The sequence below is a fragment of the Urocitellus parryii genome, chromosome 1 (assembly GCF_045843805.1).
Source record: "Urocitellus parryii isolate mUroPar1 chromosome 1, mUroPar1.hap1, whole genome shotgun sequence".
In the NCBI taxonomy this organism is placed as follows: Eukaryota; Metazoa; Chordata; class Mammalia; order Rodentia; family Sciuridae; genus Urocitellus; species Urocitellus parryii.
The window spans coordinates 91,734,511-91,806,599 of record NC_135531.1 but is presented as its reverse complement, the minus strand read 5'-3'; positions in this window follow the sequence as shown (position 1 = coordinate 91,806,599).

The following is a 72,089-nucleotide window of genomic DNA, read 5'->3' as shown; positions in this document are numbered from 1 at the left end:
AATATAATCAATAGATTTGTAAAAGGGTTTTCAGTTTCTTATGGTGAACAAAGAACTGGGGGTGAGGTATAGGATGACATGCTGAGGAGGTAGGAGGTGAGGATATAGTGGTATTATATCTTAGGAAGTGTAGAAGAGAAATCTAAAGAAGAAGATTAGTAGCAGGAGAATAGAGAAGAAGTAATTTTGGGTAGATAAATAAGTGGGAAGACAGTAGAGTACATAAAACAAACACACACATATATTAAGAAAAATTTAAAAAATGTTAAAATAGTAAAAATTGGAGGGAAAAAAAGAATGTACAGCACAACTCTAATATGCTATTCAGACATTCCAGTCCTCAAAATCCTAATGCACACAAAGTACTTGGTTTCACATATGTTGGAGATGAGAGGGTGGGAGAATAGAGAAAGAGAAGAAACAATCTCAAAGGAAAAAAGTCAAGATTCTTTTGGTTGGAGATCAGTATCTTTCCTGCTTCTCATCTCATCCAATAGGTGGTGTCATCTGTTGTTAGATGGTATCTCTGCCCTTAAGATGATGAAGGTAACCAGGGTGTCACTGTGCCCAGTTAGCAGCTGCTGGGGAGCAGAGTTAGAAACTGGGTATCTGGCCAGCAGGAGTTCCAAACTGGGAGTTGCCCCCACTAAAGATGGTGATGATGGTACCCCAAGATGGCTGCTTTCAGCACTGGGGTATCCGGTTGGGTCTGGGGAGCTGGGGTTGACGGTGTTGGATGCGGACGTAGAGTTCAGGGAGAGCTCTGTGGCATGCAGTGTGTGGTTTTGGCTGTCTTCAGAGCCTGTGTGAAGTCAGGCAACTGCACATAGGGGACTATTTCTATTGCTGCAGAGTCCAAAGATGGAGGTGACCGGGGGATACCCACATTGGTAGATGGAGGTCTATATGGGAGTGGTGGCCAGAGTTCCTGCACATGGGTATCTGCTGGGTGTCCTGTATGGGAGCAGCATCCAGGATTTCTGCCCAGGTGGATGGCCGAAAGTTCTATGTAGGTGCTGATGCTAACGATCCTAATCGGTCACCTGTGGGTAAGTAGTTGGAAGACCTACTCTGACATGAAGCCTGAATCCCTGCACAGGCATGGTGGCCTTGATTCCTGTGTGGGAGCAGGAATATCGCTCACCGAGAAACAATATTCTCCCTTCCAGGTCACAGAGCAACACAGAATGCTGCCTCCCTCTGGCCAGCCATCTTGAATCCACTGCATTATCTTTTAAATGTGTTTTTGTATTCAATTTGCTTAGCACTTCACTTTTTTTTAATTTCAAAAGTGAGATGCTTTATTATTAATATCCCATGATCATAATCAGCTTTATTATCGTTATTATTATTACTCCTAGGTGTTACCAAGAGCAGAGTGTTTGGGTGAGCTGAAGCAGAGGGCATGTTGCTCTGTTTTTTTTTTTTTTTTTTTTCAGCTTTTAAAAAAAGATATTTATTTATTTATTTTTGCATTACAATTCTTAATACACCATTATATCATAATGTATCATATCTCTGATTATATAAGGTATGTTGACACCAAATTCACATCTTCATACATGTATTTTGAATAGTGATGAGGGTCTCCTTTCACAATCCATATTATTCCCCTTCTCCCTCCTTTTCCCTCCCACCCATATTCCCTATCTAGAGGTAATCTTCCTTCCTTGATCTCCCTCCCAACCCCATTCTGAATCACCCCCCTTATATCGGAGAAGACATTCGGCATTTGTTTTTTTGGGATTGGCTAACTTCACTTAGCATAATCTTCTCTAATGCCATACATTTCCCTGCAAATGCCATGATCTTATTCCTTTTAATTTAGCACTTCACTTTAAAAAAATAATTTTAGTTGTAGGTAGACACAGTACCTTTATTTTATTTATTTGTACGTAGTGCTGAGGATCAAACCCAGGGCCTCACACATGCTAGGTGAGCGCTCTACTGCTGAACCACAACCCCAGCTAAATCACTTTTGTTGAAGCTGGCTTTGAACTTGCAATCCTCCTGCCTCAGTCTCCTGAGCTGCTAGGATTACAGGTGTGCACCACTGTGCCTGGCTCCAATAAATCTTTAATTTGTTCTTTTCATGTTATTCTTTATTTCTTGGAAGTGAGAAAGAATCAGGGAGACAGCTAAGTGAGAGAGAAAATATATACAAATTTAAAAAATAAAAATAAAAAGTAAAAATATAAGACTATACAACCAAACTGTAATATACCATTCAGACATTCTGCTTGTCAATAAATTGATGCATGAAAAATGTTTGGATTCAAAGATGGTACAGATATGAGAGAGGGGGGGGGAAAATGGAAAATTGAATGACTGCTTCCATTGGCTTTCAAAAATTTTCTCAGTTTCCCTTCTCTGCCAATAGGTGGGGTTGTCTGAAGTTTAATTGTAGCTCCAGTAGGATTGGTGTCAAACAGGTTGGCTGGGCAAGCTGATAGCAAGATGCCCCCGCGCTCCCTTCCAGTCTTCCCACCTTCCTTTCTGTGAACTTCAGGAATCACTGAGCTGTTTTTCTCCAACCTGTGTTCCCCTCCAACCCTCTGGAGAAATGCCCCCAGTCCTCAGCTTTCCATAGGCTTGCCAGGCCCAGACTGGCCCATGCAGTTCCAGCTACAATCTGATGGACCTGGGCTTCATATTCCCTAGTCTCTGCCTTGCTTCATTCCCAAGATCTCAATCCCATTTCAACTTGCAGAGAGACCACAAGGGATGTGCTCACACAAAGGAGTGACTCTACAAAGAGGCAGCGAGATGGCAGCCACTAGCACACCTAGCAGAAAGACCTCGGGTGCAGCCAGACCTGCAGGTACCCCAACAATATATCTCCAGGCCCTGGATGTGTCCCCAGACTGAGGCAACCATGCCCTGAGATGGGTATGGCAGCAGCAGCAAACGTACAGGCCCCTTGACCCTGGACTCCCGGCCCCTGGCTTGTGTACCAAGATGGCGGTGGCTGCCTGTAACCAAACCTGTGGGTACCCTGACAATAGACCCCTATGCAGCAATCATCAGCGGGTGGTCTGTACGTGGTCTGCAGGCAAATGAAGGTGCTCCTTTGATGGACATTGGGCAGCGAGTGATAGGCAGGCTAAAGGCTGGTAAACAGGCAACCTGCCAAGGGTCTAGGGGTCAGCCAGCAATCTGCATGCAAAAGGTGGTCAATATACTGGCAAAGGAGTGGGGATCTCAGTGGACAAACGGGGGGTGGGGCAAAGAGCAGGGGATTGGTGGGCAGCGAGTGCTGTCTCTGAGAGAAACAGTATTTCCTCTGCTTGATTCCTGAGTCACAGAACTACAGGGAATGCAACCTCCCTCTAGTTCACCATCTTCAATCCTTAATATTTCTTTTAATGAATATGATCTGTTGCAGAATTCTATAAAATGTTAAAATTTATTTTACTTTTCCAATGCATATTCCCTTCTATCACTTATGATTCACTGTAGCCACCCTCAGAACCTTAACACAATAGTATAAAAATAAAAACATATGATCATGCCACCTACCATTTAAAATACATGTACAGTAATTATATTTAGTTATGTTAGCTTTCTATACACACACACTGTTAGATATAACTTGCTATCAGAGCAATAGAGGCAAATTGGGATTTTTAATCCATTCCCTGATTTCTTAAAAAGTATCAGATATCTCTTTTTCAAGTGATGTGATATACATAGCACAAATCTGTATTTCTGCTTTTGTGTGGATTTTTAAATCCTATAATTCCAGAGTCATGAAAATATATGAGTTTTTAAAACAGTGACATGATTGGGCTGGGGATGTAACTCAGTTGTAGAGTGCTTGCCTAGCATGTGCGAGGCCTTGGGTTTGATCCAAACAGCAATGTGATGATAAGGGTTGGCTATTGTCCTAAGTGGGTGGTAGAAAGGAATAGTTTCTTGTTTTTAGAGAATTTATTCTTCCAAAATTATCTTTTATCTCTTTAGGTTAATTGAAAGATGACAAGAAAGATAAGGCTATTCAGATATGAATAGTTCTTGGTGTTTACTAGGTCTCTCTTGGAAGTACCTGACATTGCTGTTTCTCCAGGCCATATCTGGCAGGAGGCAGCTGCTTTCAGCTTTCTCTTGCCAATTTCACCAGTTCTGGCCCTTCTAACTGCTGATTATTTCTGATACACACATTGTGAATAGCTGCAGTTTCCAGCCCTGCAGTTTTTCTGGATTATTTCAGAGATAGCTCCAGCTGCAGGGAAGATGGTCCTGTCAGCAGAACATCTTGTTCAGAGTGGTCTGATCTATGTGGACCACTTTCTTCCTCTCAGGGGCAGTAAGCTAACACAGACCACTCCTGCCCTAGCTTTCTGCCATATGTTAAAGTTGGTCTGGCATGTATTCTGTATGAGAAACTATGTATATACATGTACCTATATATGCATGATATATGTATGAATATATACACATATATATGTAAGTTTAAAATATTCATGTGATTTCCTATTATATAGGAAAAACATCACAAACAAGTGGAAAAAACCCCCAATCAGTAGACTATGTATATTATCTGCAAAATATAGACATGTATATATGCAGGTAAAAGATATATAATCTATCTATCTATCTATCTATATATCTATCTCTCTCTCTCTCTCTATATATATATATATATATATAGTGAGAACATTATAGAGTATACCTACATAAAGTAGAATAACATAAGTCAGTTACTTGGCATGGCCTCTTGATGCAGTAAACATGAATTGTGTGATGATACTGCTGGTGTGACATGGTATATTGTTTTACGGTAAACTTTTTTTAATAAATAGAGTACACTATAAAATATATAGTATAGTAAATACATAAACCAAAACCATAGTCTTTTGTTATCATTGTCAAGTATTATATACTGCACACAATGTATTATCCTTTTATACAGCTGGCAGCATGGTAGGTTTATTTACACTAGCATTACCACAGACCCGAGTCCTGCATTGTACTCTGATGCTACAACAGCTACATCACTTGGCCACGGGAATTTTTCAGCTCTATAAAAATCTGATGGAGCCATTGTTAAAATATGCCCTTTGTTGTTGATGGAACACATATATACATACACACAGAGTCAACAATACCCTGAACCTTACTATAGATTTGAACCAATAAATATTAAGTCCTCAGCTCATCTTTGGTGGTCATAATGATAACATCCAAAAAAGTTCCACTTACTACTATGGTAATTGATTAAGCATATGTGTCAGTCAAGACAGGTTGAGTGTACAGCTGTAAGAGGTAATCCTCAAATTGTGGTGGCTTAAAACAGGAACATGCCCAGTGAGAGTCAGCAGTAGATATCTGCTCTTCTCAGTCACTCAGGGACACAGGATGAAGAATTCACCACAGTCTCATGACACTGCCACCTCATAATACATTTATTTGATTAACCCAGCAGGCAGAGAGCTCTGGGGAGTGTCACACCAGTAATTAAATGTTTCTGAGTAGAAGAAACACTCAGCACTTCCACTCATAACATTGACTCGAATTAGATTCTTGGCCTTTTCCAGTGATAGTGTGCCAGGAAGTGCAGTCTAGGAGGCAGATCTGCATGTTAGTAGCCTGGATAATGTCGACCACAGTACAAGGTTCTTTCTTGTCTTAAGTCAAATGAGATCATGACACCTTATGAATTAACATCCTTCCGTGTGTGTGTGTGTGTGTGTGTGTGTGTGTGTTTGATAGATTTGTCTGCTTCTAACTTTAACCCCTGGAGATCTGGTGCAAGGATTCCCTTCTTGCCAAGGTCAGCACCTATGAAGTTTTGATTACAGAACTTCATTTTGAATTGTAGATTTTTAAGATGACCACATACTCCACCTGAAAATGAATCTAGAAGCAGATGAGAGAAGGCGAAGAATATCTCCCTCTGAACTGAACAGTGAGACTTGTACTAAAGGGACTGTGAGGTACAGTTATCTAGCAGCTATGAGAGATGTCATCCAAAAGATGAGAAGGGGTGAAGAAGCAGGCTGTTACCTACTTCTTCATGAAGGATGCCCAGGAACACCTAAGGTGTGCACATGTCTATCTGTACACATAATCCAAACTACTACCAAGTTACTGGAGATGGGTGAATATTTACTTCTATTTCTGTGAGTCTTCCCTATGTTTTGCAGGGAAAAGAAAAAAATTTCTCCAGGTAACTCACTATCTCAGAAATAACTTATGTTTTGATTGGGAAAACTGATTAGTAAATTCCATTTTTTGTAAGCTTCTTTCACAGTTTGCATTATTGCTTATACCATGGAAATATGAGGATGTAGAAGTATATAGAATAAGTATATGTACATTCACATAGCTTGTTGTTGTTAAGTGGAAATCAATATTGAAGTTAATTTTTATGCTACTGAACCAATGCAAGGTAGGATTCAAAATTTTTAGTTCAAATGGTGCAAACTCCTCTTCACTGTGCTGAGAACAACAACTCCTAGGAGGCTTTTTGCTGATAAGAGATCTCCAGAGGATTAAGAAGGAGTAGGCTTGTCCAAGAATATTCTTTGATTCTTAGTTTTATTGTAAACATCACCAACTATCTTGATATAAATAACTTTCCGTTGCTTCCCCAACAGAATTCTTAGATTGCTGACTTGGCAAAGCACAATTATTTCCATTTCTTTCATATCGTTATTTATGCAACTCAGTACTAGCTTTCCAACATTTCTTGCCTAATGGCACTTAAAATCAACAATCCGAGCACTTTGGGGAGATAGATTGTGTCGGGGTTGGGTGTTAGTGTAAAGTTTTGATGGAAACCATTCCATTTTCTTCTATTTTTTTTTCAGTCAGTGAACGGAGGAGGTGGAGGTGGCCACACCTAGGATGGAAATAAGAGATTGTATAAATGGGGGCTCAAAATATATGGACTTGGCAGTAAAAAAGTAGCAAAGAAACCAAAGTAAAAGAAATGGTATCTTTCTAAGCTCTCTTACATTTTCATTTTGTTTTGAAATATTTATTTCAATAGTCTCACTCCCCAGAAATAATGGTCACTAACAGCTTGTGTATATTCTTCTGGAATTTATTTTTAAATTTATAACAGTGATTTTCCTTGGCTTCTTGTCTTCCTCCTCTTTCATTCTTCTCTTTCTCTTCCTCCTTTGGATTTCTCTCCTTTCTTTCCCTCTCTTTCTTCTTTACATCTTGTTCCCTTCTCTTATTTCTGTTTCTCATATCTCTCTGTCTTATTTCCATCCTCTTCTTCTATTTCTGTATTTTAAATTGGTATATACAGTATTGCTGGGTCAAAGGGTTTTTATTGGGGGGGGGTACCAGGGATTGAACTCAGGGGCACTTGACCACTGAGCCACATCCCCAGCCCTATTTTGTATTTCATTTAGAGACAGGTTCTCACTGCATTGCTTAACACCTCACTTTTGCTGAGGCTGGGTTCGAGAACTTGAGATCCTCCTGTCTCAGCCCCTGAGCTTGCCAGGTTCACAGGTGTGCAACACTGCTACAAGCAAAAGTTTTTAACTTCTAAAATCTCAGCAGATTGCTAAAAAATATTATGACCATCAATATATTAGTAATTTCTCTATTAAATCAAGTTGCTTTAAGCTGCATCTCTCCAGACACTCATCAGTACTGGCTAGTATCAATTTTTAATCTTTGGCCATCTTGTTTGAATTTATTCTTTTTTTCATAAGCTTGTCTTCATAAGTTTATTGGCTCACAATCTTTCTATGATTTTCCTATTCATGTATATCTTTTCCCCTTTGGTTTTATTTGCCTATAATACCAACTTCAATGTGTATTAATGTGTTATATATTGATGTTATATATTAACATATTGGGGATATTAGAGAGATTTTTTTTCTTCTCTGTGTATTGACTATACTTTTCCCTTATTGCCATTGTTTTCTTCATTTGGTTTATGGAATATTTTCAGATTTTCATGTGAACATGTATAACCACAATTTCTTCTGAGTTTCATGTCAATGTTTAGAAGTGTCCCTCCATTCTCAGTTTAGAATAGATACTTATCGTTGTTTCCTTTAGTTCTTTTTGTGAATTTACTGTTTTGCTTTGTATGTCATTTTATCATGCCTCTTGAATTTATTGTGTAGTAAGATATAAGGCATGGATTCAATTTAATTATTTTCCAAATTGCTATCCTTTTCCAAATGGCTGGCTTATTGTGCAAGCTGCTTTTGTGAATAGTTCATTTTTCCCTCTGCTGATTTGAAATATGGGTCCTTATCAAATACTACATTTCCATATAGTTGGGTCTATTTTGTTTTATTAATTCTGGCTATCTGTTTCTGTGCTGATATACTGTGAATTTCTTTTATGACCATAGCTTTGATATATTTGAATACTTAAGTGGTCTTTCACTTCCCTTTGCTACAATACAGTGTCAGCTTCAAAAAACAGTGGAGATATTGATTTTTATAACACTGAATTTACAGGAAAATTTGAGGAAATATAATGACTTTAAATTGAGTCTTCCTATCCAAAAATAAAGTGAAACTTGTTCTTCAAGTCTTCTCTTTTGTCCCACAGCACAGTTTTATAGCCTTTTTCTTGTGAGAACTATGCCTTTCTGATTAGGCTTTCTTAGAATGTTTTGTAGTTTTGTTTCAGTTATAAATATAAATTTATAAATAGAAAAGTATGTCTATCATGTTTTCTAAGAAAATAGAAAACTGCTATTTTTACATATTAGTTTTAGATCCAGTCTAATGCTGAACACTTTGCTTTCTTCCAGCACTTTCTCAGCAGCTTAACTTTGGTTTTCCAGACCCACAGTCATATGGTCTATAAACAATGACATTGCTTTATTTTTTTATATTTCTAGATCTATTATTAAAACGAACAGAAATCTTCTTTTTAAAATTATAACATCACTGGTGAGGTTATTGTGAATGTTTATATTATTTTTAGTCAGTATATACCACAAATTCTTTCATAGTGGGTTTTCTTCACTTGTGAATTCTGTTTTTTGAATCATCTTTCAATTGGCTATATTAAGGATTCACTATATATACATATACATACATATGTATATATGTGTACACACATACACACACACACACACACACACACACACACACACTTAGAAAGACCTTTTAAGTGATTTTATTCAGAGTTGTTGCAAAATTGGACATTTTCTCCTGTTCTATGCATGACATTGTGCCTGAATGTGTAGTTCTTGAGTTCCATCCCCTCCCCTTCAACATTTTGCACATGTTTCTTTGTTATTTTGATCTTCAGTGGTGCTAAAGTGAAGTCTGAGATTATCCTCTATAAAATATCATGTTTGCTTGATTCTTCTCTTTGGGTGCTTATTGGAGTCTATCTTGGTCTTCAAAATTCAATAATGTTATTAGGAATGAACAAGATTATTTCCTTATTTTTTCATGGAACATAATAAACCCTTTCAATGTGAGCCTGTAGGTCTTCTTTTAGAAAAGGAATGCTTTCTTGATGAATAATTTTATTTTATTTCTGTCTTTACATAATGACTGGCTTCCAAATATGTTCACTGCTGTGTCATTTTCTTGAGCTTCACCTCCACGTCACAGCTGTGTTTTTCCAGTGTTGGTTCACCATTTGCTGCTTTCAACTTGATTTTTATTTCTGCAATTGCATTTTTCCCTTAATTTTCTTTAAAATCGCCCTCAGTCCAAACAGCATCTCACCTTTGTTCCCTTGCATCTCATTTCTTTGATCTCATTACCTATTTGAGATATTTTGTCTAAAATCTTAAAATCATTTCCTCATTAGCCATTTGTTGGATATGTTCCATTCTTTTCTTCCCCCCCTACCATCAACCTTATTAATACATTTATGCATGTTGTGAATTTTTTTATTGCAATGGGGGTTTGAACCCAGAGCTTCAAGCATAGAAAAGTACCCTACCACTGAGCTACAGCTGTGGTCTTATTTTTTTAATTTTTATTTTGAGACATGGTCTCATTAAGTTGCTTGCATTGGTTTCAAACTTTCAATCTTCTTTCTTCAACCTCCAGAGTAGCTGGTATTATAGATGGGTGCTACCACACCAGTGCACATCATTAATTAAAACTTTTTATTTGTTTTAATTAGTTATACATGACAGTAGAATGCATTTATCCACTTTGATATATCTCATACATAGATGGGATATAATTTCTCACTTTTCTGAGTGTACATGTTGCAGAATCATATTGGTCATGCAGTCACATATATTCATATAGTAAAAATGTCTGTTTCATTTTACTGTCTTTCCTAACTCCACATTCCCTCCCCTTCCCTCCCATCACTTCCCTCTACCTAATCTATGGTTATGTCATACTAGACAAAGGTGCCAAAAACATTCACAGGAGAAAAGATATTTAACAAATGGTGCTGGCAAAACTGGAAATCCATATGTAGCAAAATGAAATTAAACCTCTTTCTCTCACCCTGCACAAAAATCAACTCAAAGTGGATCAAATACTTAGGCACTAGAACAGAGACTCTATGCCAAATAGAAGAAAAAATAGGCCCAAATCTTCACCACACTGGCCTAGGATCTGACTTCCTTAACAAGCCTCCTATAATGCAAGAAATAAAATCAAGAATTAATAAATTGGATGGATTCAAATTGAAAAGCTTTTTTTCAGCAAAGGAAATGTGAGGAGAAAGCCTACAGATTGGGAGAAAATCTTTACCACATGCACCTCTGATAAAGCATTAAATTAATCTCTAGGATATATAAAGAACTCAAAAAGCTTAACACCAAAAAAACAAATAACCCAGTTGATAGATAGGCTAAGGAACTGAACAGACACTTCACAGAAGAAGAAATACAATTTATCAACAAATATATGAAAAAGTGTTTAAAATCTCTAGCAGTTAGAGAAATGCAAATCAAAACTAAGATTTCATCTCACTCTGGTCATAATGGCAATCATCAAGAATACAGGCAACAATAAATGCTGGCGAGGATGTGGTGAAAAAGGTACACTCATACATTGCTGGTGGGACTAAAAATTGGTGCAACCACTATGGAAAGCAGCATTGAGATTCCTCAGAAAATTGGGAGTGGAACCACCATTTGACCCAGCTATCCCACTCTTTGGTTTATATCTGAAGGATTTAAAGTCAGCATACTATAGTGATGCAGACACATCAATGTTTATAGCAGTTCAAGTCACAATAGCAAGACTATGGAACCAACCTAGTTGTCCCTCAATAGATGAATGGATAAAGAAAATGTAGTATATATACTCAAAGGATTATTACTCAGCTTTAAAGAAGAGTAAAATTATGGCATTTGCCAGTAAATGGTTGGAGTTGTAGCGAAATGCTTAGCAAAATAAGCCAATCCCACAAAGCCAAAGGATGAATGTTTTCCCTAATATGCAGATACTAATTCACATAATTAATTTTTAACTGATATATTAGTTGGGGTTGAAGTATAGACACAGGAAGCTATTTTAGCTATTTAAAGCACAAGGAATTTGTAGCTGTATTTAACCTCACTGAAAGGGAAGGTGGAGCAGGTTGTAGGCTGGGCTACCAGGAATTATTCCAAGAATTTTTATCATGGTAATTATCCATGGTATTTGGTATCATAGTATACTAGAACTGGTATACTATGATAGCTGCTCCCTTTGTGACAGTTAGGAAGCTGCTTGGAAACAGGTGGCACTTGTAGGTACTATGATTGTGAGGATGTGGTAGTAGGAGTTTGCCAAAGTTGTCTTTTTATTGCTTCAATTTTCATAGTGAGGTTGGAAGTAAGATCATCAAAGAGTAAGCACGCTGGGAGAGATGATGATAGGAATTTGAAGGAAAAGGGGAAAAGTAATAGTTGATACTGATATTGATGCCTATAAAAGGGTAGCAAATAGACAAGCTATTGAAATGTGGCATGAACGATAAGGAGCAATAGGAGATTGTCTGAGGTTTGTGACTATAAATTCAAAGTGAAATCAGTCAGGGTAGTGTGTCCAGCTGCAGGATGCAGGTATAGGTGGTTCGAAGGTTGTATTTTACTAAGGTTATACATTTGCCAAAGCAAGGGAGTTCAGGGCATGTAGCAGGAAGAATTATAATGATTGATCACAGAAGTAAAGCTGGGTAAGAAAGAGAGAGGCTATCAAGAGGTGAGGCACAGTGGCATATGGTAAGGCTAATGACCTGGAGTCTTAGTAGGGACAAAGTGTGCTTATGCAAACATGTTTCCATGCAAGTTCTTGCTTTGTGTCACTGGTTCCTAACTAGATAACTGAGTGTTGTGCTTTTGAAGACTTTCATTTATAAGTTTCTAGAGTATGTGTAGACTAAATTAATTATGCTTATGTCAAAAGAAAGCATAGATAGTTGATATTGATGCTTATATATACCCATACTACTCACATTCTTTAATGGCTTGAGGGTGAAATTCAAAAGCATAGCATCATAAAAACTATGGTTAATGAATTTTTAAAAGCTATGTTAAAGTATTTAGGTTAAATGTTTTGAGATTGTATTAGTTTTCTATTTTTGAGTAACAAGTGACCCCAATTTTAGTGGCTTAAAACAATAACTGTGTTGTTTTGCTTATTGTTCAGTAGCTCAGCAATTTGGCATGGCATTACTGAGTTCTTTGCTCAAGTAACCAAAAGGCTGAAATCAAGGGACTGGTTTGGATGAGTTCTTATTTGAAGAGTTTGGAAAAATCTGCTTCTAGACTCATTTTTCTTGTTAACAGAATTCAGTTCCTTTTAGGGCCATCATCCCCATCCCCTTTTCCTTGCTGGTTGTCAGCTGTGTGCTGCTCTCAGATCCTTCAGGCTACTCACATTTCTTACCAGGTGTGTTAGACAGGATTCTCCAGAGGAAAATAAGCAATAGGATATTTCTATTTATTTTACCTGAATGTTATGTATTTATTATATATTATTTATTTATTATATCCTGCAATTGTGATAGCTGAGAAGTTCCACAATCTGCCATCTGCAAGCTGGAGACTGAAGACCCAGGAGAGATGGTGGTGTAAGTTCTTTGAGTACAGGAGAAGACTGATACCTCAGCTTGAAAAGAGAGAGAGAGAGAGAGAGAGAGAGAGAGAGAGAGAGAGAGAGAGAGAGAGGTAAATTCTCCCTTACCCTGCCTTCTTCAGGCCTCCCCACATTGAAGTAGGCAATCTGCTTTGTCTACTGACTCAAAACACTAACTCTATAGAAACACTCTTATCTACACACCCACAATAATGTTTAACCAAACAGCTGGGCACCCTGTGACCTAGTAAAGTTGACACATAAACTTAATCATCACCACTTAACTTCTTTTATTTTCAAAATCAATTTGATAGACTGAACAATGACCCTCCATCCCAAGATTTCCATGTCCTTCCAGAAATCTGTGAATATGTTAATTTACATGGCAAAGGGGATTTTGCAGATGAGATTAAAAATTTTGATAGGGAGATTATTCTGGATTATTTAGGTGAGTCTGATGTGATCACAAGGGTCCTTCTGGGGCAGAAGGCTATGAGATGACAGAAGCAGAGATTGGAGTGAGACAACCAGGATCCCAGGAGTACTACAGTCCGAAGAGCAAGGAACAGGTACTCTCCTGGTGACTTCAGAAGGAACTGGCCTGGATGACACTTTAGTTTTAATCCCCTAAAACTAATTTTGAATTTTTGACCTCCAGAATTATAAAAGAATAAATTTGCATTGTTTTAAGGCACTAAATTCACTATAATTTGTTACAGTAGGAATAGGAAATGAATACATCCTGCAATGGGAAACGGCTCCTTATGCAGCCACACTTGGAAACTCTCTAATTCCTCTTCTGAGACCAATGAGAGGAACCTTTCTGCTTTTAATGGGCCCACATAATTAAGTCCAGATCACTCACAGCTGAGCCCTAATTTAAGGTCAACTGATTTGAGGCCGTTATTACAGTTGCAAAAATCCCTTCATAGAAGCTTAGTTTAGCGTTTGATTGAATAGCAGGGAGAAAATATGTGCAAACCAGATGCCAGGAGTCTTAGGAGTTGTCTTAAAGGTTCTGCCTCCCACAGAGATTAACATTTTTTGAAGTGTTTTGGGAGTCATTTAAACATTTAAAATAATTTAAACTTGAAATTTACTTGGTCTTATGACTATTAGGGAATAATTTTTAAGAGTCCACTGCAATTCTGAAATTATACAGCAAAATATTTAATCTGTCAATTTCTTTAGCAGCAAAAGTGACAGTCCTCTCCAAATACTTTCTGTCCTTGCTTCCTCTGTTTTCTTCCTCATGACAAGGCTGCTGCTTTACAATGCATGAACATACAAGGAAAGGTTTCCATGGCTCTAATTTATTCAAAGGACATTTGCAATGGATTTTCTTTGGAGGCATGCCTCTGGAGTTTTTATTGACTTTATACTTCCTTTTATAGCTATTTAAAGGGTGTTTTTGTCTTTTTTTGCAGTCATTTTTAACTTACTCCTATCTCCTAGGATACTATGTCTATTTTCCTACCTCTGTTATTATCTGTGTTTAAGTATTTTTCCCAGTCTCATAAGATTACATTTCTTTTTTTTTTTTTTTTTGGTGTGTTTCTTAATGAAACTCATTTAATTTTCTCCTTTGCATTTTACTTTGCACTTTTCCTCTTATTTACGTGAACTCTTGTGTGTGCCAGAGAGTGTACAATGGAAGGTGAATTCACTCCTTTTAGATGTTTCATCATAGTTTGTAAACTATGTTTATTTGATAAACCAGCATTTTATTAGGAAAAGAACTTGGGGCATGGTAAAAAGTTAAAACTGAATTATATTTCTTTAACAGACTCTGCTTTTTATAAACTCTTTCTTAATATTGAGAGAACAAAGAATCGTGCTTTTAATTTTCTATCTAGACCAATGGAGGAACACAGGTTAAAAGAATAACATCATAAGGTTTCTGAATGTGCCAAATGCTTTCTCTGCAAACATCTTGAATATTTCATAAGCAAAGTCTCACAAAAAAGGTGACATTGCTTTATGATTCCTGCCTGGGGAATGAAAACATAAAACTTAGGAATAGAAATATCAGAAATGGAAGACTATAGTGAGAATATTGGCTAAAATTATATCCTTTTGGCATTTCTGAAGTCCACACATGTTTTTATTTAATGAGGAATCTTATTTTGTTAATTTGCCAAAAGAAAATGTCAAATTAATGATTAAATTGGTTTCATCAAGATGTTTATTAAAACCTGATTATATTAGCATATATGCAGCAAATATTACGGTTTCTATATTTCTTAGCCACTCAATAATATATTTTTGCAGATCTTACCAGATATATTACTAATAGGTAAAAAGTTCTATTACTTAGTTTAAATTTACATTTTTACATAGTTAACAACATTTTAGTACTAAATTTAAAAAAAATAGAAAGATATGAAGAGAAAAACTAATTTATTATTGGTGGTTAACTTTCTAAGTATTTAAGAGATTATACACTGTAGGAGAATTCTGGAATTTATTTCAATGTGTTAATCATATATTATAACAATAATGTAATATATATTTTACATTACTCCAAGATGTATAAATTAAATTATACATTACTCCAAAATGTAATGTGTAAGTTAAATTACTTCAAAACTATATGTCTTACAGTAATGTGAATTATTTCCATGCTCAAAGGTTTATGCTTGGCCACATTTTGATCTAGTGTGGAACAGTTGAGCGGCTCTTCTTTAGGCTGCTGGTTGGAATATATCTTCTTTACATTCATGTACTGTTCTATGACCAGTGTCTAATCAGCAGTTTTTCTGGCAAAGAGCAGGAAAACAAGAACCATGCTTATCTCTGCACACTCTCCATGTTCATCCTCCTGTAAGGTTTCATTGTCCAAGAATTAGTCACATGACTAAACCATGGAGGAAAGTGGAAGTGAATACTTACCAAACAGTTATCCAAAAATCCAAACTACTTTATTTTTTATGCTTAATAGTATGAAAGACTGAATAAATCCTTTTCTGTGAAATGATATGCATATAAACTAACTCGATCCACCCTCAAATCTCAGAAAACAGTTTAAATTTGTGGATAAATTTGCTAATTGTTATTTTAGGATCTGAGATGAGCTTTTATGTGTTTAAGCAGCCATTTGCTTTGTTTTAGCTATTTTAATTTATATACATTTAGTGGATTGATAAAATCCACTCATTTTTCCTTTTTTTTAAAAATCTAAGAACAAACATCTGACAGGAAAAGGAAATAGGAGAGTGCTTGTCCTGTTAAATTGTCTGCTGTACAGAGCAGAAGCCACGTCTGCGTCTATTCACTGCTGTGTCTCAGTACCCAGCCTAATACTTTGCTTCTCAGTAGTTACTCTATAAATACTCAACTGGGTGATTACCAGCTTGCAAGAAGAACTCCTCTTGTCTTCCTCCTCTATCTCTGTTTTCTTTCATATTAATACATACTGTGTCAAAGAACATATATAGTATTTTCTTAATTATGATAATCAGCACAAAATTTACTGTTCTAATAATTTTAAAATGTATAATTCAGGGTCACTTACAATGTTGTGTGATCATCTCCACTGTATAGCTCCAGGACTTAAAAAAAACCAAAAACACACCCAATGGAAATCCTGTTCACTCCTCATCCCTCTTCCTCAATCCTCTTGGCAACTACTAGTCTACTTTATGTCTCCATGGATTGGCCTATTTGGGCCATTTCATTAAAAATGGAATATTTAATATGTATAAACTCTTTTTGCATTTAATTTCTTTCAATTAGCCTCATGTTTTCAAGGTTTATTCATGTTGTAGCATGTACTACCAGAAGTTCATTCCTTTTTATGGTTGAATAATATTTCATTGTGTGGAAACACTCAGTTGACAAAAATATTTTATATATGTGCCAGTTGATTTCAGATATCATTCAGAGTATAAGACATTAACAACCCGAAGTTTCGTTTTCCTCTGTGGAACATAGCAGTGGAGAGGGACTTTCTTGCAGAATTTTCTTGGAAAGCGAAGAAGAAAGAACTGGAAAGTTTTTCAGAAAAATAATATCAACTCAGTGGATAGTGAATTCCCACTTGCCTGATTAAACTGTGATAATGTGATTTATTATTTTCTAAACTTCAGTCTAAATTACTATGACTGGATATCATGATTACTTGACAAAAACTTGGTAAAAAAACCAGGACTCAGCAGCTGGTTATTTTAATTACAACTTTCATCTTGTGTCTTTCACTTATTTTCTGTGACACATTCCTCAGTTTTCCCTAAACAGTAACACCCAAACGGTACTTTCCTATTTCTTCCCAGGCTTTATGTGCCAATTTTACATGCATTTTCCAGTCTCCTCCTGCTCTCCAAATATGTTTTAAGTCCCAGATCATGTGAAATTCTGATTTAAGATTTTAAATATTCCCCTGGAAGGTTTATTACCCAATTAGAATTTGCAAGGGGCTGCTTGGCTATTTCATAGCCTATAGACCAAAAGCAGTACAGTGGAATTAATTTAAAAAATTGAAAAATAAGATATATGATTAAAATGAAAGGGATTGGTATTATGTAACCTAGAGAAAGGAAAGCTGAAATCTTTAATACATGAAAGAGTATTAAATAGAAGAGGATGAATGGTTTTCTCTGTCTTTCACGAGAGTAGAATAAAAGGAAATGAATTTATACTATAGCAGGTAGGATTTCGACTAGAAATAAAAATGCTTTCAAACTTTAGGGAATGCAAGGTGGTTTATCAGTGTCCTTGTTAACCCCAGAAAAAATTTAAGGAAAAGAAATTGAAAACGAAGAATTCCTTTCATTGTTAACATTGTTTATTAAGAGGTGTTCCTAAACACCCATCTACCTGTTGTGGATGATCTCAGCCCCTTAAGAAAATAGGCAGCACCAGATTATCATATTTACACTCTGTAGAAGTATCCAGAGCGTGTTTTATAGGAAGGGACCACTCAATAAATTTCAGTTAAATAAATAAGTTCTCTTTGTTAAAGACAAGAAAACTGGAGTGGTATGATAACTGTCCACTGTAAGATCACATAGCTGTTAACAGGATCAAATTCACATAGTAATTTAAGACAGAGGGTAGATATGAAGCAGAAAACAGAATTCTACCTGTTTTGTACCTAAAACACTAAATGAATAAACCAGAACTGGAATTGGGCAGAGCTTTACCTTCTGTACCCTACATACCAGGACTGTTTCCTTATCAACAATTCAATAATGTATGGTTAATTGATCATGTCAGTGCCCTGATTCTACTTAGAAATGTACATCTGTGCGCATTTCCTTTAAAAATGATTTAAAACAATGCATTCAGTAACTATTTACTGATTTACTACATTACATTAGTCATTGATTGCATGAGTCCTGGTACTAGGTAGTCCATAAGATGGCAAAGATGTCTGTGAAATAATGTGGAGGAAATTATCCCTTCTTTTCAAGGAATCTGGTGATAGTAAGTTTAAAATTGGAGGAAGAAAAAAAAAACATTCCAAAGGAGTAGCCTTGGGTTTCCTCTAAAGGTGTCAGGGTACAGGCCCATTGTTCCCCAACACTCCCTTTGGGGTGCCTCCTGCTTCCCTTTTCCTGCAGCCCCTTTGGCTGACCCACACTCCTCCACCTTATACTGCTTCCAGCATTTGTTCACTGCCTTACTAACTTCTTTAGAATTGTAACCTACATTTTTCACTTTCAGGACTTGTGAGGCCCTGAAAGGAGAAAGATTACTTAAAATGGCATTTGACAGACTGCTGTGTTGGTGTAGGGTGGGGAGAGCACAGAGATCCCCAAAACAAACCTTGAGCCTAACTTTGAGGTGCCAAGTCTAGAACCTTGTTTCGATTTGTCTGAGGAAAGTAAAGTAATAAGAATTAAAATCTGTCATGGAAGGAAGAAACCTTCAAACCACCCAGACAATAGGTAATGAGAAATTGTTAAAAATACTAGTTACAAAAATATATCAATTACCAATTATGCACAATTGCCATGTAGCACAATAATGATCATTATTAAATATGTCAGATTAGTTTAACATATGGTTACATTCATTTAATCTTAACAATTTATTCAGATCAATTTTCAAAATTTCTTGCTTTTATAGCATGCTCAGAGTATATAAAACAACATAAGGAACAATACTGACACATGGAATAGAATATTCACCTATATAATTATTCACAATGTTTGAGTTGTTATTTCATCAATAATGCTGATATTGAAAAGGTTTACATGTTGAAATGGAATGAGACTATTTCAAGGATATTTCTAAATTGCAGCAATTGGCATATTGTTCTAATTGCCTTTGCTGCCTTCCCTAAAGGAAACATTTATTTTCAGGGCTTGATAGTCTTGGCATAGAAAGAAATTGTTCCTAATGTTAATTTGAAAAGAAACTTAATCATACTGTTTGAAATTTGGCAATTTCAGGATTTCTAGTTTCCATCTTCTGCTTTCCCAGCAAAAACTGAACAGAGAATTGGATTTTCCGCTCATCAGATATGTCACTCAAAGCATGACCTTTTTTTTTTTTTTTTTTTTTTTTTTGAAGATAAGATTTAACCAAAAGGTAATCAAAGGGAGTCTCTCCTTTGTTTAGGCACTACTTTTAACATTAGTAGAAAATAGTATTGTGTTTTTATTTTGCTTTTGAGATAGAAAAATTAAGGTGGACACTATCGATATCAAATAAAACAAAACTGAGGGGTAAACTTTTATAATTAAGAAAGGAAAAAAATGTGATTAATGGCTTAGATATCAAGTAGGCCCTGGGCTGACCCATTTAAATGCAATTTCTTTAACCCTCTAGAGTTTATTATCAGAGTTGAGTTGCAGTTCTTTGTCATCAATTTCATGTTTGTTTGCTTTTTCCCTTTCCCTTGAAGGAGTTATCCCTGATTCTTGGCAGTCTTGCAGAACTTCAGTGCAACCAAGGACTTTTGTGTATTTGAATTCTTAATTGTAAACATTGTGACAAGCTTTGGCAAGCCTGGGAGTTGGCAGAGTTGGTGTGATGTCATAGAAAATAATTTCCTTTGTTTTATTTAAAAAAGGTTTCAAAGTTTCCCCCCAGTAAGTTTGGCCTTTATCGCAGGCTCTAAGAGAGCCCTTTACCAGATTTCAGATCCCAGACGTTATCTCTGACTTCTAAGGACCTTACTCAGGCTGACCTGGATGACTCCCCTTCACGAATTGAATACAAACCTCTTAAATATCACTCCATTTTTCTAGGCCAATGTACTGTCTTTTTCTTCGTTATCTTGCCCTACCTTCAACCTTTGTCTTAGGCAATAATTTCCCTCCTCAATACCCATAGCATGAAAGTGATTCTGCAATCCTGTCATCTCCTTCAAACATTTTTAGAGAGGGGTATTGATTTCCAACTTGATTTTATCCTCTGTGAACATTCAGGTTACAGATTGATGAGTGTGATGTCGGTTAGTGGTAAAAGCCTAAAACAAAATATTAAACAAGTGGTTTGTTGGCACTTGGGGAAAAGGTCAGTGTTGAATTGCAAGGGCCTATCTGAATTTTCTGGGAAGAAATAACAAATGGCAAATAAATCTCCCTCTTAGCTAGGTTACCTGATCAGGAGGTCAGAGAAACTTGCTGAAAAGTGGCTTCAGGAATAAGGTGAAAATAATATATCTGAGTGAAATGGCCATGTATGGTAGAACAAACAGTTGTGGCTGTTAGTGAAATTATATTAATTTAGGAGGTGGTCTTTAGAGGTATGTCAAAAGCCTCTAGTCTTAGTCCAGCCCCAGTCAATATTTTGATTTATAATTTGGAACAGCTAGGGAAGACCCTTTTCTATTTTCCTTTAGCTAAACCCTATTTGATCTTCAGAACTCCAATTCCAGAATCCCCTTCCAGTGGAAGTCTTCAGTCACCCTCAGGTTTGATTTGGAGACTTCTCTTCTGTATGCCTGTATTCATTTCCCACAGCAAAGACCCACGTTGTAAACTTAATATCCGATAGCATCTGGTACTTAGTATCCAGCAGTAGTTTTTTTTTAATAGGGGAATGAATGAGTGAATAAATGCTGTATTTATCATTATTTTCACATGACCCCAAAATGACATGATAAATAACACATTCGAGATTCAGAAAGAAGGGAGTGGTTGAAGAAAATGGTCCAACTAAAACAAAGAGGTTCAGTATCTCTGCTCCATTGATCTCACCATGTTTCGTCACCTCTTAACTCCTTGCTGCTCTCTGTCACCTGCTCACAATGCTTCATTTCATGGTGGATGATTATAATCGCTTCTGTGTACTTCTTTTTCTTTGAGAAAACCATGACTCTAGGTAAATACGGTTCTTGCATCCATGGATTATCTTGGCTGAAAAAAAGCCCACATTGGTACTGACTTGTCTGACTTTAAATTCATGACTACCAGCCTGAAATGGTGGTCTTTTCGTGGCTACTCCTACCAATTATTTTATACATCCCTCATTTGTTTTCCCCAACTCTGTTAGGTGGCCATTTTAGATTTTCTCTCTCTTTCCTCAAATGCTTTTGCCTTCTCATTCTTGCTGTCACTGAGAAATATAAGCAATCCCATTAGAACCTCCACCTCACCTCCTCTGCACCCATGTATATATCACCTTCATTATGCTCCTAGGAGAAGAACCATTTGTGATCCTGAGAGAGCCTCCTTTGTGTGCTGGATCCCACCCATCTTTTTTACTCAAGAACATCATTCCAAGAATTCTGGGATTTCTTACAAAGTCATTTTTTATTCTCTGTTATGTCACATTTATAATCATATAAGCATGGCATTATTTCTTTCTTGAAAACAACAACAATAGAAAAACCTAAAAACTTTCTTAGCCAGGAGTGGTGGGTGGGCACACCTGTAATCCCAGCTACTTGGGTGGATAAGACAGGATGATCCCAAGTTTGAGGGCAGCCTGGGCAATTTAGTGAGACTCTGTCTCAAAACAATGACAACAACAACAATAAAGGATGGGGATGTAGCTCAGGGGTAGAGCATTTTACTAGTATGCCCTAGCATCTGGGTTTAGTTGCTAGTATTGAAAAAAAAAATGAACCAAAACAAAACTTAAACCCCCAAAACTTTAAGTTTTATTTCTGACCACTACCAGTTGTAGTGGTCCATGCTTCTAATCCCAGTGATTCAGGAGAACAACCTCAGCAACTTAGTAATACCCTCTCAAAATGAAAGAAAGGGCTGGGGATGTAGCTCAGTGGTATAATGCTTCTGGGTTCAATCTCAGTACAAAAAAAAAATTAGTTCTGCCCCACCCTCTTTATTTGGCAGCAAATTCTTCCAAGTTGTTTATTAATTACTTATTAATGTTACATACTGTTATTACTTTCTTGTTCTCTTATAAACCCACCACAATCATGATTTTGCCCAGATAATTCTATTAAAGCTGTTCTTGATCTTCATCTTAACTTGTCAGCATTCTCTGGCACTGTTCATTATTTTTTTCTTTCTTACTGATGATACACTGTCTTCCTTTGGCTTTCAGGATGCTATATTAGTTTGGGTTTTTACTACTTTATTAGATACTCATATTCAGTTCCCCAGCTTGTCTTTTCTCTAGGGCCTCTTTATGGACTAGAAGTAGGAATTACTCCTTGGTTTTCTTCTCTTTCTGCATTCTTTGCTCTGATGACCATATAGTTTCATGACTTTAAGCCACAGATCTATATATTGATGACTTCCTAATTTACATGTCCAGTTCAGATCTCTTTCCTAAATACCTGAGTCTTACAACATGTCTAGGAATGATCTCTCACCTGCGCCCAAATCTGCTTTGACTGTAGTGCTCCCTATGTCAGTTAAAGGAACTTTATTCTTATAGTTTGTTAGGCCTGAAACTTTGATGTTATCTTTCTTTTTCTTATACTCACATCCAGTCAACCAAGAAATTATGTTGACATGACACTAGCTTTAAAAATATATTCAGAATCTTATGTTACTCAGCCATAAAGAAGAATGAAATTGTGGTATTTGTTGGTAAATGGATGGAACTAGAGACTATCATGCTAAATGAAATAAAACAATCCCAAAAAATCAAAGGCTGAATGTTCTCTCTGATATGTGGATGCTAACACACAATAAGGGAGAGAGAGGAAAGAATAGAAATTCACTGCATTAGACAAAGGGCAGTGAAGGCAAGGGAGGAGGGATAGGAATGGAAAAGACAGTAGAATGAGCTGGACATTACTTTCCTATGTTCACATAGAAATGTGCAACCAATAAAGCTCCACATCATGTAAAACCTCAAGAATGGGATTTTAATTAGCATAAGTTATACTCCATGCATGTGTAATATGTCAAAATACACTCTCCTGTCATATATATCTAAAAAAGAATAAATTTTAAAAAACAAAAATATATCCAGAATCTCATCTTGTGTCATCACCTCCATGATTACCGCCCTGATCCGAATCACTCTCATCTCCAGCTGGATGACTGCAGTAAACGTCACAGTTTCTCTGCTTCTCTTTGGCCCTCTCAGTCCATGCTTAACATAGCAACTTCTGCTCAAAACCCTGTCCCATTTCATTTGGAGAACAGGCCAGAATCCTTACAATGGCTACAAGACCCTACTTGCCTCTCACCCTTCGTCCCACACTTCATCTCTTCCTCCTCTCCCCCTTGCTCCCTCTGCTCCGGTCACCATGCCTCCTTGCTGTTGCTCAAACACACCAGTTGCTTTCCTACCTCAGGGTCTCTGAGTTGGCTGTTGCTTTTACCTGCAACACTCTTTCCTGAGTTACCTGCCTGCCTAATTCTGTCACCTTTTGCTCAAATGTCACCTCCTCAGTGAGGTCTATTCATGCTTAACCAACCATGAAATACTAACAATGGCCTCCCTACTCGGAGCACTTAGATTCTGTTCTCCTTTTTCTTTTCTTTTTTACATCACACTTACCATTTTTCCAGCATACTTAATTACAAATTTATAAAATTTATTGCTAATTGCCTTTCTTCCCTTCTGGAATGCAAATTCCACAAGGAATTCACAGATAAATCTTAAATGCCTAGCTATGACAACATATTATAAGCACCTAATAAATATTTTGTTTGATGAATAAACAAATATCAATTTTAAAGCACTTCACAATTACATGGTAGATAAGTTGTGACTTAACGTTTGCTTGTGAAAAAGATAAGCATTTTAGTCAGATGTCAATACAATAAAAATCACTCTTATCCTCTCCTTGCTAAGTGAGTCAAACATTGGGCTATGTAAGTACTAAGTAAAGGAAGTAATAATCCATTTTCCACTTGTCCTACAAATATTTATTAAGTAGCACTTAAATATTATTGTCCCAATATCTTGTAGTGAAAAAAATATATAAATATACTTGATCTCATGCAGTTGTATTCTAGTGTCCTTTATTATACACTGGACATTATGTAGTATTTAGTATTACACTAAATACTACTCTGTGTTACAGGTGTTTTTTTCCATATCAGTCATATTGTGTTTATCTTGGCCATTATTCTTTAAATCATATCACCCTGCTTACGAGCGTGGGTTTTAACCAAGAGAAAGGATCTAAATCTTGGCTCAGCTATATATGTCCTGTTTTATCTTGGGCAAGTTATTTAAATTCTTTGAGCTCCCAGTTCCTCATCTATAAAATGTGAATACTAATATTTTTAGCAAATGATTATTTTCTTAGAGTGCTAGGCCTGACCTACTCCAGATTAATACCTCTCACTGTACATATCTTAATGCCCTAGAAAGACAATGATTTGTAAAAGACATTTTAGTCTGACAGTTTTGGTATATAATATGAAATGCAATTATGTTAAGAAATAAACAAATTTAAAATGTGTGAATGTCTTGCAAAATCTTTTATTTGATTAAATATCAGGTAGATCACTTAAAGAATTTATTGTTTATCTGTAGATATTTTACATTTAATGTAATATCTTGTGTGCTTGCAAAAGCAAAGAACATATTATATAATACCTAATTATTTGATGATGTAAATATTATATATAATTAATATATGTTGCCTACCAAGTTATCTCTGTAACACCAGAATTTGGAAATCATATCCATTTCATAAATATAGCTTAAAAAGCATCTAATAATAATTTTAGGCATAAAATTTATTTATTTTAAATACATTAAATTTGTTTCTAAGCTACACAAAGAGGTTTGGGAAGTTCACTAATCATCAGGATTTGCTTTGTTTCTGGAAGCCTCAGGAGAAGATGCTACAATAGGTCTTTGGAAAAGATCAGGCAGTGTCCTGTGCTTGCTGTGCAATCCATCCTTTTCAAGGCTCTCTCCTAACCTGTCCATCTGGAGTAACTTCTGCTTACCAGTGAATAAATTTCATTTCATGGTATTTATGAAAATTTCACAGCATCAATGAGCCTCATCAAAATCATTCTCTAGACATCTCTTATGATCAGCACCACCTTGTCCATTTTATTATCGCCTGCCTGTCATTTGCAGCCTTAGAGATCACACCATCTCTTATAACAGCATATTGTAGCAAACTGATTTTCTATTATTACATGGTATGATTAAAAATGGCTGATAATTGAGAATAAATTAATTACTGGAGTACTTGCAGTATTCAAAGTCTCCAACATATTATCTTCTATTGTACCATATACAATTGTTATAAGGATTTTAAAAATGGTAATGCATATAAAGATCATAGCATGCACAGAGTAGTCCCTTACTAAATGTTTTCATTTATCATCATAGTGAAAATTGGTGCATGCTTAGAGGAGAATTTCCAGGATTATTAACAGAGTTAGTATCGTGTGAGGCCTTTTTAAAAAAGAAATTTTGCTTAGCTTAAAGAACAGAAGAGAAGCAAATGAAATCTGTGTCCTCTGACATGAAAAGCTCTCAAGTGGGAATTGCGGGTATAGCTCAGTGTTAGAGCACTTGCCTTGCATGCACTGAGAAAGTTAAAAGCGCTCTTAAGGGAAGGAACTTATAATTTATGTGGAGAATCAACATTCCTGAATAGGACCATGATTTCAATTTTAATATATGGAAGAAGTTACTAGAAATATGACCTTGCCTGCCTTAAGTGGAGATGAGGTCTCTGTGTCTTCCAAGTGTACAGGGCAGATGGTGCCTATCACAAGTGTTTCTGAAAGATGCTTTCATGAGGTGGGAGGCTGGAGCAGATGACAATAATATTTCTTTCTTTGCTCCACGAGTCCAATGAATACATATATTCATATTTTCTTTAGAGCTTCCCCATGTATTATCCACACTGGCTGTTGAGTTACTAGGTGACCAGAACCATGCCAGTGCAACTTATATTTTCTAATCGCTAACCAAGTGCTAAGTATATTATAAGCACATTCTACTTGGATTAGATAAAGCTAATTGAATATGTCTTTTTCCACTGAAGGACACTGGGAGTTTCCAACCATTCCTGGAAATCATTAAATTAGGATTAGTGATTATCTTTACAGAGAATCTATACTGCATGGCTTAATGTTAGACAAGGTCAGGGATTCATTTGTTTATTTAGCCTTTCATTTTCAAATCATTCAATAAACATTTATTGAGTGCTCCTTCTCATTAAATATGCTTGATGTTGGGGAATAAAACAAAAAAGAATTTTTTGGCTCTATTATTAATGTGATATGTACTTGCACTGGAAGACTATTTTGATGTGAAACATCTGTGGGGTGTTTAGTATACTTGAACACAGGAGGGAAATTAGATTATAACTATAGTTTTGTTTTGACTGTATTTACATACAAATGCATGATTGTATTAGTCAGAATTTTTTGCAGTTAAAGTGATAGGATATGCAATCCAAATTGGCTTAAGCAAAAAAGGGAACTCATTGGATCATGCTTCTGAAAGTCCAGGGTATTTCTTGTTTACAGCACTGCTAAATCCAATGTATTGGCATGGGGAGCACCGAGCCACACTTTCTATCTTGGTGCTGTATCTACAGAATTTACCTTCCTTCTCAGGTGAGCTTTCTCTTTGGGCTGTCCTCTAGAAGCTGAGAATTACACCTTCTCAGCTTTGAGTGTAGTAGAAAGGAGTTACTCATTCAAAAGCCTGTAACTCTCTCTGATGCAATATGGGGTTTGGGGGCTGGGAGACAATGTTCTGAATGGCCTTCATGGATCATCTGTTCTATTGCTACACCTAAAGGTAGATGTGGTGCTATTGGAAGGACTTAATTTGAGAGATGGCAAGAAACAGAACCCAAGCCTTGTCACATGAAGAAAAGGAACATATTGTGAGCAGTCACACAGATACACATAGCAAAGAGTCTTGTGGCAGGTGTGGAACTGTTCAAAACTGCTGGGATTGGAAATGGAGGAGGAAGGGCTTCAGATTTACATCATCTCATGTCTTTCACCATTTACATCTGTGATCAAGCACCCAATGTAGAAATGCTGTCACCATGTTTTTTAAAATTACGAAATATTTTCTTTTCTTAGTGTTACAGGGCAAATGTGTTTTAAATTCATACCATAAGACATTATTCAATTTACAAATTATCTATATTGATCCAGGTTCTCTTTTGGGATGCACCAGTTCAGGAGCTTATAATGCAGACACCTATAATGAATAATGGATATCTAAAGATTTTTAGATTCTTTGTATTGCTAAATGTGTCACTATCCATAAATGTGCATTACAGACAACAGATTTTTTTATTTTTTTGTGTTATCTTGGCTTCAAGCTTCCCTCATGAAACTGCTAAGGACACAGTTCTTCCTCTTTATTAAAAAATAACTACAACAAGGGCATTAACAACACCACAAAATGCTGCATCTATCCCTAAGGGTGTATTTTAAAGATAAACATATGCTTATTTTCAGAGGGGAAGAAATGTACACTTGAATTCCCTATTATATAAGAACCCCACAGAGGCAATACAAGCACCTTCATGCTGCCGGTTGCTGTGAATTTATAAACTCATACATATCATCAAAAAACCCAGCAAGTCATATCTTATCTCCATTTTTTACATTTCTCAAATGTCTGATTACTCTTGACCATCTGTTTATATTTGAGAAGCAGCAAAGTACTGATTGGAATCAGTATGTTTGGATGGGATTTATAGACTGGTGGATATCATCAATTTGGTCAGCAGTCTTTTCTCTCCAGCTGTGAGTTTCTTATAGATTTTTATTCTTGAACAATGTTCAGAAAAATATGACTTCCTTCCTGTGGGATATATTAATGGTTTTTAGCATACTGAATAGCAGGAAGAGGGGCTGGGGAAGGTTCACTGTCTTCTATGTAGATAAAATTGAATCCTCTAGTTTTCAGTAAGGCACTACGGGCCAGCTTCCTCTATCCTTGGTGTCCTAGTCTAGAACCCGCTGGTTCATTTTTTTGGGTGGGGATTGGGAAAGGTATGGTTGCCCAGCTGTAAGGTTTGGACCTGAAGTTTTCCTTGCTCATTATGTAGGCTTTTGAATTGGCTTCAATAATGATTGCTTCCTCCATTTCTGAGACTTTCCATAATTCTGAGAATGGCTAACTTCTCTTTTTATTCTAGTTTAATCTCTTTTTTATGGTTGTTATGTATCTATGTTTAATATATATGTATACACATTTAGTACATGCATATGTACCAATACCCTTATCATTTAAGATATCTTAATTTATTATAGCAGATTTTGGTTCTTTTAAAAAAATCTGTTCTAATTAGTTATACATGACAGTTGAATGCATTTTGACATAATATATACAAATGGAGCACAACTTCTCATTCCTCTGGTTGTACATGGTGCAGAGTCACTCCAGTAGTGTAATCATACATGTATATAGAGTAATAATGTCTGTCTCATTCTACCATCAGCTTTTTTGGGGGGGTGGATTGGTTTATTTCACTTAACATGATATTCTCAAGTTCCATCCATTTACCTGCAAATGCTATAATTCTATTCTTCTTTAAGGCTAAGGAATATTCCATTGTGTATATATACCACATTTTTTTTTTATCCATTCATCTGTTGAAGGGCATCTAGGCTGGTTCCATTGTTTAGCTATTATGAATTGACCTGCTATAAACATTGATGTGGCTTCATCACTATGCTGATTTTAAGTCCTTTGGGTATAGACTGAGGAGTGGGATAGCTAGGTCAAATGGTTGTTCCATTCCAAGTTTTCCGAGGTATCTCCATACTGCTTTCCATAGTGGTGGCACCCATTTGTAGTCCCACCAGCAATATATGGGTGTATCTTTTCCCCCATATCCTCACGAACATTTATTATTGTTTGTATTTTTGATAATTGCCATTCTGGAGTGAAATGAAATCTTAGAGTAGTTTTGATTTACATTTCTCTAATTGCTAGAGATGATGGACACTTTTTTTTCATGTGTTTATTGATCAATTGTGAAGCAAATGTTTATTGATCTTCTGTGAAGCATCTGTTTAGTTCCTTAGCCCATTTACTTGTTTTTATGGTGTTAAGTTTTTTGAGTTTTTTATATATCCTGGAAATTTGTGCTCTGTTTGAGTGTGTGTGTGGTAAAGATTTTTTTTCCCATTCTGTAGTTACTCATCTTATTATTGATTGTTTCCTCTGCTGAGGAGAAGCTTTTTAATTTTATTATTGTTGATAGACCTTTATTTTATTTATTTATATGTGGTGCTGAGAATTGAACCCATGCCAGGCAAGTGCACTACTGCTGAGCCCTAACCTCAACCCATGAGAAGAAGCTTTTTAGTTTGAACCCATTCCAATTATTAATTCTTGATTTTACTTCTTGAGATTTAGGAGTCTTGTTAAGGAAGTCACAGGTCCTAAGCCAAGATGATAAATATCTGGGCCTACAGTTTCTTCTGTTAGGCATAGGGTCTCTGTACTATTGCCTGTTTTTGATCCACTTGGGGTTTATTTTTGTGTAGGGTGAGAGATAGAGAGAGGTTTAATTTCATTTTGCTACATATGAATTTCCAATTTTCCCAGCACCATTTGTTGAAAAGGATATCTTTTCTCCAATATAAGTTTTCAGTGCCTTTGTCTAGTATGGGATAAATGTATTTATGTGAATTTATCTCTGTGTCTTCTATTCTATACCATTGGTCTATACATCTATTTTAGTAGCAATACCATGCTGTTTTTGCTACTATTGCTCCGTACTGTAGTTTAAGGTCTGGTATTTTGATGCCTCCTTCTTCACTCTTCTTGCTGAGGATTGCTTTGGCTCTTCTGGGTCTCTTATTTTTCCAAATGAATTTTATGATTGCCTTTTCTTTTTCTATGAAGAATGTTGTTGAAATTTTAATAGGAATTGCATTAAATCTGTATAACAGTTTTAGTAGTATGGCCATTTTGACTATATTAATTCTGCCTATCCAAGAGCATGGAAGATATTTCTATCTTCTAAGGTCTTCTTCAATTCTTTTTTAAGTGTTCTGGAGTTTTCATTGTAGAGCCCTTTTAGCTCTTTTGTTAGATTGATTCTAAAGTATTTTATATTTTGAGAATATTGTGAAGGGGTGGTTTTTCTAATTTCTCTTGTAGTGGATTCATCGCTTTTGTATAGAAATGCATTTGATTTATGGATATTGATTTTATATCCTGTTACTTTGCTGATTTCTCTGGAACACTACGAAGGCTATGCTAAGAGAAATGTTCATTGAATTGTGCTCATTCATTAAAAGAATAAAAAGTTAACAAATAAATGACCTTACATTACATCTCATAGTCCTAGAAAAATAAGAACAAATCAACACCTAAAGCAGTAGAAGACAGGAGATAATTAAAATCAAGGCTGAAATCAATGAAATTGAAACAAAAGAAACAATTCAAAAAATTGACAAAACAAAAAGTTGGTTATTTGAAAAAATAAATAAAATTGATAAACCCTTAGCCACTCTAACGAAAAGAAGAGAAAACTCAAATTACTAAAATTTGTGATGAAAAAGCAAATATCACAACAGACACTAATGAAATATAGAAGATAATTAATAACTATTTAGAAAATTTATACTGCAGTAAAATAGAAAATCCCAAAGACACCTACAAACTTCTAGAGGCATATGATCTGCCTAAACTGAATTAGGAGAACATACACAATTTAAATAGATCAATTTCAAGCAAGAAAATAGAAGATGCCATCAAAAGTCTACCAACCAAGGAAAGCCCAGGGCCAGATAGATTCTCAGTCAAGTTCTACAAGAACTACAGAGAAGAATTAATACCAATACTTCTCAAATTATTCCATGAAATAGAAAAGGAGGTAACCCTTCCAAACTCATTCTATGAAGCTAGTATCACCCTAATGCCAAAACCAGACAAAGACATGTAAGGAAAAGAAAACTTCAGAGCAATATCCCCGATGAACATAGATGCAAAAATTCTCAATAAAATTTGGCAAACTGCATACAAAAACATATCAAAAAGATATTGCATCACCATCAAGGGGGGGTCATCTCAGGGATGCAAAGTTGGTTCAATATACATGTATTAGGGTTCCATAGAGGAACAGAATCAACACGAAGTATGATTATAAAAAGGGGATTTATTAGATTAGCTTACATGCATGATCAGAAGCTGGTTAGTCCACAATGGCCGTCTGCAGGCTGGAGAGCTGGAAGAACCAGTAGCTGTGCAGTACAAGAGGCTGAAGATCCAGAACAAAGGGATCAATGGTGCTAGCCTCCTCTGAGACCAAAGGCTTCTGGCGAATCCCTGGCAGAGTCAGTCCTCTTTGGAAGAGAGAAGAATGGAGAGTTAGATATCCTCAGATGATCACAACAGCAATCAAGAAGCTGTTCAAGAAAAATAGAGCTTACATCTGCTTCTGCTGCCTTGTTCTTCCAACTTGTATTCCATTTAAGCCATCATCTTATTAGATAGTGCTGCCCATGCTTAGGGAAGGTCTCCATTTCAGTTGGCTATCCCACATGCCAATCATGACCCCTCCCCCACCCATTGACACATGCTTAAGCCTCAGCATCTCTTAATCCAATCAAATTGACAGTTCAACTTAATCATTACAATATGGAAACCAATAAATGTAATACATCACATCAATAGACTTAAAGACAAGTATCATGTGATTATCTCAATAGATGCAGAGAAAGCATTTGACAAAATACAGCACCTCTTCATGTTCAAAATAACTAGAAAAACTAGGAATCGTAGGAACATACCCTAATATTATAAAAGTTATCTATGCTAAGCCCAAGGCCAACATCATTCTAAATGGAGAAAAATTGAAAGCATTTCCTCTGAAAACTGGAACAAGGCAGGGATGCTCTCTTTCACCCCTTGTATTCAACATAGGCCTGGAAACTCGAACTAGAGAAATCAGACAAAGAAATTAAAGGGATACACGTAGGAAAAGAAGAACTCAATCTATCACTATTTGCTATGACTTGATTCTACATTTAGAAGATCCAAAATATTCCACCAGAAAACTTCTAGGTTTAATCTTCCTTCTGCCTTCTAAATAATTTACCACTTCTCCTTATGCTTTCTGAATTTATGTATTTTCTTTAGAGCTATACAGCTCTAGTTGTACTAAAATTAAAGATTTTATTACCCACTTTCTTTTTAGTGTGAATTTTTAAAAGAAGTGGGAAAAAAACTTCTTTACTATCTTGACATCATGTTATCTAATTTAGAACCTTCTTGATCTTGGTTTTCTCATTTGTAAAATAAGCAAATTGGCTTCTAAAGATATAAATTCATCATTAGTTTTGTCTTAATACTTATATACAGTGGTGTGTGTGTGTGTGTGTGTGTGTGTGTGTGTGTGATAGTTTTATTGATGTAGCACACATTTTTCCTATCAGAGGCCTGAAAAAAATTCCTAAATGTTCCTAATTCTTTTATTTAGGTGTATAAGTTCTGATATATCCATGGTGATGTTTTATGGTGCCCACATAACAGTGATTAGCTAATTGAAACATGTATTTTAAATGGGACATCTTCCAAGCAGACCAAATAATAAAAAATAATCATGGTTATTTATTAACTGCCATGAGTATGAGATCCTTATAACTTTGAAAAAAGTGATTTTTCCAAAATGTGATCAAACAAAAAATATTCTTTAGTGATACAATTACTTGCTTTTAAAATAGTTAAAAATACTACATAGGCCAGTCATGGTGGCACAGGCCTGTAATCCCTGTGGCTGGGGAGAATGAGGCAAGAGGATCACAAGTACATAGCCAGCCTCAGCAACTTAGTGAGATCTTGTCTCAAAATATCAAATAAAAATTGGACTGGGGATGTGGCTTAGTGGTCAATCACTGCTGGGTTCAATCCCTGATACAAAAATAAAATAAAACAAAGCAACAACAATAACAACAACAACAACAACAATAAAAAAAACCTCCAAAACCAACCAAACAAAAAAAACTACATAGGAACTTTTACACCTTTTTCTTTATTTTAGATGAGTCTTTTATTTTATCAGGATTCAGATACTAACTCATACATTGGAGAAAGAGTGATTTTAAAAGTAATCTTTAAAACTTTTATATTCCTTTGTAAAATCTTGAGATCTAACAGGTTTCCTTGGGGTATTTGCTCTGAGAAAAGCAATTATAAAAATAATACAGCATAAAATAAATTTCAGCCCATATTTGGGATTCAGTTTTACTCTGATTCATAAGCCCAAAGGAACATATTTCTTATTTATGTGATTCTTTTTCTCCTTTCCTCCTCCCTTTCTCCATCTCTCCTGTCTCCTGAATGCTTTTAGTTCTATTTTTTCACTAAGAAAAAGTTTTTGCATGTCTGGCCAAAGGCCAAAGGCGAATGCCAAGTAAACTCAGTCACCTCTTTCAGGATTAATGATGGGATTTCTACCCAGCATTCACTAGGTTTGCTATGTTCAAGTTTTGCCAAGATAAATCTCTGGGAAGCTCTGTACTTGTTTGGAAGAGGACTTGAGAAAAAAGTTTAATCATTTGAGGGGTTGATTTTTTGAAAGGTCAGCAGAAAACTGCTTTATTGAATCCAGGTTAATGCATTCAAGTAAGACTCAGGAAATAAAGGGTATTGGCTTTGGCAGCAGGTTTGGGCAACAGTCAAATGCCAGGAGTTCTTGGGAAAGTCACCAATGAGCATATGTATCTCTGGGGAAAATTCCTTTAAACCTATAAAGAGGCCATTTTTCTAGTTAGGCAGACATCAAATATTAGTTGTTTCTAGTCACATTGGATAGAGAAGGAAAAATTGGGTGCTGGCCTAGGTTCATCATATGATCATGATCTCTATTAGCAACAATCATAATATCAGCAAAACCATGGATTTCCAGAAAACCCTCCTCAACCTTCAGTGAATACATAGGAATAGAGGAGTAACTGGGAATCAAAGGGCCATGCAAAAGAGAAGAAGAATGAAAATGAGAGTTTCAGGTACAGAATGAATATTACTGATGGCAGTGGGGAGAGGATGGAATGAGGAAGTTTTAAAAGATTCTGAATGAACACATGCTTCTAAATGCAGTATCATGTAAGAGAGAGGTCATCTTTTAAAATCCTGAAGACTTGTAGTTCCCAGAAGTGACCAGACCCAAATATGACTCATGCTCATCAAAATGCTTACAAGATTGAGGTAGACACAAGAATTCCAATTTATTTATTTACAAAGGAAAATATAACTTCTGTGGGTTGGGAGCACATGTGGGAGCATGACTTCACAATCTCCCTGTAGACAAACTTCCATGAGAAGCTTTATCTTGGTTAGAAAACATGGACAAAGTACAATGAGTTCAGGAACTATGATGATAGTTCAGGAACTATGTATCATCAGTCTGTTCTTTCCCCAAATTAAACAACTTGGAGTCAGAAAGTTCTTGGTAATCCTGGACTCAGAACAAGGGGACTTTAAATAAACTCTGCAGTGGTAGCAATCTAGAGATGTGTGATGCTTTCATCTCTTGAGAGGGATGATTGTGCCAGATGGGCCAGAGTATCCATAGTCTGATGGCAGTGACTTCCAAGAAACAGATCTGCAATTGGGCAGCTTTGCACCTGGTCCAGAACAAGGATAAGCAACCTCCTTTTTTCAATTTATCTGGATTTGGGGGATTACTTAAACCTTACCTCTGTTACCTTACTTCTTTTTAATGAGAGAATATTTCTGGGCAAAGTGTACTTCACAACTTATGTCAACCCACTGTTATTCTCCAGGATCCATCCATCTCTTTCTTTAGCCAACCAAATTGGAGAATTGAATGGTTATAGAATAGAACTCACCATGTATGTATTTCCAGTCTACACTGTAGCTATCATATTGATAAGTCATCAGAACTTCAGTATGGCTTTTGGTTAGATATTGTGGTAGTTTTAAATATGAGAGAGAGATCCCAGAGTACTTCATTTGTTACTTATATTCTTTACTCTTTGAATCAGGAAGACAACATTGGGGGTGGGGTGGTCTGTAAGTAAATAAAGGATATCTAATTCTTCATCTCCTGAGCTTGTAAGTACAAATAACCACATAAGATTTATAAGACTGTTATCATCCTATTTTAAACCCCAATCTCCTATACCTTGATTCACTCTGGATAGTAGAGCATAGTGATATTTGGAATTGGTGTTAGTTCAGAGCCCATGAGCAATAGTACAAAAAGTTTGAGTTTCACATTTCCCAGTGCAAAATTATCCCTGTTAATGATATAGGGTCCTGTATAGATGGATAATATCCATAGAAATTTTTATTAAGAAAGCAGAAAATATCCTAATATTTGTTTCTAAATGTTCTGAATTCTGGTATCTCCTTTGCAAAATCTCTAAAGCATCTGTTATAAAGTATTAATATCCAGAATATATAAAAAATTTAAAAACCTTAATACCAACCCCCCAATAACCCAATCAATAAATGGACAAAAGAACTAAATGGACATTTCTCAAAAGAAGAAATACACATGAACAATAAATATATGAAAACAATGTTCAACATCCCTAGTAATCAGGGAAGTGCAAATAACTATAGTTAGATTTTTATCTCACTTTGGTTAGAATGTTAAGCATTAAGAAAATAAATAACATTAAATGCTGGAAAGGATGTGGGGAAAAAAGGTACACTCACATTGTTGGTGGGACTGCAAATTAGTATAATCACTTTGGATAGCAGCATGTAGATTCCTCAAAAGTCTAGGAATGGAACCACCATATGGCCCAGCTCTCTTACTCCTTGGAATTTATCCAAAGAAACTGCAATCAGCACACTGTAGGCATTTCAATATTTATAGCAACACAATTCCCAATAGTCAAGTTATGGAACCAACCAAGATACACATCAATAGATGAATGAATAAAGAAAATATGGTATATGTACATAATGGAGTTTTACTCTGCCACAAAAAGCATGAAATTATAGAATTTGCTAGTGAATGTGTAGAACTGGAGAACACTATGCTAAGTGAAATAAGCCAGACTCAGAAAGTCAATGGCGAAATGTTTTCTCTCATATGTGGAAGCTAGGGAGAAACTAGGAAAAATGGATGGTGGTGGTAGATCCCATGAAAACAGAACAAGATCAGTGGAACAGAGAAATGGGATTGAGGGGGAATGAGGAGGAACAGGGAAAAACTGTTGAATGAAATTGACCAAATTAAGCTCTGTACATGTATGAATATATCACAGTGAATTCCACCTTTATGTATCTATAAAACACCAATAAAAATAAATAAATAAGGAGAAGGATGACAAATAGTGTGAAGGAAGGGGAAAGAAGGGAAGGAAAGGGAAATGGAAATGCTAGGGATTATAATGCAGCAGATGATATTCCATGCATGTATGAATATGTCAAAATGAACTCACTATTATGGATAACTTTAATACTCTAATGAAAAAATAAAAATTTTTCTGGACACTTCCGGGGATACATGTAAAATGTGGGCAAGTTACACATGTTTATATTCCTCTCATAGAAGGAGAATTCCCTTCAAGTTAAGATAGGTCTGCAGGTTGAATATCCAAAAAGAAAAACAGAGAGCCTGTAGATGTCCATTCCTTACTTTCAGATCCAACTCATTTTCTGAGTTGCTGAATAAATATTTCATCATTTACTCTCTCTCTTTCTTCAGCAAACATTATAGTTTCCCTGTTTCTTGATACTTCAAACGATATTTCAATAAATATTTTTACTCATCTCTGAGCATTTTTCTTAGGATTTGTGCTAAAATGAAGGCTTCATTATCAAATTTATTGTATTTTGCCTTTATTTTGGAAAGGCCATATTCTTACATCCCTTCCCACTTAAAGAGAAGATTCAAAGTAGGGATAGGAGCCGTGCACAGTGACACCCATCTATAATTCCAGTGACACATGGGGCTGAGGCAGGAAGATCACAAGTTTGAGGCCAACTTCATAAACTGAGTAAGATCCTATCTCAAAATAAAAAAATAAAAAGGGCTAGGGATGTAAAGTGTCCCTGGATTCAATTCCCAGTACAAAAATTAAATTAAAAAAAATTAAAAGTTAGCTATAGGAATGAACTATGGTAAACAGAAACAGAAGGTTGTTCAAGAAAAAAAAAAGACATCGGTGAATGGTAAATGAAACTCCTCTGAATAAATAAATGAACAAATACATCTGAAAAACAAACAGAAAACTCAAATACTTTGACCAGCAATCTTGTACTAATAATGAAAATCAGCCTCTAAAAGATACTTTGAAAAAAGCTAGGCTACACCAATTATGGACTTCAGAATCTGAGTAGGAACACTGAAAAATTTAGAAGAGCCCCCAACTTTCAAAGGACAGATTCAAAATATTTAGTTTTCTATGACAAATACATATAGCATATCATTTTGTATATTCAATGCCCTTGTCTCTTTTTTCCCTTCCAAGCTTACAGGAAAACACTGTATTTATTTCTGACATTCAGAAGAGCTGTTTCAGTCTCAATGTTGATTGATAGTAATAGATATAAGGATTAAAAAGAGATGTGTTTGGTGAGTCACTGGCACAAGAGCTAAAAACAGGCCATATCCCAAGGTAAATCAAGCAGATCCCAGCATCACCTCACAGTGTTTTGATGCTATGATTGAAAGCCAAAGGGAGAAATATGTGTTTGCCAAGAAACATCAATGCCTTTGACTTCTTTCAACTTAGACTGCTTGGTGGCATTCCCAGGGAGCTGGTGAGGTCTGGAGGGGAAGGCATAAAGCTACAGTCTAAGCTCTATTGAAAAAGGTTTGCTTTAAATTTTTATTTTAAATGCAGGGATATTTCATGGTGAAAAATTCTAAATGGCAGATATTAGCATGAAGTGATAAGCTAGTCCTCACTCATATCTTGGCAGATCTACCTGACTTTTTAGTGATGGTCAAAAAGGCAGGAGATTTTATTTTATTTTTAATTATGTTTGTTTATTCATTGGCTTTTGTAGTTATATATTCATTTTGATATAATTATCCAAGCATGGAATATATCTTACTCTAACTAGAACCCCATTCTTATGGATGTACACCATGGTGGGATTCACTATGGTTTATTCATATATGTACATAGGAAAATTATTTCAGAGTCATTCCACTATCTTTCCTTTTCCTATTCTCCTCTCCCTTACCTTATTTCCCTTTTATCTATTCTACTGATTATCTATTCTCCCCCTTTGTCTCTTTATTGTGGGTTAGTTTTCACATATCAATAAAACATTTGACCTTTTGCTTTTTGGAATTGGCACATTTCATTTAGCATCATAGTCTCCAGATCTATCTATTTACTTGAAAATGTTGTAAAGTCATTCTTTTTTATGGCTGAATAACACTTCATTATGTATATATGTCACATTTCCTTTATCCATTTATCTATTGAAGGGCATCTAGCTTGGTCCCATATCTTAGCTATTGTGAACTGAGCTGCTATAACACTGATGTGGCTACATCACTACAGTATGCTGATTTTAAGTCCTTTGTTTATATACCGATAATTGGGTCAAATGGTGGTTCCATTTCTAGTTTTGTGAGGCATCTCTATACTGCTTTCCATACTGGCTGTACCAAATTGCAGTCCTACCAGCAATGTGTGAGTGAAAATTTCCCCTTGCATCCTCAACCAACATTTATTTCTACTTGTATTCTTGATAATTGCCATTCTGACTGGAGTGAGATGAAATCTCAGTGTAGTGCTGAGAGCCACAGCCGAGTCTGTATGGCCCCTGGCATTTTGCCAACAGTATTGATTGACAGGCAAGGCGTTAATATCCGCCTCTGCCGCTACTTTTGAGTTCTAGCGCTAATTTTGAGTTCTCGCGCTATTTTTAGTTCTCACGGGGATTCCCCGGGAGTTCCCATTGGTTGGCGAAGGGCAGGAGGAGGGTTTTCCTGGGGAGATATTTCCGGCTGGGGGTTCCTGGAGGAGCCTCGTGGTTTTTTCGGGAGGATTCCCCAGGAGCGTGTGTGAGGTTTTTTCTTGCAGTAGAAAAAATAAAATTTGTTCCTGCTTTAGTGGCTCGTGATTTGTGCCCAGCCAGACTGCGGCATTTGGCGGCCCGGACGGGGAACGTCTGAAGCTTCGGGGTAAGTGAAATTGCTTGCCCCTAAGGGAAGGCAAGAGAATGGGTGACCATTTTAAAAAACAATATGTTCTTGCTTTGATTTGTTTTGGTTTTGTTTCAAGCTGCCTATCCCTAGAATTTTCTCAGGCAGACTGGGAAAAATGGTTGGCTCAAGGTTTGAAGTTGTTTGCCCCTGAGGAAGAGATAGAAATAGACCACAAATGCACATGTCCAGAAAATAGGAAAATTGATACAACGATTTTTTGTTCCATTTTTGTTTCATTCTGTTTCGGTCTTGTTTTGTGTTATCTTTTTGGGTTGCGTTATCTTTGTAACAGATTAGAAATTAGTAAAAAACAAACTGAAAGAGTGTTAAATAAATTGTTAGAGGTTCAAACCATGGAGAAAGACAATTTAGATCAAGCAAAAGAGAAGGTCTCTCAAGCTAGTCAGACAGAGGAAGAAAATTTAAAGGAAGAAAGCTTAGAGGAGAAACAGCTATCAGGGGGGAAGCAACAACAGGAGGCTGCTACTAACACCGATCTATCGCCAGAGGGCGTAATTCAGCCAACAGCTCCACCTATGGAGATAGCTGAGTGGCCCTCAACCCCCTCAACCCCCGTAGTTGATAGATGGGATCCTGAGACAGGACCTCAAAGATTAGCATGCCCTGTACTTGAGCAGGCAGGAGGGCAGCGAATTCACCGTGAGTTAGAGTTCAAAACAGTGAAGCAATTAAAGGAGGCTGTAACAACCTATGGTCCTCATGCACCCTTCACTGTAAGCATGGTCGAATCCATTACTAACTTGGACATGACTCCAGCAGATTGGGCTAGCATGTGTAGATCTGTGCTAAATGGAGGACAATATTTGTTATGGAAGGTTGCCAATGAGGAATTTTGCAGGGAGACAGCTAGACGAAATGCAGCAGCCGGTTACCCTCAAAGAAGTCTAGAGATGTTGCTAGGAAAAGGACCTTATGAGGGTCAGCGGCAACAAATTCAATATGATCCTGCTGTATATGCACAGATTGCTGCAGACGCAGTTAGGGCATGGAAGACTTTACAAGGACATGGAGATTTACAAGGTCAGCTATCTAAGGTAATACAGAGACCTAATGAACCTTACGCTGACTTTGTAGATAGGCTTATTCAAACAGCCTCCAAAATTTTTGGTGACACAGAACAAGCAATGCCATTTATAAAACAACTGGCTTATGACCAAGCAAATCGTTGCTGCAGAGAGGTCATTAGACCATGGAGACATGAAGATTTAAACACATATATTAAATTATGTAGAGACATTAATGAACAAGGACAAGTCTTGGCAGCAGTACAACAGGCTTTAGATGCCAGGCCAAAAACATGCTACAATTGTGAACAAACAGGACATTTTAAAAGGAGTTGCCCCATAGGAGGAAGGTTTAACAAAGTTAGGTATCAAAGGAATAGAACACCAGATATTTGCCCACGATGCCGTAGAGGGAGACACTGGGCTAATGAATGCCGTTCTCAAACCACCATAGAGGGTACTCCATTATCAAAAAATGGACAAGGACCAGGTGGTTACCCACGATATCGTGGAGAAAGGCATCAGGCTCCATTGCCAAAAAACGGACAGGGGGGCCCAATGCTCTGGGGCCCACGACCACAAATGTACGGGGCACTGGAGGAACCCAGAAAAACCACGGAGGAACCCAGCAACCCCATCAGGGTAGTACCCAGGACACATTATCCATCAGATCTCTCATCAGACGAACCAGAGGGAGCGCAGGGTTGGACATCTGCGCCTCCGCCAGAGCAGTACTAACTCCAGAGATGGGAGTTCAAATCATTCCCACAGGAGTAAAAGGACCTCTTCCCCAAGGAACAGTAGGCTTATTGTTAGGACGTAGTTCTTCTACGCTAAAAGGACTTATGATAAGTCCCGGGGTAATTGATCCCGATTATGAAGGTGAAATAAAAATTATAGCTAGTTCTCCAAAGGGTATATCAGTAATTTCACCAGGAGATAGAATAGCACAGTTATTAATAATATCCAGCCTACATGATAAATTTTCCAGTACTACTATGGAAAGAGGTTCCAGGGGTTTAGGCTCCACAGGTGTAGATTGGGCTATGCTGTCTTTGAATTTAGATTCTCGCCCAATGCTAAAACTAAATATTCAAGGACATGAATTTAATGGGCTACTGGATACAGGTGCAGACCTTAGCATCATATCTCGTCAAGAATGGCCAAAACATTGGCCATTACAACAAGCCACTCAAACGCTTCGAGGCCTAGGAGTGGCAACTAATCCCCATAGAAGTGCAATGGTCTTAGATTGGAAGGATCCTGAAGGATGTGAAGGAACTATACAGCCATATGTATTGGATCATCTTCCCGTAAATTTATGGGGACGAGATGTCTTAGATCAATTAGGTTTGACATTAACAAATAATATCAATCAAAATGCACCCACTATTATGGCTAGACAAGGTTTTAGGAAAGGAAAAAGATTAGAAAAACAAGAACAAGGTATAGCAGCACCAATACAAATAGATCAAAGAATAAATAGACATGGACTGGGTTTTCAGAAGGGGTCACTGAGGCAATAAAAATCACTTGGAAATCAGATAGACCAGTATGGGTTTCTCAGTGGCCCCTGACTAAAGAAAAGATACAAGCAGCCCATGACCTGGTCAAACAACAATTAGCGGAGGGACATATACAACCTTCTGTATCTCCCTATAATACTCCCATTTTTGTCATTAAAAAGAAATCTGGTAAATGGAGATTATTACAAGATTTAAGAGCCATTAATAATGAGATGGTTATTATGGGACCTGCTCAATCAGGGATTCCTCAATTGTCTGCTTTACCAAAAACCTGGTATGTTTTAGCTATAGATATTAAAGATTGTTTCTTTTCAATTCCAATTCATCCTGAGGATAGTCCACATTTTGCATTTACTATCCCTGCACTGAATCATGAAGGTCCTGATCAGAGATATGAATGGAAAGTGCTCCCTCAAGGGATGGCTAACAGCCCAACTATGTGTCAAATTTATGTTAATAAAGCAATCCAGCCACTTAGAAATCAAAATCCTGAACTACAAATATTTCACTATATGGATGATGTATTGTTAGCACACAAAGATAAAAACACATTGTTGGAATGTTATGCCACACTTACAAATTTGTTAAAAAATTATAATCTAGAGATAGCAATAGATAAAGTACAATTAAATTTTCCAATTAATTATTTAGGAGTTCTATTATCCTCAACCATGGTCCGTCCACCTAAAATTCAAATACGAGTAGATCAACTCAAATCGCTTAATGACTTTCAAAAGTTGTTGGGAGATATAAATTGGATAAGGCCTTATCTAGGCATACCAACAGGAGAGTTGGGACCTTTATTTGATATCCTAAAAGGTCCATCAGATCCAAATTCACCCCGCATATTAACTCCTGAAGCAAGAAAGGCATTAAAAATTATTGAAACATATATGGAAAATATGCATTTGGACAGAATTGATATAAGTTTGCCTTTATTATTCATTGTAATACCAACAAAAAATATTCCTACAGGAGTATTTTGGCAAGAAGGTCCATTATTGTGGATACATTTATCTTACTCTCCTAACACTATTCTTACTAGGTATCCTGAGGCTGTAGGACAATTAATACTGAAAGGAATAAAAGCAGCAAAGGGAGTGTTTGGAATTTCTCCCAATAAAATTATTACTCCATATACTATGGAGCAAATTGATGAGTTAGCTAATGAGTTAAATACATGGGCAATAATCATGTGTAAATCAAATGTTTCATTTGATAATCATTTACCATCTAATCCTTTGTTGTCTTTTTGGTCTAAGCATCCTGTAGTTTTTCCTAAAATGACAAGAAAAACACCTATCGTGAATGCTCCAAATATATTCACTGATGGGTCTAATAATGGTACAGCAGCAGTAGTTACCCCTGATCAAACTTTTACATTTTTAGCTCCCAAACAATCAGCTCAAAAGGTAGAGCTCAATGCAGTTTTACAAGCTTTTGTGATGTTTAAAGATTCTGTATTTAATTTATTTTCTGATAGTCAGTATATAGTTAATGCTATAATATCCCTTGAAGATGCTGGTAGGATTTCCCCTTCCTCTACTGTTTTCTCTTTGTTTTCCACTATACAAAGTCTAATCTGGGATAGAAAAGATCCATTCTTTATAGGACATATCAGGGCACATACAGGATTGCCTGGAGCCCTTAGTTTGGGCAATGATTTAGCAGATAAAACTACACATGATATACATATTTTTTCTACTGTAGAAGAAGCTACAAATTTTCATAAAAGGTTTCACGTTAATGCTAATACTTTACAAAAGCGTTTTAAAATAACTAAGGAACAAGCCAGGCATATAATAAAACAATGCCAAAATTGTGTGACCTTTTTACCACAAGTTAATCTTGGAGTCAATCCTAGAGGACTGATACCTAACCATATTTGGCAGATGGACGTCACACACTTGCCAGAATTTGGAAAATTAAAATATTTACATGTTACAGTTGATACTTCTTCCGGATTTTTGATGGGCTCCCTTCATGCCGGAGAAAAAACTAAAGATGTTATAGCTCATTGCTTACAAAATTTTGCCACTGTGGGTGTTCCTAAACAGTTAAAAACTGATAATGGTCCTGGTTACACTTCTAACTCTTTTAAACAATTTTGCTCATCTTTTGGTATTACTCATATAACAGGAATCCCATACAATCCACAGGGACAAGGCATAGTTGAAAGAGCTCATCAAACTATTAAAACGTACTTATTAAAGCAAAAAGAGGGAATTGGAAAGGGGTATATATCCCCCAAAGATAAACTTAAAATAACCCTTTTTACTCTAAACTTTCTAAATTTGGATTCATCAGGACTTAGTGCTGCGGAAAGACATATGTATCCGAAAAATGTACATAAGCCTAAGGTACTTTGGAAAGATATTCTAACAGGACAATGGAAAGGTCCCGACCCAGTTATTGTCTGGAGTCGGGGTTCCGTTTGTGTGTTCCCACAGGGAGAACAGCAGCCGATTTGGATTCCAGAGAGGTTAACCAAAACAATTTCTACAGAAAAAGAAGATGATTTGACTGAAATCCATAACAGCTGATATCCAGAGCTCCAGCTTGGCTATTCTTACATCTGCGACAGTGATTAACCACGGTGCCTTTTTTCAATATCTATTTTATTATTGCATTTTTCCCACATCATAAAGTTCTATTTTATTTTTTGAGCTCATACAAACCTAGGTTAATGTTTTTCTGATCAGTTTTGTTTTTTGACTGTGTTTTATTTTTTGACTGTGGAGTTTCTAAACATTGCAATGGAGATTTCACCTAGGTAAAGCTACAAGGCCTTTATTATTGTCTTATATGTTGTATGTTATGTGCGCACACTTCTGTTTTGTGTTGTATGTCTGTATGTGTGTATGTCCATATATCTTATATGAGGAGCGCTCATGAATAAATGGATCCGAATTTTTTTTTATTCACGTGATTTTAATGGTTTAATTTAGATTGGGTAAACAGCTGTTGAAAATTGTTTTAATATGTGAACAAATAAGGAGGTTAACAGATCTGTTTGTTTGCTTTCACCTTTCCTTCTCATTATATTTAATAATTCTGTTCAGGATAATGTAAATTGTTCAAAAAATTGTTTTCTTAATGCCTGTTGGAATGTTACATAATTTTTTTCCTAGCATCATTGCCAGAATTCCTATCTTCATCCCAGTGCCGGTGAAGACAAAGATAAAACCAAACTACAGCTTCTTCGGTAGCTATCAACAAACTGTATAAACTGATGCATCAGTGAATAATAACTCAACAAGTAATGCTCAATCAAGGAGTAGATTTACTTTGGGAAGAAATGGACATATTGACAGATTCCTCTACTTTGAACTGCTTGCAGAACTTGCCTGGACTATGTATCACTTGTATGCATTGTGAACTATCTGTTGGTGCAGCGAATTGTGGTAATGCTGGCATCTTTGCTGATGGTGTCACCGGTGGTACAATTTTTCAAAGGAGCCCTCAATTGGCTTGGTGTCATGGCATTTTTCATCCTCCTCCCTTCTACTAGTGATGGTCTAAAATTTGGGGGCCAACAGAGGTGAGGCAAAGAACCTCACCCCCCCATTGGCACCAAGGACAAGTTTGGGGGCCAACAGAGGTGAGGCAAAGAACCTCACCCCCCCACTGGTGCAAAGGCCTATCCACAAGTATGGCTGTATGCTGGACCGGTAGTCAGTGACGGGTATGATCCGATTGCAATGGTACCAACCTAAGACAGGAGGCTGACGCCTAGAGGTCAGTTCATCCGATGACGGGTAAGGACCATATGTTGAATTGGACTACCTAACAGGCACGGTCCCTAAGCCACATTACTTGTTGTTTATTTAAACAGAAGGGGGGAGATGCTGAGAGCCACAGCCGAGTCTGTATGGCCCCTGGCATTTTGCCAACAGTATTGATTGACAGGCAAGGCGTTAATATCCGCCTCTGCCGCTACTTTTGAGTTCTAGCGCTAATTTTGAGTTCTCGCGCTATTTTTAGTTCTCACGGGGATTCCCCGGGAGTTCCCATTGGTTGGCGAAGGGCAGGAGGAGGGTTTTCCTGGGGAGATATTTCCGGCTGGGGGTTCCTGGAGGAGCCTCGTGGTTTTTTTCGGGAGGATTCCCCAGGAGCGTGTGTGAGGTTTTTTCTTGCAGTAGAAAAAATAAAATTTGTTCCTGCTTTAGTGGCTCGTGATTTGTGCCCAGCCAGACTGCGGCAGTGTAGTTTTAATTTGCATTAAGTCAGGAAGTTTTACTCACATTCCTCCTTATATCCTATTAATGACCTTTAAAAAAGACAAACCTGAAAACAAAAATGGAAAATGCCTCAGTCAATGATCTTATACTAATAGTGAAAATCAACCTCTATATAGACATAAAAAATTAGGATAAACAATATCACTGATTTTTATAACATCACAAATATTTTATCTTGTTTTCCAGGAAAGCAGTTTCATACATAAGTATAATTCTGAGCTCATCTTAACTAATCCTAGATTATTTGATTATTTTCTAAATTAAAAATATTTCTCTAATTTGTTGTTGAATCTATGCTTTTGAAGATAACTATCGTTCATATGAAGTAGCAGGATGAAATGCAAGGACCAATGAGTCTCCTTCAAATTGCCACTGTTTCTTTTCTATCAGTCAAATCTAGAATTCCTTCATCTAGTTGGGGTTCTTGCTTGACCTTTAATTCAGCTGTGTGGGCTCTGGTGAGCTTATTTGTTCCTGAATTGAGTAGTAAGCCTTGCCCTTTTCATGGCTGCTCTCTGAAAACAAACAAAAATCAAATCCCTAAACAATTAACTTAGCAAAAATATATGCCATGTGTTTCCTCAAAAGTTCATGTTGAAATCCTAATCTCTAGTACCTCAGAATGTGACTATATTTGGAGAGGGACTTTACTGAAGTAATTAAGTTAAAATGAAGTCATTAGAGTGGGCCCTAATCCAATATGACTAGTGTCTTTATTAGAAGAGGAAATCTGCACACTGATACTAACAGAGGGAAAATTATATGAAGACATAGGAAGAAGTTAGCTATCAACAAACCAAGGGTGAGAGGCCTGGAACAGATCCTTCCCCCTAGTAGCCCTCAGAAAGGCCCTCATGCTGATTGATACCTCTATTTTGGACTTCTTGCTTCCAGAATTATAAGATATATTTGTTTGAGCTACCTATACTTTGTTATAGCAACCTTAGCAAACTAATACTGATTTATTCCTCAGAATTTCCTGCCTGAAACTCCTTATACATTTTAGATTTAATTGAAAATTACATTTCATTCACTAAATAAAAAATCATAGTATAATAGTTTCTCTCTCCAAACACAATATGACATGACATACATAAACTTCATTAGAAAATATTTTAAAATCAGGCTATTGTGATGACATTTCTTTCTTTGCATGTGATTTATGTATCAGTTAAAAATTATTATATCGCTGATTCTCTGTCTGGGACCTGGGTCAATTTTACCTGTATTGAATACATACCATAGAATCTTCATCATGTGTGTTGGCTTTCTTCAGGTTTTCTTAGTTTAGTGATTATTTGTCATTAATTAATATTTCTGGGTAGCCTACAGATTTGAAAATGTCTGTAAATTAGCAGGGAAATGAATAATCTGATTTTTGGCATATCTATATAGCTGTATGCTAATTTCCTGATTTTTAGAATGAATTTATCTTGCTTTGATAGCCTTTGGCCAACAGGTTAATTTTATAGTTTGTTTTTCTGAGCATCTGGACAACTTACTCTTTACTCTAAATGTTGTTTGTTTTTCTTCTTTCATACTTTTTACCACATAGAAAGGGGAATCCCCTATCACTTCAATATCACATTGAAGCCTGAGTGCATAACAGACAAGTTCTGGTCACAGGTCAAATGTTGTACCACATTGACACCTGAGAGGTAAGTTGGGAAAAAAATAAGGATACTTCAACCTCCTTAATGTTAAGCTTACCTCACAGTTGGGTGACATGCATACTAATGATTAATGTTACAGTGAACACATGGAATGGGTTTATGAGTTATGAGTAATTCCTTAGTCTTCTCTCTGGGAAGATGGGAACTCAATGTGAGGATAAGCTTGAGAAGTGTTATTAAAACATACCTTTTAGAGTTTCCAGCAAGAAAGAGAGCAGATTGTTCAGTGACTTGAGATACAGGCATGAAAAGAAAAAAAACTAGGGTCAGGTTACTTGCCAGGAGGTTAAAACCCTGACATGCTTCTCTGCTGAAGTAAAGATCTTTGTGAGTGTGTGGTATTGAGGACTGAACCCAGGATCTGGCTTTCAAGCTATCCATCTGGGCTATATTCCCAACACGTTTTGTTTTTTATTTTCAGACAGGGTCTCACTAAGTTGCCCAGGCTGGCATTGAATTTGTGGTCCACTTGAATAGTTGGAATTAGAGGTATGTACCACCATACTTAGCATAAACATCTTAAATTGGCAAGAGGGAAAGGGGGTCAGCTCCTAGTCTCCATTTCACCTCATGGTCCTGGACCTTAAAAGAGACTGTCTATTAAGCCATCTTAATCATTTGGGTAGAACACAAGTCATTTTTTTCACTTGAAGATGAGACCTGGTATCATAGCAGGTGATACGAATTGAAATCCTGTATCAGCAGATAGTTGATGAAAACCAATGGAAGGATCAAGATGAAATAACAGAACCACTGGTCAAGGTTATAAAAAAAAGCATTCAAGGAACAAATGAAAATTATTAACTAAAGATGCTTCTTAAAAATCTTTAGAGTTGCCTGGCGTGGTGGCACAACCCTGTAATCCCAGCGCCTTGGGAGCCTGAGGCAAGAGGATTGCAATTTCAAAGCCAGCCTTAGCAACTTAGCAAGGCACTTAGCAACTCAGCAAGACCCTGTCTCTAAATAAAACATAAAAAACAGACTGGGGATGTTGCTCAGTGGTTAAGCACCCCTGGCTTCAATCCCCAGTACTGCCCCCTCCACCAAAAAAATCTTTAGAATGAGTCAAGTGGCTATTATCCAAAAGAAAAGGAAAGAAGAAAAGGGAGGAGAAAAAGGAGGAAAAGTAGAAGGGAAAGGTTCCTATGAAAATGAGTGACTGGAGAACACAAAAGTAGTTCATGAAATTAAACATTTGATTGGCAAATCAGAAATAATATAAATGCAAGGGTAAAAAGCAGAGTGAATATTGCTGCATGCTGAATTGCTAGTCTCTGTAATAAAATATCCCAAAACCTGTAGGAAGAAAGAAAATGATGGTAAAAATATAATGAAAAATTAAAACACAAGCATATTAATCTGTGATGTTCAGTACCCACCTGATAGGAGTCCCAGAAAAAGAGAACATGAACATAGAAAATGGAACAGATGAAAAGAAGATAATAGAAATTTCCCTTGAGCAGAAAGGTTTAGTTTTCAGATTAAAGCCTGCCTTTATTATGGAGATTTCTTAAAACTCTTGGAATGGAACCACTATTTGACCCAGCTATCTCACTCCTCGGTCCATACCAAAGGACTTGAAAACACATGATTATCCTAAGTACATATATGAAGACACAAATGGTGTGACTTGACTCTGTGTACAATCAGAGTCATGAACAAGTATGCTCTATATGTGTAATATGAATTGAAATGCATTCTGATGTCATATGTAACAAATCAGATTAAAAAAAACAGCATACTAGAGTAATGCAGCCACATCAATGTTCATAGCAGCTCAATCCATAATAGCTAAAATGTGGAAGTAACCTAGATACCCTTCAATAGATGAATGCATATAAAGAAATTGTGATATATAATATATATATATATATAACCAATGGAATATTAATCAGCACTAAAAGAGGATAAAATTATGGTATTTGCAGGTAAATGTATGGAGTTGGAGAATATCATGCTAAGCGAAGTAAGCCAATCCTAAGAAACCAAAGGCCAAATGTTCTCTCTGATAAGTTGATGCTGATCCATAATGGGGGTAGGGCATGGGAAAAATGGAGGAACTTTGATTGGGCAAAGGGGAGGGGGAGGAGGGAAGGGGGTATGAGGGCAGGAAAGATGGTGGAATGAGATGGACATTATTACCCTAGGTACACGTATGATTGCACATATGATGCGACTACATGGTGTACAGTCAGAGAAATGAAAAGTTGTGCTGCAATTGTGTAAAGTGAATCAAAATGTATTCTGCTGTCATATATACCTAATTAAAATAAATAAATAATTTTTAAAAAGCTGCCTTTATCTAGCTGTATCCATCTGAGACTTCCAGTTTTTAAGGATTAAGAGAAAATTGTGAAATTTTTCAGAGGGGAAAAAAATCAGTCGATCAAAGATATAAGTGAGAAAAGAATAAGAGTGAAATTGTAGTTAGACTTCTAGGTGGCAATGTGTGTTGTGGAGGAGTTTAAGTCAGTTTTTTCCATCTGTGAGGAGATTGAGGACTCTTTTCCCTTGCCCCTCATACTCACTAGTATTAATTCTAGTTCTGTCCTTTGGTTCAAATCTAGATGATTATACTCATTACCTGTGAAGAATCTGAAAACTGCAAACTCATGGGCCCTATTCCAAGAAATGTGTATTTCAGATCCAGCAGGTGGGTCTGGGAATCTGTCTTCTAAAATGCTCCTCATTTTGAAGATAATTGGCTTGGTTCACAGTCACTGCCCACTCAACTCCATTAGTTTGGACATGAGACCAGCTAGGACTCATTCCTCCTTGTTCGAGGCTGACTCATTGTGCTCCATCAGAGCCCTTATGAGCCTCATGTGGTCAGAATTCAGGCCACAATAATCATATTCATGACTCTGGTTTCATTTCAGACTAAACATGTCTTAGATGACAAACTAACAAGAGATGTAAAATATTTTGGGAAACTCAATCCTATTAGTAACTGTTATCTTTCATTTCTGACCTGCCAATCATTGTTGGAAGGCTCAAATTTTACAACTAGGATGAAGAGCTTGGGAAGAATTTTGCAGTTAAATTGTAGCTGTTCCATTCAAGTAGAATTTATTATGTGATTTTTCCTATGATAGTTTACAGATTTGTCTTATTTACAGAGAAGGCCCTAGTGTTGCCCTTAGTCCTATTGACTTTATCATTAAAAGAACATCTTGGGGGCTGGGGATGTGGCTCAAGTGGTAGCGCGCTCGCCTGGCATGCGTGCAGCCCGGGTTCGATCCTCAGCACCACATACAAAACAAAGATGTTGTGTCCGCCGATGATTAAAAACTAAATATTAAAAAAATTCTCTCTCTCTCTCTCTCTCTCTCTCTCTCTCTCTCTCTCTCTAAAAAAAAAAAAAAAAAAAAAAAAAAAGAACATCTTGTTGGGTGTGGTGGCACACGCTTGTAATCCCAGCAGCCGAGGCAGGAGGATCACAAGTTCAAATCCAGACTCAGCAAAAGTGAGGCACTAGGCAACTCAGTGAGACCCTGTCTCTAAATAAAATACCAAATAGGACTGGGGATGTGGTTCAGTGACCAAGTGGACCAAGTGCCCCTGAGTTCAATCCACAGTACAAAAAAAAAAGAACATCTTACACTGACTGCAGTCACTTGAAATAGAGCAGTAACCCCTAGGGTACAGTATTCAATATGGCTCTGAGCAGCAGGGTCAGTTACACACAGGAAATCAAAATCTCTAATTTTGTTGGAACCACACAGTCTTAGCAGACCTCATTCATGCTGTGGAGGATGAGCTTCACTACTCTGTTTGCATATTTAGACAAAGAAGGAAGGCAGATTCTGTGCATAGAGCCACCAAGAGAAGGTATGCCATTCTTATAGTTGAATGCTGCAGTGATAAACCAAATGAATATAACTAAAAGTTTTTTTTTAACCTCTTTGATTATTAGAAAAGGAAATGTGTGTGGGCAAAAATGCAATGTAAATTCCAAACGCTAATCAGATGGGAAGAGTTTGTATTAGCATTATTTGTTTGTTTTTGTTTTGGAAACAATGGCAGACTTTTCAAGGCTCTCTCCTTTCCTGTTTGAATTTGTTTATTACATTTTCATGTGATGAAATAGATCTGTCAAAAACTTTGGTTGCAGTTTTCTGCCCTGGCTCTTTTTTTCCACCCTCTGTGACTGTTCTCTCCAATGTGTTTCTTTGTTCCCTTCCTGTAGCCTCTTCTTAAAATTTCTTCAGAATCTCTTTAATATTAAAGAAAAAGGAAAAAATACTCAAGAAAACCAAACATTTTAAAACATCAATTTTATTAGTAACCATCACCTTCACATGGCTACACTGAGCCTCTGAAGCATTAATATGTGCAGGTATGATATAGCTGGCAGACCTTTCCTTTGAAGATACAGTAATTCAATTTCTTTGAGATACCTAATAATTAAATAATTTTATCAGAAAAGATGGGCAAAGTAAAATTTTGTTTCAAGGAAATCTCTATGTGTTCAATTAAATGTGTGTTGGGATTTCTAATATATTCCTTTCAGGTCCAATAAGTTAGAAATTTTGATTATAGTTCCAGGTACCTCTTGCAGATGTGATTTAAAACTGATAAAAGGCCTATCAAAGAATGCATTTGAGATACTGACTATAATTTTAGGAGTTAATAAAAACCATGACCTTTATATTTCTGAATTTCTTTTGAAACTATGAATATTTGATTGACCTGAGGAAATAAAAACAAATGAAAACTTAGTTTATGTGAGAAGTCCAAAGATGGTTCTTGTGATCAGCTCCTAATGATTGTATATCTGGGAAAGAAGAGACCCTAGTAATTCTAATTTAAACTTTGCATATTTGTGATATTTATTTTAAACATGTAAGTAGGTCAGTTTGACATATTTTCCTTTCTCCTTTTTTCCTAACTTGAAGACACATTAAGTACCATCAGTATACTAAAGAAATAGAATAGTCTCATTACCAAAGGATATGCTTTTTTTCATTGTGTCCTATATACATTTGTTCTAAGGTTTCTGATTATGTGTTTTAGTGTTGTTAAATAAGAACTATTAAAAACTAGTGTGGGTACATCTTGGAGATAATAAATGGTCACTTAGACCTCAACGGTAGTGTTGTCATTTGTGACCTGGTGTTTAGGCAGTGTCTGGAACTGGCAGCATTATTGATGGAGAGCTCTCTTTCTGCGTCTGCATAAAATTATCCGAGGTAGATTCGATGTCTGCAGATGTTAGAAGAGTTTTCAAAACTATAGTACTATTTCCTCCTTTGTTCTTTTTATCATGACTCTATTGTGTAGAAACAGTTTTGAATACTTTATCATGTTTAAATATTTATGAGAAAACAGCAAGTTTACACTACAGTTAAGTAAAAAGAAGTGAAGACTAAAAATTTAAAATAGACTGGCACATTTTTGATAAACATGGCTTTTTGCACTTTTTTTGTTTCTTTTTATTGTTGGAAACTGTTTCTAGAGAAACTCAAATGAAATAAAGTTAGACGTAGAGTCACATTTGAGATGAATATGGAGGAAATACAGTTCTTTCTTTGTATTTTTGGCAACAAACCATATTCTGCTTCATACAATTATTTTCAACATATCACATTCCCTTTGTAGATTCTACACTCTGAGGGTTTATGGACCTTCCCCAGGATATAGCCAAATCCTTGGCACATAAGTGCACTGATTAAAAAATAAACAGACAACTAAAGTTTCTGCTTTTCATCCTATTGTCAAGATTAGAATCAAATAGATTACAGTCTATTTGAGGAGAAATATTAGGGTAACTGCAACCAAGGCAGGTTGAAGTAGATACTTCAGTGGTGATACGAACAAAATGATGATGGGGCTACCATAAGAGGACCAGTATTAAGGGCATCAGTGTGATTCACAAAGAGAAGTGACATTGAGCCTGAGTCTTTAACAATCAGGAAAATTTCTGCAGGCTAAGAAGGTGCAGGAAAACATTTCTAGCTTAGAAGTTGGAGAAAGCACCACCCAAATGAGGAATAGAAATCAGTTCTATAAATGTGGAGCTCATCTTCCTAAAAGCAAGTGGGAGGGTCACAGCACCTTTCTTTTCGAGGGCTGTGAGGAGTTCTGACTTAGTTCTGCCAAGGGAGGACAACCAGTGAAGATTTTTGAGAATTAACACACTGCAGCCAGGTGTGGTGGCATGAGCCTGTAATCTCAGTGACTCAGGAATCTATTTTTCATAAATTCTTTCCAACTGTTATATAAACTTTGATTTTTTCCCATGGATATCATAGATGTCTTGTAATTTGCCTCCAACAAAATAACAATGTATTATGCTGTAATTTTTCTTTTAAAAATAGATAAAATGGTCAGGTGCAGTGGTGCACTCCTGTAATCCCGGCTGGAGAGACTGAAGCAGAAGGACTGCAAGTTCAAAGCTGGCCTCAGCAACTTAGCGAGGACCTAAACAACTTAGTGAGACCCTGTCTTAAAATAAAAATAAAAAAGGCTGGAGATATGGCTCAGTGGCAAAGCACCCCTAGATTTAATCCCAAGTACAGAAAAAAGAAAGAGAGAGAGAGAGAGAGAGAGAGAGAGAGAGAGAAGATACTGTAAATTGTAAGAAGTGAATCTCTGTGGGAGGAGCATGGCAGGTAGAAATGAAAGGAAGGGACAGCTATAGAAGACAATGTAGATATAACCAGCAGCAAGAGGAAACTGATTGGATATGATCCTGACATTGTCTTCCTCAGAGCTGAGGGTTACTCTTAGTTACAGTACACAGTTGAAATTTCTGACACATGACACATGAAAGACTTCTTGCATCTGCATTGATTCCTTTCTCTTTTCCTGTACAGGGGCTTGTTGTACTCTTCTTGCCATTCTTCATACTCTTGCATATTCTCTTGATTTTGAATATTTTTTTTTACTATGCCAGATGTACCCTTCTCTTCTCTCTAGTTTCTGAAGATCTACTCAATTCTTAATACCTCATGTCAACTCTTACCTCATTTTTGAATGTTTTACAAACTTTGCCTCTCTTGCTCCAACAGCCCTACCCTGTTGTTCTGTGGACTTAGTCTCTCTCTTCCCTGCCTCCCAAAGCAATCTTTTATAGCCTTCCTTTATAAAACTAATCACATGATACTACATATCCGTTAGGATAGCTAAAATAAAAACTTGCAGCAACATCAACTGCTGGTGAGAATACTGAGAAACTTAATCACCCGTGTGTTGTGTGAAAATGTACAATGGTACAGATGTTCTGGAAAAGTTTGAAATAAAGCCTTTAAAAGAAGCTAAACATTTGACTACCATGTGACCCAGCAATTGTTCTCTTGGGCATTTATTCCAGAAAAACAAAGATGTATCCTCACACTAAACACTATACCCAATGAAATAATTTAAGGCTGGAATTGGCTGAGATATCCTTCAACAGGTGAATGGTTGAATGAACTGTGGTAGGTGTATACAGTAGAATGCTACTCAGCGATAAAAAGGGACAAACTATTGATAAATGCAATACTTAGATGAATTTCCAGAGTTTTATGGTGAGAAAAAATCGAATCCCTGAGTTTAAAAATTGTCTGAATCCATTTACATAATATTTTTGAAATGACAAAATGTTGGAAATGGATGACAGTGGTTACCAGGGATTAGGGGAATGGGGTAGGTATGGTTATAAAAGGACATGAAAATCACACTTGTAGTGATAGAACTGTTTAATATCTTGGCTGTTGTGCTCGATATGTGAACCTGGACAGGTGGTAAAATTGTATAGAACTCAAAAACATAAGCACACAAATGAGTTTAAATAAACAGGTGAAATCAGAATAAGATGGAGGATTATATTGATAGCAATACCCTAGTTGTGATATACTGTAGCTTTACAAAATATAATCACTGGGAGGCACAAGGTAAATTGTGCAAGGGATCACTCTGTATAATGTTTTGCCATTGCATGTGAATCTACAATGGTTTCAGTAAAATTTCAACTAAAAAGAGCCTAATCCCCATGGGGTTGAAAATCAGTTTAAAAAGCCAATATTTTGTCTCTCAGTGTCTGTTATGGTTTGGGTATGTGATGTCCCCCAAAATCTCATGTGTGAGATAATGTGAGAATGCTCAGAGGTGAGATGATTAGATTCTGAGAACTGTAACCTAATTAGTAGGTTAACCCACTTGACTGGATTAACTGGGTGATAACTCTAGGATGTGGCTAGAGGAAGTATGATAATATAGCCTCAATATTTGTCCCTCAGATTAGTTTGGAAGATGTAATGTGGCTCTTGGAAGCCCTAGTTAGTGTTACCAAGAGAGCCTTAAATGACACAGCTAAAGGGATCTCTCGACTCAATACAGAGGTAGCGTTAATGAGAAAAGCTATTTTACACAATCAGATGGTGTTAGATAATTAACTGCAGTTTAAGGGGACACCTGTGCCATTATAAAAACTTAATGTTGTGTCTAAATTCCTGACAATTTTGCTAATGTTTCTAAAGCCTTAAATGACCCTCACTCACAAATCAGTGCCATGTCGGACCCCACCTTAAGCTTCAGTGAGTTACCGTCTTTATAGTTTTCAGAGACTGAGAACTATTCAAAAAAGCTGCTGATTGCTTTAGTGACAATTGCAGAGGAATACGATTCTGCTCTCTTGTTTGTTGTTGTCTTAGCCTGGTCCCTGCCCTGTATATTCCTCATCCAGTCACCCACCAACTACCACCATGAAACCTTAGACCAAGATCTCTTCTTCCTCCTGACATTTACCATGACCCTCCAGCTCATCCTGATGCTAAATACACGTAACTTCCCGTGCTCTGCCAACAGAAAGCAAGATGTTCCCTACACTGACAACACTTTGCAACAAGAAAGTTGATGAGACCTCGATGACTACTTCCCTAAAAGATTTCAGGGTCTCTAGTCCTTGAGGGAGAATATAGTAGGTAGCTGATAGAAATAAGCTGTAGGAACATGAAGTTAAAGGGATAATTCTATAGACTGGTCCTACTATGCTGCCCCCCTCCCAACATGCTTTCATCTCAAAAACAATTTTCCTAAGGCCATTTAGGTTTAAGTCAATAGGATATGTTACATTCCTCAGCAAACAACCTGTTATCTAAAAAGCTATTTTAATTAAAACAAAGCTCACTGACCATAAAATCTGTAGAAAAGCAAGTTCCAATTAGAACCAGTCATGTCAAGCCAAGGTGACCCACAGTTGCCTTTAGATTTTTAAAATTTGTTCTAATTAGTTATATGTGACAGTAGAATGCATTTTGACACATTATACACAAATGGAGCAGAACTTCTCATTCATCTGGCTGTACAGGGCACAGAGTCACATCAATTGATTATGTAATCACACATGTATATAGGGTAATAATGTTCATCTCATTCCATTATTCTTCCCACCCCCAAACCCCCTCCCCTCCCCTCACTCCCCTCTGCCCAATCCAACGTTCCTACACGCCCCCCACCACCCCATATGGATCAGCATCAGCTTATCAGAGAAAACATTCAGCTTTTGTTTTTTTGAGTTTGGCTTATTTCACTTAGCATGATATTCTCCAGCTCCATCCCTTTATCTGCAAATGCCGTAATTCCATTCTTCTTTGAGGCTGAGTAATATTCCATTATGTATATATACCACTTTTTAATCCATTCATCTGTTGAAGAGCATCTAGGTTCATTCTATATCTTAGCTATTGTGAATTGATCTGCTATAACATTGATGTGGATATGTCACTGTATGTTGATTTTAAGTCCTTTAGGTATATAAACCAAGGAGTGGAATAGCTGGGTCAAATGGTGGCTCCATTCCAAATTTTCTGAGGAGTTTCCATACTGCTTTCCAGAGTGTTTGCACTAATTTGCAGTGCCACCAGCAATGTATGAGTGGACCATTTTTCCCCACTTCCTTGTCAACACTTATTATTGCTTGTATTTTTGATAATTGCCATTCTGACTGGGCTGAGATAAAATCTGAGAGTAATTTTGATTTGCATTTCTCTAATTGCTAGAGATGATGAACATTTTTTTCATACATTTGTTGATTGATTGTATTTCTTCTTCTGTGAAGTGTCAAGTTCAGTTCCTTAGCCTATTTATTGACTGAGTTATTCCCCCCTCCTTTGGTATTAAGTTTTTTTGAGTTCTGATTATATCCTGAAGAAATGTTCTATCTGAGGTGCATGTGATAAAGATTTTCTCCCATCCTGTAATCTCTCTCTTCACATTATTGATTGTTTCCTTTGCTGAGAAGAAGCTTTTTAGTTTGAATCCATCCCATTTTTTGATTCTTGATTTTACTTCTTGTGCTTTAGAAGTCTGGTTAAGGAAATCAGTTCTTAAGCAAACATGGTGAAGATCTGGGCCTACTTTTTCTTCTATTAGGTATAAGGTCTCTGTTTTAGTGCCTGTTTTTGATCCACTTTGAGTTGAATTTTGTGCATGGTGAGAGATAAGGGGTTTAATTTCATTTTACTACCTATGGATTTCCAGTTTTCCCAGCATCATATGTTAAAGAAGCTATCTTTTCTCCAATGTATGTTTTTGGCAACTTTGTTTAGTATGAGATAAATGTGTTTATGTGGATTTGTCTCTGTATCTTCTATTCTGTATCATTGATCTATGTGTCTGTTTTGGTGCCAGTGTCATGCCATTTTTGTTAATATGGCTCTGAAGTATAGTTGAAAGTCTGGTATTGTGATGCTTCCTGTTTCACTCTTCTTGCTGAGGATTGCTTTCGCTATTTTGGGTATCTATTTTTTTTTCAAATAAATTTCATGATTAACTTTTCTATTTCTATGAAGAATGTCATTGGGATTTTAATTGGAATTGCATTAAATCTGTATAACAGTTTTGATAGTATGGCCATTTTGATAATATTAATTCTGCCTATCCAAGAGCATGGGAGATCTTTCCATCTTCTAAGGTCTTCTTCAATTTCTTTCTTTAGTGTTCTGTAGTTTTCCTTGTAGAGATCTTTTATCTCTTTTATTAGGTTGATTCCCAAGTATTTTATTTATTTATTTTTTGGAGGCTATTGTGAATGAGAGAGTTTTCCTAATTTTTCTTTTAGAGGATTCCTCATTGATGTATAGAAATATATTTGATTTATGGCTATTGACTTTATGTCCTGATCCTTTGCTGAATTCATTTATTAGTTCTAGAAGTTTTCTGGCGGAATTTTTTGGATCTTTTAAATATAGAATCATGTCATTGGGAAATATTGATAGTTTAAGTTTTTATTTTCCATTCGTATCCCTTTAATTTCTTTTGTCTGTCTAATTGTTCTAGCTAGAGTTTCCAGGACTATGTTGAATAGAAGTGGCAAGAGAGAGAATCCCTGTCTTGTTCCAGTTTTTAATTACCTTTAGATCTTTAGCATGTCTTTATAATAGTAAAATTTACCCCCTATGGGTTTCACTTGGGTACCTGTGGGTAAGACCACATGCAGTAGGGACAATGTGATACAGTCCTACTGTCAGTCAAAAGTTGAGAGGTAGTACCTGGGCTTGACTCTGTAGAAACTTTGCTAAGACTCTCAATAAAACTGGAAACATAGGGGATACATTGTCACTTTTTCTCTGAGAGATCCCACTCTCTCTTGAGTGTCTTTTTCCCCTCTACTTTCCCTTCTGATAAACTTTGCTACACTTGTAGTTTTAAAAAAAATGATTTGTGTTGGGTGCATTGGCATATGCCTGTAATCCCAGGGACTACAGAGGCTGAGGCAGGAGGATGGTGAGTTCAAAGCCTGTCCCAGCAACTTAGCAAGGCCCTAAGCAAATTAGTGAGACCCTGTCTCTAAATAAAATGTATTACAAAAAAATGCTGGTGATGTGGTTCAGTGGTAAAGTGCCCCCTGGATTAAATCATGGGTACCAAAAACAATTTTGTTTTTTTGAATTTGGAACTCAGTGGGAAATCAGAGCTACCTTGGAATCTGTAAGATGAAATGTGAACTTACTATTTTTTTATTGTTATTTTTTGTGGACAGTTGATATGAGTCATGGAAAACCCAGAGGGATTCTCAGGATGAAAAAGTTAAAGAAGTCCTGAGGTGACCCTAGGCTGATGCTAATTGAATTCCCTTGACAAAGGATTAAGTATTGTAGAGCTGTTACTGTTTTGAAATGAGTGGAGGGAAAAGAATTTTCCCAGGGTGTTTCATTGGAGACCAAAAGGTCACCCAGATTTTGTAGTTACCAGTCACATGCAAATCAGAGTTTGGATTAACTGGTGACTCAAACCAAGGAATTTGGAATTGAAAGACATGGACTTGTCCTGATTATTTTATTGTTCGAATTAACTGAAATCAGTATGATTTAATTTTAACATCAAAGCTTAAAGTATGTTGGTAAAACATTTAAATTTTTATTATCTTTAGCAAAGGAGTTCAGAATAAATCTATACATCTGCAATCTATTAACAATTGGCAGCAGATTTATGTTTGTCATACCAGAGTTCCAGATGTAACCTTTTTTTTTTTTTTTTTTTTTTGTATTTTACACATCTCACAGAACAATCTCACTCAGGTTCATGATTTCTATCATCCCTGTAAATCTGTTTTTTTTTTTTCCCCCAAGGCATTTCCAGTTTAAGCCTGTGTGTCCTGAGGAAATTCCTAATAGTCCTCCTGTCAGGAACTTGGTTTACCTCTTTTCTGAACTCTAGACTTACAGGTCTTTTTAGACACTTTAGTCTTGAAATAACATAGATTCTTTCTCTTCATTATGCCCAATATTGAACAAATTACTTTCTTTCTTTTATTTATTTATGTATTTTTACTCTTTTGATGCCCTCATCTCCTGTGGTCTTCACATACATGTTGATCCCCCATTGCAGTCACAACCCTTTACATTTTTGGAGTTGTTACTCATAAACTTTTGGGTGCTTCCTTCCCCCATTCATGGAGGATTCTGTGTGGACTTGACCTCAAAGTCTCTTTTCCCTAAGTTCCACCATGTATCCAAAATATTGAAGTCATCTTACGTAGACGATTGTGACAAGCAATCTGCTTTCTAGACACTAAACCCTGCTATTTCTTGTGGAAACTTGCTCAGTGCCAAGAAATGAACCATGATTACTATAACCAGTGGTTCTCATTCTTAGTTATCTATTGGAATCTTTTTGAGATTCACTGATTTCCTGATAGTAGTATTTCCCCTGAGAGATTCTGACATAATTAGTCTGAGATGGGGCATAGAGATTGGTGTTTTCTAATTTGCTGGTTACTCTACAGACAATTTTTAAAACATATTTTTTTTTAGTTGTCAGTGGACCTTTATTTTAATTTATTAATATGCAGTGCTGAGAATTGAACTCAGAGCCTCACTTATGCTAAGCAAGTGCTCTACCGCTGAGCCACAACCCCAGCCCTCTGCAGACAATTTTAATATGCAAGATAACCATGGCTCTAACCACATTATGGCAATCTCAGTTATGTTTGTGATTGGTCCAAGGCAACCCAATTTGACAATTTCTACCAAGGATTTCTTAGAAAACTTTTTTCATGATAAAAAAAATAATTTCCTAAGAAAAAGGTATCTTTTGCCATTTCTATTTATTTTTTGGATGCCATCCTATGAGGTTACTTATAGCTGCTGCTAGCTGTAAACACTGATGGAAGTAAATATTCTTATATTAAGGTCACATTCTGTGAAGTCTTATGTATTTTGCTCAAAGCCCACTTATACATTTTGCCACCCAACTTCTGGATCTGGTGTCAACAAACTTTCTATACAGGGTCAGATGGCTTTATGGGCAATACAGTTTCTGTTGCAACTACTCAATACTGCCATGGTAGCATGAAATCAGCCACAGACAATATAATAAAAAATTGAGTGAAGCTGGCTTCCAGTAAAATGTTATTAATGTAAAGAAGCAATCAGATTTATCTCTGAGCTGTAGTTTGTGAAATGTGCTCTAGATCATCATTAAGAAGTGGCAGGGTAGGGCCCTCTCACCCATTTCTCCCAGAGGGACCTGTCCAGGCCTTCTGGTGTAGATGGACACAACACAATGCCTTTATTTTTATGTGGTGCTGAAGATCGAACCCGGATCCCGCCTGCGCTAGCCTTATGGTTTGCAGTTTACCTAACTGATTTAATAAACTTTTAAAATAAATTCACGTGGAGATTCTAAGATGGCGGCGAAGGGAGTGCATCACCCCAGGGCGCCGCGTCACTAAGTGGGAGAAAGACGATGCAAAACGGCTGAAGGCTATCTTTGGGAAGTTCCAGTGAAATTGAGGTGCTCCAGAATCTAGTGGACAGATTTCCATCGTGCGAAGTTCGGCTCTGAGAGCTCCATTTCTCCGCACGGAGGGTCGCATAGCCTGACAGGCGATCGCCCCGCGGCTGGAGTCTGTGGCGCGCGCCGGGGAGCGGCAGGGTGCCGGAGCGGGGGAACATCGATACGGATCCGGGGGGGCTCCCGCCAGTGGTACATCGGAGCCCTTAGTGCTGAGTTCCGGCTTTGAAACAGAGGAGAGAAGCGGCCCAGTTTGGTTCCAGACACCGGTCGGACCACAGTGGAGGACAGCAGCCGCCATTTCGGAGAGATGATGTAATCATCCCCGTGTTCTACTGATCTCAGCCCGTTCAACTACGGAACAGGTGATTTCAGGCTGGTATTTGCCTGCGTCTAGCAGACAGATTTCTTGCTCAGGCTCGGGACTGGGGTTCTTGTGGAGAATACTCCTAGAGGCGCTTGCCGGGCAAGGCGTGCGCCTGGCACTGAGCAGCTGGATTCTGGTTCCCGGGGCTAACCTGGCCCAGGTCTGAGGAAACTGCGGAGACTGCTGGTGGAGGCCAGCTCCAAGTGGAGCGTGCGCTGAGCTTGGGGCGACTGGGTTCTGACTCCCGGAACAGTTTTGGCCTGGGGCTGGGGAACCCGTGGGGGTCGCTCGCTGGAGCCAGCTCCCAGCGGAGAGTGTATCGGGATTGGAGAGGCGGGGTTCAGGCTACCTAAGCTGCTTTGGCCCAAGGCTAGGGAACCTGCGGTGACTGCTTCTCAATCAGGGTCGGGCGGGGTGCTGTAGGGGCAGAGTGGAGCTTTCACCTGCGCCCAGAGCAGGCCAAGTGACCCGCCGGCGTGGTACCATGACACCCCAAATGCAGCTGGGGCTGAAGAGAGTAGCAGCCCACGCCTAGAATAGGACCAGCGATTCCGCGGTGCGGTAGCCAAGTAACCTCATTTGGAGTAGGGGCTGTGCAGAACTGCCATCTGAGCAAGTAGGGCAGGCAGACCTGCCCCCAACTGGCAAGACAGGCCAGGTAGCTTGCCAGCGTGGTGGACACGTAACACCGAGGCAGTCGCGTCACACTGGTTGGAGTGGGGGTGGAGCAGGGTCGCCGCCCGGGTCCGGAGGGGGCTCAGCAACCCGTTGGAGAGGTAGTCAAGTACCCCCATTGGGAGTGAGGGCTGTGCAGAACTGCGACCCACCGGCCTAGAGGTCTGCCAGCGCGGTAGACTCGTCACACCAATTGAAGTGGGGGCCCAGCAGAGCCGCCACCCACATCCAGATCAGGACCAACGACCCCAGGGTGTGGTAGTTACCTTACCACAATTGGAGTGGGGGCAAAGCAAAGCCGCCACCCGGGCCCGCAGCGGGGGCAGACCTGCGACCGATCAGCGGGGTAGACAGACCACCATAATTAGAGGAGGAGCACAGCCAATACCCGTCCTGCAAGGGAGACTTCCCAACTATACAAGAGCAACATAAATAAATAGGGGGTAAATTTCAAAAACACAACAGTTGCACCAAGCAGAAAGAAACGCGAGCAGTACGAAAAGACAAGGAAAGAAAGGACCACAAGCAATGCAGGTCAACTCAACTTTAGAAGAGGTAATAGCTGCAATAGATGGAATGTCAGATAAAGTGTTCAGGATTTATATGCTTCAGATGATCTGGAGTCTCAAGGAAGACATGAGACAGCAAAATCAGACAATGAAAGATCACATTGAAAAACAAATCCAGGAAGTAAAAGATCAATTTCACAGGGAGATAGAGGTAATAAAAAACAAACAAATAGAAATTCTAGAAATGCAGGAAACAATAAACCAACTTAAAAACTCAATTGAGAATACTACCAGCAGAGTAGTTCACTTAGAGGAGAGAACATCAGACAATGAAGACAAAGCATTTCAACTGGAAAAGAACATAGACAGCTCAGCAAGTCTGCTAAGAAACCATGAGCAGAACATCCAAGAATTATGGGACAATATCAAAAGACCAAATTTAAGAGTCATTGGGATACAGGAAGGCACAGAGCTCCAAACCAAAGGAATAAAAAGTCTATGCAGTGAAATAATACGAGAAAACTTCCCAAACTTGAAGAATGAGACAGAATCCCAAATCCTAGAAGCCTACAGGACGCCGAATGTGCAAAATCATAAGAGATCCACACCTAGACACATTATAATGAAAATGTCCAACATACAGAATAAGGAGAGAATTTTAAAAGCTGCAAGAGAAAGAAAGCAGATTACATTTAGGGGTAAACCAATCAGGATAACAGCTGATCTCTCAACACAGACTCTGAAAGCTAGAAGATCCTGGAATAACATATTTCAAACACTGAAAGAAAATGGGTTCCAACCAAGAATCGTGTATCCGGCGAAATTAAGCTTCAGGTTAGAAGATGAAATTAAAACCTTCCACAATAAACAAAAGTTAAAAGAATTCGCAGCTAGAAAACCATCTCTTCAAAAAATCCTTGGCAAAACATTACAGGAAGAGGAAATGGAAAATAACATTGAAAACCAACAATGGGAGATAGGTCAGTAAAGGGGGGAAAGTAGTCAAAGAGGATAACAAATCAGGGTTAGGAACATCAATAAACAAATATGGATAGAAGAACAAACCATATCTCAATAATAACCCTAAATGTTAATGGCTTAAACTCACCAATTAAGAGACACAGGCTAGTAGAATGGATCACAAAACAAGACCCAACAATATGCTGTCTACAGGAGATGCATCTGATAGGAAAAGATATTCATAGACTGAAGGTGAAAGGCTGGGAAAAATCATACCACTCATATGGACTGCGGAAACAAGCAGGAGTGTCCATACTCATATCTAATAAAAGAGATTTCAAGCCAAAGTTAATCAAAAGGGACAAAGAAGGACACTTCATACTGCTCAAGGGAACCATACACCAACAAGACATAACAATCATAAATATATATGCCCCAAATAATGGTGCAGCTGTGTTCATTAAGCAAACTCTTCTCAAGTTCAAGAGTCTAATAGACCACCATACAATAATCATGGGAGACTTCAACACACCTCTCTCACCACTGGACAGATCTTCCAAACAAAAGTTAAATAAGGAAACTATAGCACTCAATAACACAATTAACAACCTAGACTTAATTGACATATATAGACTATACCACCCAACATCAAGTAGTTACACTTTTTTCTCAGCAGCACATGGAACCTTCTCAAAAATAGACCATATACTATGTCACAGGGCAACTCTTAGACAATACAAAGGGGTAGAGATAATACCATGCATCTTATCTGATCATAATGGAATGAAACTGAAAATCAATGATAAAAGAAGGAAGGAAAAATCAAGCATCACTTGGAGAATGAACAATAGGTTGCTGAGTGATCAATGGGTTTTAGAAGACATTAAGGAGGAAATTAAAAACTTCCTAGAGTTAAATGAAAACACAGACACAACATATCGGAATCTATGGGACACACTGAAAGCAGTTCTAAGAGGAAAATTCATTGCTTGGAGTTCATTCCTCAAAAAAAGAAAAAACCAACAAATAAATGATCTCATACTTCATCTCAAAATCCTAGAAAAAGAAGAGCAAAACAACAGCAAAAGAAGTAGAAGGCAAGAAATAATTAAAATCAGAGCTGAAATTAATGAAATTGAAACAAAAGAAACAATTGAAAAAATTGACAAAACTAAAAGTTGGTTCTTTGAAAAAATAAATAAAATTGACAGACCCGTAGCCATGCTAACGAAGAGAAGAAGAGAGAGAACCCAAATTACTAGCATACGGGATGAAAAAGGCAATATCACAACAGACACTTCAGAAATACAGAAGATAATCAGAAATTATTTTGAATCCTTATACTCCAATAAAATAGAAGATAGTGAAGGCATAGATAAATTCCTTAAGTCTTATGATCTGCCCAGATTGAGTCAGGAGGATATTGACAACCTAAACAGACCAATAACAATAGAGGAAATAGAAGAAACCATCAAAAGACTACCAACTAAAAAAAGCCCAGGACCGGATGGGTATACAGCAGAGTTTTACAAAACCTTTAAAGAGGAACTAACACCAATACTTTTCAAGCTATTTCAGGAAATAGAAAAAGAGGGAGAACTTCCAAATTCATTCTACGAGGCCAACATCACCCTGATTCCGAAACCAGACAAAGACACTTCAAAGAAAGAAAACTACAGACCAATATCTCTAATGAATCTTGACGCAAAAATCCTCAATAAAATTCTGGCGAATCGGATTCAAATACATATCAAAAAAATTATACACCATGATCAAGTAGGATTCATCCCTGGGATGCAAGGCTGGTTCAATATACGGAAATCAATAAATGTTATTCACCACATCAATAGACTTAAAAATAAAAACCATATGATCATCTCGATAGATGCAGAAAAAGCATTCGACAAAGTACAGCATCCCTTTATGTTCAAAACTCTAGAAAAATTAGGGATAACAGGATCATACCTCAACATTGTAAAAGCAATCTATGATAAGCCACAGGCCAGCATCATTCTGAATGGAGAAAAATTGAAGGCATTCCCTCTAAGATCTGGTACAAGACAGGGATGCCCTCTCTCACCACTTCTGTTCAACATAGTCCTCGAAACACTGGCCAGAGCAATTAGACAGACGAAAGAAATTAAAGGCATAAAAATAGAAGAGAAGAACTTAAATTATCACTATTTGCAGATGATATGATTCTATACCTAGCAGACCCAAAAGGGTCTACAAAGAAGCTATTAGAGCTAATAAATGAATTCAGCAAAGTGGCCGGATATAAGATCAACACGCATAAATCAAAGGCATTCCTGTATATCAGCGACAAATCCTCTGAAGCGGAAATGAGGAAAACTACTCTGTTCACAATATCCCCCCAAAAAATAAAATACTTGGGAATCAACCTAACAAAAGACGTGAAAGATTTATACAATGAAAATTACAGAACACTAAAGAAAGAGATAGAAGAAGACCTTAGAAGATGGAAAAATATACCCTGCTCATGGATAGGCAGAACCAACATCATCAAAATGGCGATATTACCAAAAGTTCTCTATAAGTTCAATGCAATGCCAATCAAAATCCCAACAGCATTTCTTGTAGAAATAGATAAAAGAATCATGAAATTCATATGGAATAATAAAAGACCCAGAATAGCAAAAAAAATGCTAAGCAGGAAGTATGAATCAGGCGGTATAGCGATACCAGACTTCAAACTATACTACAGAGCAATAGTAACAAAAACAGCATGGTACTGGTACCAAAACAGGCGGGTGGACCAATGGTACAGAATAGAGGACACAGTAACCAATCCACAAAACTACAACTATCTTATATTTGATAAAGGGGCTAAAAGCATGCAATGGAGGAAGGATAGCATCTTCAACAAATGGTGCTGGGAAAACTGGAAATCCATTTGCATCAAAAAGAAGCTGAATCCCTATCTCTCACCATGCACAAAAGTTAACTCAAAATGGATCAAGGAGCTTGATATTAAATCAGAGACATGGCATCTGATAGAAAAAAAAGTTGGTTATGATCTACATACTGTGGGATCGGGCTCCAAATTCCTCAATAGAACACCCATAGCGCAAGAGTTAACAACTAGAATCAACAAATGGGACTTACTCAAACTAAAAAGTTTTTTCTCAGCAAAAGAAACAATAAGAGAGATAAACAGGGAGCCTACATCCTGGGAACAAATCTTTACTCCACACACTTCAGATAGAGCCCTAATAACCAGAATATACAAAGAACTCAAAAAATTAGACAATAAGATTACAAATAACCCAATCAATAAATGGGCCAAGGACCTGAACAGACACTTCTCAGAGGAGGACATGCAATCAATCAATAAGTACATGAAAAAATGCTCACCATCGCTAGCAGTCAGAGAAATGCAAATCAAAACTACCCTAAGATACCATCTCACTCCAGTTAGATTGGCAGCCATCAGGATGTCAAACAACAATAAGTGCTGGAGAGGATTCGGGGAAAAGGGAACTCTTGTTCATTGCTGGTGGGACTGCAAATTGGTGCAGCCAATTTGGAAAGCAGTATGGAGATTTCTTGGAAAGCTGGGAATGGAACCACCATTTGACCCAGCTATTCCCCTTCTCGGTCTATTCCCTAAAGACCTAATAAGAGCATGCTACAGGGACACTGCTACATCAATGTTCATAGCAGCACAATTCACGATAGCAAGATTGTGGAATCAGCCTAGATGCCCTTCAATAGATGAATGGATAAAAAAAATGTGGCATTTATATACAATGGAGTATTACTCTGCATTAAAAAATGACAAAATCGTAGAATTTGGAGGGAAATGGATGGCATTAGAGCAGATTATGCTAAATGAAGCTAGTCAATCTTTAAAAACAAATACCAAATGACCCCTTTGATATAAGGGGAGTAAACAAGGACAGGGTAGGACGAAGAGCTTGAGAAGAAGATTTACATTAAACAGGGATGAGAGGTGGGAGGGTAAGGGAGTGAGAAGGGAAATCGCATGGAAATGGAAGGCGATCCTCAGGGTTATACATAAGGACATATAAGAGGAAAGGAGGGGTAAGACAAGTTAATACAAATGGAAGAAATGATTTACAGTAGAAGGGGTAGAGAGAGAAAAGGGGAGGGGAGGGGAGGGGAGGGGAGGGGGGATAGTAGAGAATAGGACAGACAGCAGAATACATCAGACACTAGAAAGGCATTATGTCAATCAATGGAAGGGTAACTGATGTGATACAGCAATCTGTATACGGGGTAAAAGCGGGAGTTCATAACCCACCTGAATCAAACTGTGAAATATGATGTATTAAGAACTGTGTAACGTTTTGAACGACCAACAATTAAAAAAAAAAAAAAAAAAGAAGTGGCAGGGAGTCAGCTTCCATAGGGCTAATGATGTCTTTGATATTCTTGGGCAAGAGATTAACTTTCTCTTATGGGATAATATGGGACATTTCTGATGAAGTGGGAATTGAGTGTAGGGGAAGCAAACAAAAGTGTAATACCTGACTCAGGGTAAGAGAGATGACTGTTAGGTGGCAAGAAACTTAGGGTTCTCACAGAGATTTTATATGTTTGTTAATAATGGCAGAGTTTTTGTTTGTTTGTTTATTTTTGCTGTGTTTTGTTATGGGATCAGAGAGGAAGAGCTATTGCCTTTTATGAGATTTCAACGAAAATTCATTTGACAACCTTCAACATTTAGTATTTGAAGAAAGATATATATATATATATATATATATATATATATATATATATGCATATATTTGTATATTGCACAGAATGAAATATAATTATAGCACAACAAAAGGTCCAGGTGAGATTTTGATTTATCAGACATGGAATCTATTAATCCCATACTTAATGAACAGATTTTTCCTCTTGCATGAGTCTTATTTAATACGCATTAAATAAGCATTAAGTAAATTTAGTTTTTGCTGACGTTTATTAGCATAAATTCTGGTCTTTCTTTAAAAGAGTCACCAGTTATGAGCTAGTGTTGTAACTCAGTGGTAGAATGCCTTGCACATGTGAGTCACTGGATTTGGTTCTTAGCACCACATAGAATAATAAATAAAATAAAATTGTGTGTCCATCTACAACTAAAAAACAAAAACAAAAAAAATTTTTAAAAAGAGGCACCAGTTAGTTTTAATCCATCAATTCACATGTTTTAAGGGAAGCCCAATATATTCTACCTGACTTTATACAAAAAGCCTTCACTGGAATGTTGTATATGCTTAGTTTTTCTGTGTTGTAGAATTTCCCTTGAGGTTTTTAGCTGGACATTGAGACACATTAGACTCTCTAGGGGAAGAATAGGAACCCATTGTTTAGATGTATAAATCTCCCACAATTGCCTAAGGAAAGTTGGCAGGATTTCTTTTCTTCCTTATTTAACTTTTATAGCCACATTTGCTTATTTAAATATAAATTCATTTATATAAAAATCATAGAAGCATAGTTATTACCTTTAGGGAAGGTGATCAGGATCCTGGGTTATTACCTTTAGGGAAGGTGATCAGGATCCTGGGTTATTACCTTTAGGGAAGGTGATCAGAGAGATTTGATTTTGTGTAATGTTTGAAATTTCCTATCTGAATTTATACTTTATAAAAAATGTGAAGTTACCTGTATTTTAAATATTGCTGGATGTGTGTGTGGTAGGTAGATTTGGTAGAGTTGGCAGATTGAGGTGGGAAAAGTGTACAATGAAATTTATTTCGGGTCTTATACCTGCTAGGGACCACTGTGTATAATTACATATTTAGCTTTTGTGAATTCTTGCCAAAGATGCATACATCCTGCCTTACTTCTTTATACAAACTCAACCTAAACATGAGAAAACATCAGGCCACAGATCTGTGAAGCTTATCCATTGTGATTTAACAAGTTGGTAAGTGTCATATGTCCGTTCCAGTACTGTGAAGACCAGCTGCTAGGTTCCAGGTAACCATTTTCAGTATGATGAATCGCTGCCTCCACCTGTCCATACTTGACTGGGCTGGTGGGAGCTGGTGGTGCAGTTGATTGGAAGTTAAAATTATACAGAATAAGTGTCATGAGATAAGAATAGGATCTGGGAGGAGTAATGAGCAAATAGAAGTTATAAAGAAGAAAAAAAGAATAAGTGCAAGTCCTCAGGTAGAAAAAAATAAGTTACAGAGTAGATGATGAGGAAGCCAATTTGTAAGGCAGGAGAACTAAAAACCTGTGTCAAGAGAAACAGAGAGATATATAGAGAGTAACTGGGTTCCTTTCATGGTACAGCCACTAAAAAGACACCTGAATTTTTCTGCTGAGATCCCCTGGAGCTTCCCCTAATTCAACTCCTTTCTTTGTGGAGTTGCTCTTTTCTGATCTTAGATCCCCATGTGGTCTGTTTTTTTTTCTTTCCTTGACTTAGCTTGAGTGAGTCTGTATTCCCTCCCCACCCCCCCAAAAACACCCCCCACCCCACCCCCCAAACTAATTCAAACCAATTAAAATTCCTGCTCAAGAAGTCATCATTTTCTCCCCAATACAGGTTGCCTTTAGCTGAGGAAGCTAGGGTGGCATTATCATTTCTAGTGGCTATGCCATAAGTCTTATATTCCTTATTACATGTTAACTGAGGATGTAAAACTTTCAAGAATATTCATGATCAACAAGCACAGAGTGCAAATGATATGCATAGGTTAACATACAGAAGAAAGTATGCATATGTGAGAGGAAGGGGTAACTGAGCACAGGAGGAGAATACAAGGAATTATCCAGGGTTAGTCCTGGGAACAACTATGAAATAGCCTGGTGTCTTTGTCCATCCCTCCCTTCTCAGGCAGACATCATGAATCCCATTTCCAACAGTCTTGGCTCCCCCAACAAATCTTGCTTGAGTTGCCATTGTTATGACCCATTTTTCTTCATCCACACTGTATCTTCTTTTGGGTTGAGATATCTACAGAGATCTGATGGGTCTTGTAAACTAACGAAGCAGCAGGGGATAGAATTTGTTGGTTATTGAAATTGTAGGACATTTTCCACTTCTGGAAAGTTGGATTTTTTTTTTTAAAGTCAAGGAAGACTGCTATATTAAAACTACTCTCAAATCTCATTGGCTTAATATTATATGTTGTATGCTCATGTTACATAGCTGAATGGGTTAAGGGCTGTTGGGTTTGTATCTGGAGTGTCCTCCAAAGTCTCATGCATTCAGAGGTGGGCCTTTTGGAAAGTGATTGAATCATGAGAGCTCTGACCTTATCAGTAGATTAATCCATTGATGGCTGAATGGACTATGAGAAGGTGGGAACCAGTTGGAGGAATTCAGTCATGGGGGCATGTCTTGGGAGGGTTTATCCCCTTCATCTCTCTCTCCTCCTCCCACCCCCTGCCTTCCCAGTTGCCATGAGCTGAGCAGCTTTCCTTGGCCCCACCCTTCTACCATGGAGTTCTGTCTCAGTCCAGGGCAATGGAACTGGCAGACCA